The sequence below is a fragment of the Aplidium turbinatum genome, chromosome 3 (assembly GCF_918807975.1).
Source record: "Aplidium turbinatum chromosome 3, kaAplTurb1.1, whole genome shotgun sequence".
In the NCBI taxonomy this organism is placed as follows: Eukaryota; Metazoa; Chordata; class Ascidiacea; order Aplousobranchia; family Polyclinidae; genus Aplidium; species Aplidium turbinatum.
In genome coordinates, this window is record NC_137474.1 from 292,894 (window position 1) to 364,982 (window position 72,089).

Sequence of the window (72,089 nt, forward strand, 5' to 3'; positions counted from 1 at the left end):
AGATCACACAAAAAAAAGTAATCTTAGATCAAGCTCACCAAAAAAAAAGTGATCTTCAAGATCACGCCCATCTCTGTTCCTTGTAAGTATTAATTGTAGAACTATTTTTACAATAAAGTTTTATTTTTCTGTCTCTCTTCTGGGCAGAGATGTACGTATACGCCGCAAATTCTACGCCGCATATTTGCGGCGTAGACTTTTTGTTTGCGCTAACGCTTGCGGCCACATTTTTTTGGATAGTTTGCGCTTGAGGCTACGCCGTAAAGTTTTCGCGGTTTTTTTAGCGCATAGCGTCAACGCATACTTTTTAATGTATTTTTTTCGCTACAACACGCCAATACCTTCCAGCGCTGCAGTTGAAAGAATGTTTTCAATGGGCAAAGATATGTTGGAACCAAAACACAGCAAAATGTCAGATGAACACTTTCAGATGCTTGTGTTTCTTCGTGGAAATTCAAAATAAAACTTGTTTGTTTCGAGTGTTTTATACCGTGTGAATGTTTGGCACCTAGCAAACAAAATTAGTTTACGCTAGTGTATGCGCTGACGCTGACAATTTTTTTTACAAGTTACGTTGACGCATACGGCGTATGTTTTTTCGAACGTTTGCGTTAACGCTGACGGCGTCAATATTTTTTGTGTGCGCGTACATCACTGCTTCTGGGTTTGGTGGCTGTAACATTTTAAGATAGTGTTAACACTGGTTCATCGATGCATATTTTAAAGCTTTGGGTTTTGCCATCTTTCTCTTTTGTTGGTGTCAAATTTGTATGTTTACTTTGCCATTCTGTTGCCGAAAAAAAACAACAACAAACCGAGTGCGGACCGTTTTATTGCTGAGTAAACAATGACCAACAATCGCCAAGTGTACGTCAAAGGGCGCAAGACAGTAGATGAAACACAATCTGACGTCACAGCTTAACCCTAACAACCGGGCGAAGGTTTATAAAAGTCCTCGTTTCCTTAAATAAGTTTCTCTGGCTCGCTCCATGAGAGCGTCTTTGCGTTCTTGCAGGGACATGTGACGATAATCTGGATTCTTGCTGAAAGATGGTTCCTTGCCTCTCTTCGGTTGTGACTGTAAGGAAATGGAAGAAACGTTATTTAAACGTCGCTTTCACGTTATTTAAACGTCGCTTTCACGTCGCTTTCACGTCACACACAATTCAAAACATCAATCTCGCAAAGACTGAGCTACAAGAGATCTCCACAGAACGCGGGGACGTGAGCTGCTTGATTCAATCTTCATTGGACTGAGAAAGCTTCTTTGGAAGTTGATTTATGAGTTTCGTACACTTGTAGAAGTAGAGGCTTTGAACCACTGACGCAGACCCAGCACCAAGATTGACAGTGAAGTTTCAATTTCAAGTTTTCATCGGTGAATTATTCCATCCACTAGATGCCGCTAAATGCACAAAGCCGTCATTGAAATGCGTTGCTCAAGTGTTCAACGTGAGGATTGAACCAGCGTTGCTTGATCTCGCAGTTTCTTCATCGCATAATCGAGCGCTCAACCAAACAGCAAAATCCGTCAACGACGTAAAAATAACGATGTTGTTGTTGTGAGGCGACACACATAAGTCTACATCACAATCCTGCAGCAATAAAACAATGGATGACAAACTGAGTGGAACCCTTCAACAAAGGAAATCCAAGAAGTAGTGACGTCATGATGCAAGCCGACCCTGCTTTAAACAGTGAGGAAGAAGATGACACGATTTGTTCGGAAAGAAACATTCAACTCGTGAGGACAAACATTTTGCTACTTACTCGTGACGTGGACGCCGCTGATTGGCTTGCTGATGATTGGGTTTCTTCAGGCTTGAACTTGACAACCCCTTCCAACAAGTTCGTCACAGTGACGTCAACAGAACGTGTTTTTTCTACAAAAATATATCGTCAGCCAGGAGATCGCGGAGCAGTTCGTCAGCACGCGGCACACTCACCGATATCAGCAGCGATGGTGGCTACCGGAACATGGGGGAGAATGTCTTTAACTTTTCCCACCATCTCTCGTACGAATGGAGACGGTTCAACTGAAAAGAAAAATTATAAATTTTCAAGCCGAGATACCTCAAACCCATCCCGCTTCCAAGTGAGACGTCTTTATAATATCCCGCTTCCAAGTGAGACGTCTTTATAATATCCCGCTTCCAAGTGAGACGTCTTTATAATAGATTAATTTTCCCTTTTATCAGCATGATCGTTGTTTATTTCACAAATATAGATGCAAACGAGCTGTTTTAGCATGATGCTGCGAGTTCGTTGTGATAGCAGAGGTTTGTCACGAGCTTTCGAAACGAAACACGAGTCTTCGCACACCTTCCAATCTAACCTGACGCTCTGAGGTGATCCTGCGGCTTCCGAGACTCAAATCTCCTCCTCCTCAATAATTCTTTGACGTCAGATGCGTCATACACGGAGCAGGGGACCGCTAGAGTTCCAGCGATGTTCTAAAAAAACAAACGTTGTAAGATAAAGAACTTTCCCAGTTGTATATTGCAATAGCAAAACAAAAGCAACACGAGACTCACGATCCGAACGCGGTCGGCAAAGTCTTCCTTAGATTCGTCACTCGCTTGGCGAAGGCCACGCAACGTTGTGACGTCATAAACGCTGACAATGCAGAAATACATCCACAACAGATCTTGCCACCAAGAGCTCTCCAGCGTGCTCTAGAAGAACAAAATTGGAGCCTAATCACCAGAAATATTTGCTGCGTTTAATGTCAAAGCTTTGATGCCCTGAAAAAATATCTCGTCGAGTACTATATGAATCCAACATGAGGTTCAAGAAACAGAACTTCTAACCAAAATAAGTGACTTTCAGATCAACTAGAACCACGTAGGGACTTACCCCAGCGATTGGAAGAGGTCGTTTTAATCGAACGGCCACTGGTTGGACCGGGATGCCGGACGAGAAGGGCCATTCACTGAAACAAGGAACAATTATTACGTACCAGATCGATAGGCGCTATTTCATAGGCGCCAGCATGGTGGATCGGCGGCATGAAACAGGATTTGTTTCCGATAGCAGCTACCCAGCTGTTCAATCATATGGAAATGCCTCAAACACGGCGCAATAGTTCTGCAATGGATTTTTTACGATAAAATATTTTCAATTTCTAAATTTTGCTCTAGGGAAGACTCAAGCAATTGTTCAAAGTGGGCTGCAAGACATAACATCATCATTATGACGCCGATACAAGAACCTGACAGATGGAAACAACTTATCACTGTATTTGGTGTGCGACTGATCAGGCCCAGTGGCGTATAGCGGTCACGTTCCACAACAATTCTATAGTCATGTTTCCCAAGACATGGTCTGAGAGTAAGCAGGCCACATATTCCAAACGGTCTCGCCCATAATAGAACGTACATGGCACCTTGTGTATGTAACAACAATTAAAGACAACGGCACAGCGTTGATTACCCAAATTTGAACAGGGCTGCACCGGAGTTGGGCTGCGGCTCTGGCTGGACGAGGGGTGACGCTCCGGATCTAGAGGCTTCTTCTATTGAAGAGGAACGAAACAACAACCTCCTCATCCCATTATACTGCTCCCTGGACACCTTCAAGTAAATAAAAATTTCATCAAAGAGAGTTCAATGAACAACTCTTCATCCAGAGGAAACTGTGAGACAAAATTATACTCTGCGACTGAAAGTAACCACCGCTGCAAACCTGAGCAGCAGATTGATAAACCTGAAGTTGAGGGATTACAATGAACTACCTGCATTGATTTTAAATGTAAAGTACACACAATGTAAAGTACACACAGCTGTAACAAATCTGCTAGAACTAACAGACAATTTGAATCAAGGTGAACTATCATCACAGCTGAATCGGTGAATTTGTACAAGAATGATAAAGCAGCAGCTCCAGAAAACATCCCATGCTGAGCTTACCACAGAGCAATTGCAGAGAACTCCAATGAAAAACGCATCAACTTTTGAAACTTTGTTTGAAACAAGTAGAGATTTTTTGTCTCGTAAGCTGCAATTCCATTGTAACGCAACCACACCCAGCATGGCAAGAAATATTCTCTCAAATATTCTGAAAGATAAATTGTAATTATAAAACTTTTCAAAAATGTAAACTTGGCCACAGGTGATAATTCAAATCATGTGGAAACAGAACTAGTAGATGTAGAATTGTAGATGGTTGGTAAAATTGCGGTTGTTGGATACAACAACCATGATCCATCTAAGAAGATATTTATACAATCAAAAATCCAGTACTGAAGCATAATGAAGGGTGAACAGAAAGTCCTTGGACCAACTTATATTTTATATATAAATGAGTTATTAATAGAAAATAAATAAAATTTTATCAAACAGGTAGCACAATGAGAGCTTGCAAATTCATAGGCGCCGATTCCAGGGGGGGGGGGGGGGGCGGCGCCCCCCGTGAATTTAGCTCGGGGTGGCTGCCCCTCCGCAAATTATTTAAAAAAAATCCTAAATCGAATGTTTCTAAGTTCAGATTTGCGTTAGTTTGACCTTCATTGCGGATCGATCTCAATTAAAAAATCTACTTGTTGCAACAAGAGCGCTGCTCCTAAGATAACAAAAGAAACAGAAGTACGGTAGCTGATAAACACCAGCATGGTGCCGTTGAAGCATAGTAACAATGAATTGAAAAACGTTTTTCTTGATTTCTGCCGCTTTGTTTTTTCTTGGGAGTGTCAATAACGAGGTGCGGTTTGCTGTTTGCTCAGTTAAGTATCTACGCGTATTAAGAGCTAAAGTTCAAAGTGACCAGCATATAATTCGAAGTAGCCTATACTACAGGCCTCGAAATTCGTTTTTGTTGACGGCGGACGAACGTGTCCGGTCGGAGCAGCTATCTCGGCGGACAAATTAAGTCTCACGGCGGACACACCAGTTTTAGCCGTCGATCGTCATGCTTAATCACTTTATCTTGATAATAATTCTTCGCCATTTCAGAACTATAACTACAGTTTTGGAAGGCTTTTTAAAAATTCAGTAAAGTCACTCTGAAAGGCTTTTATCAGATAAACGACTTGCGTTGCTTGCGCTTGAAGAGTCAAAGCGCGGTGTAGCTGGTCAATACGTCACATAACTGATTAACTTCCACCGAACGAGGTCGTGTGGCTTATTGCATCACAATGCTCTGAACAGGAGTCGGAAAATTTCTACACCAACGCTACTATTTTCTGCTGTGCAAAGTTTCACAGGCTTTTTTTTTTAATTTATTTTTGCGTGTCATGTGAGCAAAAGTGAATTTTCCTTGGGTCTTTTTTTTCTTACTGTAATACCCAAACTTAACAAATTTTGTTGCATCTTGCTGTAATAGCCTACTTGTATAATCTAATTTAGTAACCAACCTTGCTGTATAATTATTACTCGGAGATCAAAGCCAGACATTGTGATGTAGAACTTGAACTAAATTTTGCGTGATTAGTATAGAAGTACCTGTACTCCTATCGATTCTTAGCGAAGAATTCACCTTTGTTACGCTGATTCAATGTCATCAATCGTTGAAGCAATGTAAAAATCGAAAGTTTTCCACCTTGAATGGAAGCTAAGGGATACAGTATTCACATTTTCTAGATGCGCGCTAGAATGCGCTGGAAAATATATTATCGCAACAATTGTTCGTGCTATGCTATGACGATTTGTATCGCTAGTTCCTGTGTTATTTATAGGCCGACAAATATGACCGATCTAGATGGTACTTCCCGCGGATATCACATGCTGTGACGGCAGACATGTTCGATGTCCGCCGTGAATTTCGAGACCTGAGCCTACATTATAAAGCTTGGCGATATACAATGGCAGATAGACGCAAACAAACATCAATGCTGACAAACATCAGCATTTTGAATGTAAGCAACCAGTCGGCTAGAAAGTTTGCCCCCCCCCCCCCCCCGGCAATTTTCAAAACCAGGCGCCTATGCTGGCAATACTAGGAACAAGTTTCTTCATTTATTGTCAATGTGGCGACCCTTAACTTGGAGATATAACTCTCTCAATTCTTTATCAGAAGTTTTTAACCGAGGCACCTAGCTCATCCTGGGATATATTGGCCTATTCCCGCAGGAGTGATTCCTTCAGAGCATCAACACTTGGGTGAGCAATGGAACAGGCCTTTGTCTCCAACAACGACCACACACAAAAGTCCATGAGATTCAAATCAGGCAATGAGACCATATTTTCTGGCTTCAGAATCTTGGAAGTTGACGTGAGCACCAGTCCTGAGTCTTTCTTGAGGTGTAGGATGGTGCACCATCTTGTTAAAATGTGAACGGCTGATCTTTGTAGTGTTTCTTCATCTCTTCAAGGGCTGGAACCAAAGTATCGTTGCTGTAGCGATCTGAATTGATTTTAACCTTTTGTTCCACGAAAATCAGAGAAGACTTCCAAGATTTGGAGATGGCAGCACGCCGGCCCACACCATGACAGAAGATGGTTTTTGATGGTGGTAAACTGTTCTCACAGAATCTTTAATACATAGCTGCTGAAGACTTGGCATAAATTCTATCATTCTGATTATTGAACTGAGCTTTAATTGTGAAGAGTTTTTCGTCTGAAAAAATGATTTCTTGCCCTGATTTGCTCATTCTAAACATAGGGGTAACAAAGGGCCATTTCTGCCTGATAGGGTTTTCAGACCTGCCATAAGATCTCTGTTATTTAATGGCACCAAAACTCACAAATTCAAGTTGGCAGAAGAAAAGTTTCCAAACATTACAAATAATTAAGTTTTTGAGAAATATTTTGATTGGTTTGGGTGGTAGAAGCATTTGAAAATTGAAAAAAACACTTATACGGAAAAAAAAACAGGATTTTGATGACCTACCTAACACTTATGCATCAACAGATGTTGTTTTTTTCTATTGAATTGTGCAGTATAGTTTATAATGAACTTAATAGCACAGCAATTTTTAGTCTTCTACCACAATTACAATAGAAGTTATGGGGCTCTAAAAATGGCTGAAATTGCTATTCGCTACTCCCCCCTCCCCCCAAATCAAAAATGAGGGTAGCGCCCAAAATTTAAATGGCTGTCATGGGAAAACCGTTTGAGATATTGATCTAAAACTTAGGATTCTTTTGTTTGGTAGCCTAAGGCATAGTATGACAACTTTTCAGCAAAATCTGAGAGGTATCATCTACAAGATATCTTCATATTGGCTGTTTTGATGTGGTATGACCTAAATTATGAGAACATAAAAGCACTGTGAGAGGTCACTAAATGTTGGTGGATTTACCCAACATTTTGCCAGGAAGGTTTTTTCAGGCAAATGCAAAGATTAAAGGGGTGTGCACAAAAAAAATTAAAATTTTTTGAGAAATTAAACGATCCTATGCTTACAATTAGACCTAAATTTTAAGAGAGTTTAATTATTAATAAGATATTTACTATAAATATATAGGGTCTGCTACTATTCGGCTTGTCTGATTCGGCTAGTTTCCTATTTGGCTACAGTCTTTTTCTGCCATGATAAAGTAACATCAACTGAGAGTCTAACGAAGGAAGTAACCAAAGGAATTCCAGGTCATGTAACGCCAAAACCCAGGTTTATTCTAAACTGCCACTTAGGTTTTAACTTCATTTTTTATGTCAAACGCTATTTGGCAACTGTCTTTTTTTCGTTGACACGTTTTTGCTGAGGCTATATCTCATTAACCTCTATTGTTAATCATGAAAAATGTTGTTTTGATGTAAAACACTTATTTTGAACGAACCCAGACAACAAAATTCGTCATAACATCTGCAGACGTTGAATCAATGTGAAAATGACGGAATTTGCCGTCTGGAAAGGCACTCAAAGGTAAACACTTGATAAAATGCAAGAATGCAAAAGAAACGATATTGTGGAACAAAATACAAAATTCTCTAAATAAACAGAAGAATCAGACATACATCTCTCTGTTATCACTTTTAATGTAAAAATTCCTTTTTGTGGTCCCTTTGTCTGGAACAAATCCAAACTGTGCTGTGGAAATTTCCGATTTTAGTTTTGGTCTCAATCTCATCATCATGATTCGAAGTAAGATCTTTGTTAGATGATTCACAAGGCTAATTGTTCTGTGGAGTGAGCATTCTGTTGCTCCGGTTTTCTTTGGTAAAGTTATGAATATGATATGGAACGTACCATACCACTAGGGATGTTTCCGGTGTCATAAATATGATTTAAGATCTCAGTGGTTAGGTCTAAAACCCCACTCATCTAAAGCTTCGATAATTTCAACTACAAAAGAAACGATATTGTGGAATAAAATACAAATTTCTCTAAATAAACAGAAGGCGTCGTTGGATTTAGAATTTTGTAATAGTTGAGGATTCTAATATATTCTAAGTTTGCATACAGACGGTGACGTAGGATACATGTCGATTTAATGTGAGCAAACATTTCAATTTAATAGTTCAAACATTTTGCGCTAAATTTCATTTCAAATTATTTTTCTTTGTTGGAATGCAAAAGAAACGATATTGTGGAATAAAATACAATTCAAACCTGTAGCCGAATAAGGAACTAGCCAAATTGGACTAGCCGAATCGGACTGTAGCCAAATCGGACTAGCCGAAACGGGCCATTCCGAAATATATAAGTGACATTCAATATGTTTAAAACATAAAATAAAAAAAGTCCAAGGACTTTCTGTTCACCCTGTAAATCAAGTTCTCATTTGTGATTCTTAACCTTTTTTTGCACATCCTTCCTTTTTCACAAATAAGATTGCCTGATTTACTCTAAGTATCTACAGTACAACAATGGTGTTCTCCAAGTGAACGTAGTGCTAATGATTTCACCACTATGTTGCTTAGTACCATGTGATGCTAATGTTACCAGATGTTACAATTAATTCAATCCAAGAATGAAGAATCACAATTGATGCTTTAAAACAAGCCCTATTTACAGGCAAGAATTTCTATCATTTCATTATCTGGAAACCAAAGCAGGCTTTGTCCAACTTGAAGTGTTCAAACATGCATTCGATTTCCAGGTGACAATATTCTTATCGAAATCATTTAATTTGCACAATCTGTTCAACCAGTACTAACCTTCTGACAAAATTTTCTTTTGAACAAACTACTCTGAAAACCAGTTGAGCACACAAATAATTAAGAGTTAAAAATAACCGAAAAATGAGAAGAAGTACACCCAGTGGCAGGTAGAACAAGAGAAGAAAAGATGCAGGAGTGTTTCCAATCCTAAAACAAAATAATTAAAAATAAAAATGTGTGTATACATGATGAACATACATACAGTAATATATTTAATATGAATAGGAGCTGTATGCAAGCTCTTTTGATTTATTTTCATTCATTCTTAAAGTTTTAGTTCATTACAAAATACATACCCACAGGCAGTAAGTCATACACTCTTCCTAGACTTTCAAATAGTACCAAAAGTTTAGTTCTAATACTTTATAACCACAACATTCAATGCTTTTTTAATGATTCAGTTTTGTTTGCTGGACAAAAACGCTAATTGCTTCTAAATTAAGTTGCCAAATGCAGTGTTGAAAGGGACGTACAGTACAATTCAACCGAGACGTTTGGTTGAAAATTTTGTAGATTTTATATATCTACAAAGTTTTCACTCTAAGTAAAAACTGCTCACAACTGTTTTTCAACTTAGATTAAACATTTGTCTGAATGCATGCATAAAGTGTAATCTGCACTTCAATGATTCATAGCTTGTCATGCCAGTGTCGAAGCCAGATAAGAGCATTGTCTCTAAAGCTTTTTAGGTCATTGTCGTCACAGGAAGGGCTAAGGGGGCAGCTGGTGAAGGTGGGTTCATTGTCTGATTGTCTTAGCCACAATCACACATTGGTTAGGAGTCTAGTGTTGGGCGATATTGAAAAAAACAAAATGATACGATATTTGAAAAAATACTCGATATTTTGATACTTTTCAATATTTTTGTTCTAATTAAGAAAAGAGTTTCTCAGTCTTCGAAATTAGTGTCGGATTGCTGAGGTGATTGCCGACGCAGATGCATGAATGGCGCATTAGTGTCGGCAATAAAAATGCCGAAGCCACACGAGTCACGAGCGCTTGTAAGGTTAGGATTAGACAATTAGACATTCCTCCCAGTCGTTATGCCACAGCCATAGATTTGCTCCTTAGTCAACACCCTGATGGAGCTCTGCGAAAGAGGCGTGTGGATGGGTATCAAAGCACGAAAGCGGCAAAACGTGGACGCTTCATTGTGAACAGCGCAGACAGTGTAGATTTACAGCCAAGTGATGAGCCTCTTGATTTGTCCGATTCCAGTGATGACACGACAACCTCATCCTCCGATACAGCATCTGATGATTCCGATTCTGACATCTAGTTCTTCATCAAACAGACTTTGTGTGGCTCGCAGTAGCCTATCCCAATTGTGCCGAAATTATGTTAGTGCATACGTAAATCGAGACAATCTTCTCGCAGGGAGCTATTAATTTGTTACCGGTACTTGGTTGAGCAATTAACGTTATTTTATAATAATTCAACGTCGCTAGACGTCGAATTCATGTAAAACAAACGTAAAATTCTTATTGGGCATTGTTGTTAAGCAATATAACCCGCCGGGAAAATTAAATCGATTTGTGCTGACTCGAACGTTGAATCAACCCAAAATTAACTTACTTTTCCTCCCCGTGAGTGAATTAGTGAAGTGAGTGAAGTGTGAATTAGTGAGTGAATTAGTGAGTGAATTCAACGTGAATTACCGTAACAGCGTGCGTATTGCGTTGTTTGGTTTATCGCTACTTTTGGTATTATTACATCACAACAAATCAAACAGTGCGATCGTGATAGACTACTCCAGTATATTTTTCGCTTCTCATTTTACATGTTTTGGTACAATTTTTTTCGTAATAAACATTGCCACGGCAGTTTCAACTTTTGCCGTTTGGCCTCGGCAACGTTTTTGTAGGGGTTTGCAGTTACGAGTTAGGGCTGTAATAGTTAAAATATCGAACGATATTGAAATAAATATTGATATTGAAAAGATATCGTATCGTATCGAAAATTCGATATATCGCCCAACACTATAGGAGTCATCTTCTATTGGAAAAGATTGCTTTATTTCTCCTGACTGCGCAACAGTCTCTATTAAAGCAACACTGTTCTATCATGGGTGAAAGGTTGTTAGGCTTTTGGAAAGACTTGGGATAGCAGAATGATGTGTCCCATCAGACTCAGTTCCAATTGTGTAGTTGTCGCGCGTGTGTATTCTAATGGGCCAACTTTAATGAAGCTCTTACATGACTTAAGTCTAAAGGTAGAGCTGGGCGATATTGGTAAAATAATTTCGATACGATATTACCAAAAATAAAACGATATTATCTAAGTTTCGATATTTTACGGCGAATCGCAAAGCACGGCTTTCTATAACTGCATGAAAAACATACTGAGCACTGGTACTGAAATGAACTACATTGCAAACAATGCTGTAATTTAACTGTCGCAAACTAAAGATTTTTGGACAAAAATGTCAGCATGTTAACATTGCAGGGTTTTAGGCACAATCTCTTCTTGGAAACAATTGAGCCACTAATGAAAACGGGTCTGCTACTATTCGGTGAGTCCGATTCGGTGAGAGCCTTTTTCGGTGAGAGCCCTATTCGGTGATTTTTTTGAATTTTTTTTTGAAAATTATCGGGTACCGTAGCCTAGTTAAAATCCCTAACCCCAAAACCCCCTAACCCCAAACCCAAACCTCCAAACCCCAAAAACCCAAACCCCCAAAAAAACCAAAACTCCTAAAAAAACCCAAAACCCCCCAAAACTCAACCCCCCAAAAACCCCAACCCCCAAAACTCCCAAAAAAAACCTAAAACCCCCAACCCCCAAAAAACCTCCAAACCCCCAAACCTCTAACCCTTAACCCCTAACCCTATAACGGCAATGATAATTAGGCTACGGCGCGCAATAATTAAAAAAAAAAAACTCACCGAATAGGGCTCTCACCAAAAAAGGCTCTCACCGAATAGGGAACTCATCGAATCGAACTCACCGAATCGGGCCATTCCGAATGAAAACACCCTTTCACTACTAACACTGGTGGCTTGAATGCACAGAAGTTTTCTTGCAACTTTTGCAAGTGTAGGAAGTCAGTGCATTAGCTCGCCACCATGTACAGATGCAGTTATCCTTGTTGATAGTTTTTGATGCAAAATAGAGATGCAGCGGTGAGTAGCAAAACAAAATAAAGTATCTACCTAGCTGTAGCTACCGTAGGCTACAGCCGCTACACTATGCTACAGCCGCTACACTATGCTACGTAAATTCAGTCAGCTTGCAAGTTTCCGATCGTATTTACCGGACTTTATCCTTTGCAACAATGCAACACGTGGGAATCAATAAGCAGGATTGCGTAATCACAAAGACTGCTTGTAATGCGTAAACAATGCACACACGTTTGAGGGTTGTCTGCGCATGCGATGTCAGACTGTTCGCAATGCGTAAACAATGCACACACGTTTGAGGGTTGTCTGCGCATGCGATGTCAGACTGTTCGCAATGCGTAAACAATGCACACACGCTTGAGGGTTGTCTGCGCATGCGATGTCAGACTGCTTGCAATGCGTAAACAATGCACACACACACACTTGGCACACTCTGCGCATGTGATGTCTGTGTCACTGCGCATGCGAAAATGTTGCTATAATTTCAGTACATTTATAAACGATAAAATCGGAGCTTTGTGAATAAATATCGCTGCCGAAAAAATATCGTATCGCATCGAAATATCGTAATATCGCCCAGCTCTATCTAAAGGTTTGTATTTGCCCTGAGTAGGTGTGCTTCTCTTTGGATATAAAGTGGAGCTATAGTTGCTGAGTTATACATGTCAGAAATTAGTGTTAGTGTTAGGCAGAATGTGCCAGTTATAATATAATTCTGCATGCTTCATTCAGTTCGGAGTCAATTACTCTGCACTAAAGTCTATTTAGCACTAAAGAATAGCTTTAGTGCTAACAATGTAGACTCAGCCAGAGTTAGGCACCCTTTTCCACTAAAAGAGCCACTTGGCTCAGCCTATGCCACAAGCTGTTTTTTTTTTCGGTCATTTATCGGTCATTGACCGATTCTTTAGCAAAATGTCCGAAAAAAATATAGTCAATTCGGTCAAAATGTCCAAAAAAAGTGTTGCAAGGTTGAGTTTCGCTGATGAATGATTGAAAAAACGTTTGTCTGTTTTAACTTTTCTCAGATAAAACATGACAACGTTTCTCAGCGAAACTTAATGTTGTAGCTAGTCAGGAAGTGCAAATTTTGGCTTGTATCAAAAGGAAAATATATCAAAATGTAGCAAAATCAAAATCTATCACAATCTACGGTACCGTACTTAAAAGGAAATATTTTCATCAGAAAAAATGACCGACATAAATAAAAAATGAGCGAATCATTTCAAGTCATTTCGGACAAATGACCAAAAAGTCTCAGCAAAAAAAAAATAAAGGCCACAAGTTCTATGTTGTGGCTTGTGCTCATAACAAAAATATTTCAGAAGTTCTTATGAACAAACTAATTTCTCATTGAGTGAGTATTGCCGACTTAGCATATCATCAGCATCTTCAAGTCAGAAGCTGTGCCCTGTAATTTTATTGATTTTGCTTCCACTTAAAAAGTGCAGATTCTAAATCTTGATTATCACTTGGGCGGATACTTTATGTATTCAAATTTATTCAATGCAAATAGCAGAATGCAAGTTAAGTCACTTTGTAGTTAGTGCAAACATGTGACATAAAGATCACAAATTTGAAACAAAATATATATAACACATAAGTTTCAAAAACAACAACCAAACAAAAATTTAAAACAATTGATACAATAGTACCGTACCTTTGTAAGTGTATGACTTTGTTAATTTCCATGCTCAAACTCTTTGCTTTCTTGGCTTCAATAAAATAAGGTTAACATCAAAATGTCATCCCAACTTTTACAAAGTTTAAATCTTCGTCTTTATCAAAAAAATAGATGAAAATTGTAGCCATGTAATATTCTCAGCTTAACATCAATATATACTGTATCCTACCTTGAGAGCATGACTATGAAAGTTTACCAGAACAGCAACTTAGCTAGATTGAGATTAGCCAAACAAAAATATGAAGGCCCCCACAGTAGCAATACACAATTTCTGAATTTCATGTGAGCTTCAACCAGGGATATCTAGAGAAGGGGATATGAAGGCTCGCAGCGATTGCCTTATTCTCATGACACTACCAGGGCGGTAGTTTGTAGTGCTTTAATTTAAAGCGGTGCTGCGGTACTGCAGCACCCCCTGGCGTAACTTCTGTATTTGCTTTGATAACGCTCTGCTTAGCAATTTTTGCTAGGCATTGAGCACTTTTTATTAGCGTTAATTTTAGCTAAATAATTTTTATTTTATAGCCTAATGTATGGGTATTTCTTAAAAGTCTACTCAAACCCCTCGTCATATCTAGAAAACAATAGCACAAATCACCGCATTAAATAAATTTTGGTACGGAAACTCTGGTACTGCAGTTCCCTGCAGTCCCAGTTTCAGCTTGTTTGTGCTGTATTGCGCATGCGCGAATCTCTTGGAAGCGGCGATTTTGGCTGGGAGAGGGTGCTGCGTTTTTTGCAGTACCATGTTGCCATGTTGTAGTCTTGAAATTTCTGTTACGACAGAAACTGCTGGATTGTAAGCCAGCGATATTACTATTGGCAACCCTGTCAGTCGAAGCTAGTCAGGCAGCTGAGTGTGTTTTCCCTCGCTAACTTGCAGTGCTTTTTGAGATGTTTTGCCTATTTAGAGTTAGACTAGTATAGATTAAGTATTTTTGAAGAGTTAGACGTCAGTGTTTTAGACAGTTATGATGTTGATGTTGTACTAATATAACAGCTATGCTTACAGCATAGGCTACATTTATTTTCTTTAACTTTAACAGGTTTAGTAGGGTAGCTGACAGCTTTGCTGGCTGCAGTTGTATACCGTAGGCCTACTGTACATCCGATACCCGGCTATTGCATGACATGTTTTGAACCGCCATGGTTTTATCAACTTTTTCTGTTTATTGGCATGTTGGTATATTGATGGTAGGCCTATTGCAGCTTGCACAACGATTTTCATTCCAGAAACGTTAATGATGAAAAATAAACTGAACTGAACTAGGCTACTAGTATATGCCAACAGTGAATAGGTTATGAATGTGTAAACTGCATATCAAACATCAAGGTAGCAAATTATTTTACTAATCCTACTTGGTATTTTTGCTTCAGTGGATAGCTGAAGACACTGCTGCTCACAAGAATACTGCGAGTACAGATGGTGATAGTGAAGCACATGATTCTGTGAGAATGAATGCTGACCTAGATATACATGAAATATCGGTACGTTGTTGGTGAATGATGTAATGTTGATTTCTTATGAACAAATAATAAACATAGCATAATCTACACCGACATCATGCCGTTGTGGACACATCAAGAGTTGTGGAACAAAGTAAATGATAGAGTAACGAGTCTGCCTAGTTATGTGAGCAATCTGAGTATATGCTATTATGATACCATAAAATTGTTACCATGTTGTCAAAATGCTTGAAGCTGAGAGCTCACTAATTGGTGGAAGAGAAAAATGCAGTGTTTGGCATTCTACGCATTCTTGCAGAATGTTAACTGTTGCATTATTAGGTTTTTCTTCATTCTGACGTATCCTGTCAAACTGACAAGTGTGAAGCAGCCAAAGTGACTTGTGATGTAGCAACACAATATAACACATCGGATTTTGGTGTTTTACTGTCAAAAGGATGCCAAGCTACAATTAAGCCCAAAGAAGCTTAAAAAAAGTAAGGAATATTTAACACTAATTTGCTGTGCAAACAGTTTATAAAGTGCACATTCGTTGGTTTGTGAAATAGAATTATTGTGAAACAGCGTATTTCTGCCAAACGGTAGTAGGCTACAAGTAGGCTATTCTACATGTTAAAATTTATAGATTAATATAGAATGAATTACGATTTTTATTTTTGTTTTTCTTGACCTGATATTGTAGTTACAGAAGGCAAATTTTTGCCTGTTGCTTCTGTAACTTTTTATAAATGTTATTTCAAAAAAGTCCCATCTATGACTACATGTACCATTGTCACCACTTTAAACTGTACTTTTTGTTTTATAGGAAATTGTTTGTTGATCTGTGTGGTGGAAAGCTTTCGCACAGCATAGAGCATCCATTGAGAAAAGAGGAAAAGCTGTTTCATTTTTTGATTTTACTCATAATCTGAAGAATATTTACAACAATTTTGGAAAAAGGAAACGGATGAATCTCCCTTGTGCTGGCCACGAGCACCTGCTTGGTCAGTCATGTATTGCAGAATTTCATCATGTGTCTCGCCTGTATGCTGTGGAAGAAGACACGCCATTAAAGGTTGCAAACAAACTAAAGAAAATCCTCATTAAATCCAAGCAACATTTCACGGACATTTCCACTGCATGCTTTCAATAGGTTTTTAGTTAGCGTTCTAATAAATGGATTATTGTACAAATGTACAATGGTAGAAAATGCATTCAATGTAACTTCTTCAAAAACTTGAAGAGCATGTAATCAAGTGCAAAGAGCCTAATTCTGCATTACACAACTATAGTTGGTGAAAATTTTTTGTGTATTCATGTGCAAGGTTTGTGTTCATGTCAATGCTTTACTAGTTTTTTTGTGTGACCACTAACTAGTTATTTTTTGGCATGCAGGTGTTTTCAATGAATCAACTGTTCGTGGCTTGGAACAGCACAGCTTGTTCAGCATTTTCAGAAACTGCTCGATACATCAGTTTTATCACCAATGTTTGAAAAGTAATATATATCTGTTACAACTTGCTTTAAAGGTATGTACATTGTACAGTCTGTGGATGTCAAAGAAACAAGCAGTATAGTGCAGATATGATAAGCCTGTAAAATTTGGTACTTTGTTCATGAGAGAAAGAAAGACATCCTGTGTTCATGCTATTAAGCATCAGCCATGTCCTGGACGACAAGACTGCTGAGTGGCTGGTGATTTCCTGCCCTCCAATCTATCCTGGAAAGATCTGCTCATACGCCGATGATGAGCATCAGCCATGAACAAAATCATGTTGGGGTGCATTTTTATGAAGGAGGAAACAAAAATTTTGAATAATTGCGTGGATGTGAAACGGCTGGGCTTTTGAACAAGACACTCACAGCTTGCATTAAGTCCATGGGAGCAGTAGTTGAACTTGCCACCTACCTTCAAACCAATCATGGTATTGATTATCTGCTTTCAGGATGATTATGTGCAAGTGTTCTAAGTGCAGGTGCTGTATAATCGCCAAATCAGGTTTTTCATTTTAAGAAAAAACAATTCTGTTTCAAAGTTCTAAAAATCCACATTTTCAACTGCTTCAAATTTTTATTTTTTGTCCTGAAAACACCAGGAATGGCATTTTAGAGCATATAAAAGTGCAAAATTTTCTGGGGGGGGCATGCCCCCAGACCCCCCTAGGAAGCTCGTGCCTTCGGCGCTCGTCCGTTCCTGCCATTCTATGACGTCACACTTAACAACATTATTTGCAGCACCCCCATGAGCAAAAGTAACCAGCCGCCACTGCCTTTAAACATGTGGTTCTTTTTAAAATCGTATAAACTTTTGTAGTGCAGCTGGTACAATGAGCTACAGAAGACAGTTAGCAAATGTTACATAGAGGTTTCAGTTCAGCATTTAAATTCAGCTTATAAAAGTAAATAAAGTTCATTAGCTCATTTTCGTACCACCGTCATTCTGGCAGAATAATTTTTCCGCTTTCCGCCTAAAAATGATATCCATGAATAAGTGCGAGGCATGAAGTGCGACATGACATACCTTCGAAAAATCTTAATTAAAACTATATTCCGCAACATACGCCACTTAAACTTTGCATGCATCGGATTCAGTATTAAATTACCTTTCCAGGGATGTGCATCAATAGGTGGGCATTTGGGAGGAACGTCCAGCAGAACGGTTCAAAGATGGAGGGTATTTTCACGATATTTAAGAAAATAAAACGACTTTGCATAAAAAACACCTCTCCAAACATTTTTAAATGAAACTATATTCCGCAACACATGCCACTTAAATTTTGCATGCATCGGATTTAGTATTAAATTACCTTTCCAGGGATGTGCATCAATAGGTGGGCATTTGGGAGGAACGTCCAGCAGAACAGTTCAAAGATGGAGGATATTTTCACGATATTCAAGAAAATAATACGACTTTGCATAAAAAACACCTCTTCAAACATCTTCGAATAAAACTAGCCTATATTCCGCAACATATGCCACTTAAATTTTGCCTGCATCGGATTCAGTATTAAATTACCTTTCCAGGGATGTGCATCAATAGGTGGGCATTTGGGAGGAACGTCCAGCACAACGGTTTAAAGATGTGGGGTATTTTCACGATATTCAAGAAAATAAAACGACTTTGCATAAAAAACACCTCTCCAAACATATTTAAATAAAACTATATTCCGCAACACATGCCACTTAAATTTTGCATGCATCGGATTTAGTATTAAATTACCTTTCCAGGGATGTGCATCAATAGGTGGGCATTTGGGAGGAACGTCCAGCAGAACGGTTCAAAGGTGGAGGATAATTTTATAATACGATTTTACATAAAAAATACCTCTCCAAACATCTTCGAATAAAACTATATTCCGCAACATATGCCACTTAAATTTTGCATGCATCGGATTCAGTATTAAATTACCTTTCCAGGGATGTGCATCAATAGGTGGGCATTTGGGAGGAACGTCCAGCGGAACGGTTCAAAGATGGAGAATATTTTTACAATATTCAAGAAAATAATACGACTTTTTGCATAAAAAATACCTCTCCAAACATTTTCGAATAAAACTATATTCCGCAACATATGCCACTTAAATTTTGCCTGCATCAGATTCAGTATTAAATTATCTTTCCAGGGATGTGCATCAATAGGTGGGCATTTGGGAGGAACGTCCAGCAGAACGGTTCAAAGATGGAGAATATTTTCACGATATTCAAGAAAATAATACGACTTTTTGCATAAAGAATACCTCTCCAAACATCTTCGAATAAAACTATATTCCACAACATATGCCATTTAAATTTTGCATGCATCGGATTCAGTATTAAATTACCTTTCCAGGGATGTGCATCAATAGGTGGGCATTTGGGAGGAACGTCCAGCGGAACGGTTCAAAGATGGAGAATATTTTTACAATATTCAAGAAAATAAAACGACTTTGCATAAAAAACACCTCTCCAAACATTTTCAAATAAAACTATATTCCTCAACATATGCCACTTAAATTTTGCCTGCATCGGATTCAGCATTAAATTACCTTTCCAGGAATGTGCATCAATAGGTGGGCATTTGGGAGGAACGTCCAGCAGAACGGTTCAAAGATGGAGGATATTTTCACGATATTCAAGAAAATAATACGACTTTGCATAAAAAACACCTCTCCAAACATCTTCGAATAAAACTATATTCCACAACATATGCCATTTAAATTTTGCATGCATCGGATTCAGTATTAAATTACCTTTCCAGGGATGTGCATCAATAGGTGGGCATTTGGGAGGAACGTCCAGCGGAACGGTTCAAAGATGGAGAATATTTTTACAATATTCAAGAAAATAATACGACTTTTTGCATAAAAAATACCTCTCCAAACATTTTCGAATAAAACTATATTCCGCAACATATGCCACTTAAATTTTGCCTGCATCGGATTCAGTATTAAATTATCTTTCCAGGGATGTGCATCAATAGGTGGGCATTTGGGAGGAACGTCCAGCAGAACGGTTCAAAGATGGAGAATATTTTCACGATATTCAAGAAAATAATACGACTTTTTGCATAAAGAATACCTCTCCAAACATCTTCGAATAAAACTATATTCCACAACATATGCCATTTAAATTTTGCATGCATCGGATTCAGTATTAAATTACCTTTCCAGGGATGTGCATCAATAGGTGGGCATTTGGGAGGAACGTCCAGCGGAACGGTTCAAAGATGGAGAATATTTTTACAATATTCAAGAAAATAATACGACTTTTTGCATAAAAAATACCTCTCCAAACATTTTCGAATAAAACTATATTCCGCAACACATGCCACTTAAATTTTGCATGCATCGGATTTAGTATTAAATTACCTTTCCAGGGATGTGCATCAATAGGTGGGCATTTGGGAGAGGAACGTCCAGCAGAACGGTTCAAAGATGGAGGATATTTTCACGACATTTAAGAAAATAATACGACTTTGCATAAAAAACACCTCTCCAAACATCTTCGAATAAAACTATATTCCGCAACATATGCCACTTAAATTTTGCATGCATCGGATTCAGTATTAAATTACCTTTCCAGGGATGTGCATCAATAGGTGGGCATTTGGGAGGAACGTCCAGCAGAACGGTTCAAAGATGGAAGATGTTTTTACGATATTCCAGAAAATAATACGATTTTACCGATGCATGCAAAATTTAAGTGGCACGTGCGTTGCGGAATATATAGTTTCATTCGAAGATGTTTATGGAGAGGTATTTTTATGCAAAAGTTGTATTATTTTCTTAAATATTGTAAAATTATCCTCCATCTTTGAACCGTTCTGCTGGACGTTCCTCCCAAATGCCCACCTATTGATGCACATCCCTGGAAAGTTAATGTAATACTGAATCCGATGCGTGCAAAATTTAAGTGGCATATGTTGCGGAATATAGTTTTATTCGAAGATGTTTGGAGAGGTATTTTTTATGTAAATTCGAATCGTAAAATTATCCTCCATCTTTGAACCGTTCTGCTGGACGTTCCTCCCAAATGCCCACCTATTGATGCACATCCCTGGAAAGGTAATTTAATACTGAATTCGATGCATGCAAAATTTAAGTGACATATGTTGCGGAATATAGTTTTATTCGAAGATGTTTGGAGAGGTGTTTTTTATGCAAGTCGTTTTATTTTCTTGAATATCGTGAAAATACCCCCCATCTTTGAACCGTTCTGCTGGACGTTCCTCCCAAATGCCCACCTATTGATGCACATCCCTGGAAAGGTAATTTAATACTGAATCCGATGCATGCAAAATTTAAGTGGCATATGTTGCGAAATATAGTTTTATTTGAAGATGTTTGGAGAGGTGTTTTTTATGCAAAGTCGTATTACTTTCTTGAATATTGTAAAAATATCCTCCATCTTTGAACCGTTCTGCTGGACGTTCCTCCCAAATGCCCACCTATTGATGCACATCCCTGGAAAGGTAATTTAATACTGAATCCGATGCAGGCAAAATTTAAGTGGCATATGTTGCGGAATATAGTTTTATTTAAGATTTTTCGAAGGTATGTCATGTCGCACTTTATGCCTCGCACTTATTCAAGGATATCTTTTTTAGGCGGAAAACGGAAAAATTATTCTGCCAGAATGAGGGTGGTCATTTTCGTCCAGCAACCTAACCAGAGTTGCCAGAGGCCGTGAATTAAATTTCCCTTCAGCAACTTTACAATGGAACAATACAACTTTACAATAGAACAGTGGCGCTTGCATCCAACTCTCAATACAAGGAAGGAACATAATGATGATGATTAGCAACTTTACAAATTACTCAAGCGCAACTGCATTTATCATATATTGTAGCGGGCAACAGATGTGTACAGGAACTGGATTCAGATCTTACTGTTTTTCACCGGATCCGGATCGGATCTGGATCTTGGTACGAAATTAGAATCTTGTTGAGGATCCGAACCGGAATTAAAAATCGATAAATAACTCGCAGAAAAGGGACCATTCAAAGAAACCTTGATTTAGGCTAGCTACTAGTGAATTCGGCAGCCATTTTGTTATTTGCGTTTTATGAGTTCGATCTCTTGTAGACAGACTTAGATAATTCTAGATACTAGATAATTCTAGTTGTCTAATTCGATAAATTAGAGAAAAATGTTAGTAGAAGAGACCGGGAAGATTTGTTACAAGGGAAGGTTGTTACAGTTCTTTTAACTTTTAAATTAATTCACATCAACCGCTGGAATTAAGTTTTTTTTTTCAGGTTTTTAGTTTTCATGTGCAAACGAAGCTTCAGCCATTTTGATTTTTGAAGGCTGCAGTAGAAAATTATTGATGAAAAACTGTTTTAGGGTATGAAATGCAAATTTTTGCTTTGTCAAAGAAAATGTTATTGCTACAAAACTATGAGGGATATTTAACTGGCTTCAAAGTTAAATCAGACTTGAAGTGTGACATGACCTACATTGAAACCAACAAACTCATAACTCAAACATCCGCCCCGATAGCTCAATTGGTTAGCGCTTCACTTCTGGAACGAAGAAGCTTCAAGATCAAGCCGCGCTGGTTCGACTCTCGGGGTGTGCGCTTGAGCAACACATTCTGAGGACTGCTCTCCATTCAGCGGCATCTAATGGATAGAATAATTCCCTGGCAACAACACTTCAACAATCGGAAACTTCACTCTGTCAATCGCGGTGACCGGGCCTGCGTCTGTGATTCAAAGCCTCTACAATATGCGAAACTGCCAGGATTAAGCTCTACAAGAAGCTTTCCCAGTCCGAGGATAAAGATTCAATCAATCATTTCAGTAAAGTAGTCTTTAATAAACTTAAAACGTGATTATCCTGCAATTGAAAACTAGCTTTAAAGAATGTTAACAGAAAGTATTAAATGACAAACTAAAACAAGACTCTACTTAAACTGCCGACTGCACTGCTACACTGTTAACTGAAAACTAGAGAATGAACCAACACGAAAGAAACCAAGAGAAGCCAAGCCAGGCAATCGGCAAACTCACACTGCGCTGTTGGCAAGGGAGATGTGGTGCGTGACAACACGCGCTACACCACAAAATGCAATACCTTCGACTCATTATAAATATTTTAAAGCTGAGTGTCACATGTTTGACATATTATGTTGATCTTATTCAGCCAACTACTATTTGGGTGAGTTGTTACACAGTGTAGCCTTATGCTTGCCAGTGGTGTACCATGACCACTTTGACAGGGTGTTCAGTGACGGCAAAGCAACAGCAGGGGGTCTGGGGGGCCTCCCCCAGAAAATTTTTAAAATTAACATTGAATTTGGTGCGTTGTGAGAGCATTTTCAGCACAAATTCTGAACATGAACAGAATTGACAAAAATAATGTTGTCGGAATGGAGAAGAAAGCAAAATAGATATTTATTTGACAGCGCCTATTGAATGAAAGACTTAATAATATCAAACATTAAGTTGCATTTCTAAAGACATATACTTAGGCTACTTCAGTTCAGTTTTTATTTCCGACCATCAAAACGAACAATATTACTTGCCATAACACAGCAGGAGTCTGAAAAAACGCGAAAGTTAAAGCGTGCTCGAGATGAAAATGATTTACTTCATGCAAGAATTAGGCACGGTCGCAACACCTTGAGAAATGTACAAGCGAATTAAAAACAAACAGGTGAAAGTTAAAACAATAGCAAAGCAACTCGATAATAAACAAGAAAATAAAGCTGTTGCCATAAGCTTTGTTGCAGATTCAGACAAGCTAGTCCTAATTTACTGGCACTTGGTGCATAAAACACATTTTATCTTATCTTGTTTCCAACTCTGATCACCTCAAACTCTAATCCAACAAGCTAAAACTTCGTTTCTAGCACTAGTTGCTACGTTCATCTGATGAAATTGAAAGTAAAATTAACAACAAACAAGATGGTTAGGGTTTAATGGATTTCCCAAGAAAATGGCAGAACGGCACACTCATTTCTCGACCAAACGTCAGGTCAAACAAAGCAACAGCAAAACTTATACAGTTTCACCACCATTCCATACATACAGGGAGTTTCTGAGTCGATAAGACGAGCATTGAATCGCGCCGGAGTTAAAGTCGCTATGAAACCATTTCGAACCATCGGCAATATTTTATCACTACCAAAAGACCCCACCCCTTTTGACAATAAATGTGGTGTTGTTTATGAAATTCCTTGTAATGATTGTGACGCAGTTTATATTGGCCAAACTGAACGTAGTATAAATTCCCGGGTCAAAGAACATCGCAGAGCGGTCAAAAATATGGAACATGAAAAGTCAGCCCTTTGTTCACATGTTAGAAGAGGAGCACAAAATTAACTAATCAGAAACAAAAATTTTGAAAAATGAAAGTAATTATTATCAACGCACCACCGCAGAAAGTTGCTTCATCAACATCACATCCAAACATTGCAATGTACTCAACCGGAACGACGGAAACCTTTTACCAAAACCTTATAAATCATTATTGTCTCGACATGCAGGCTTCAAGCCTACTTAAACACTGTTGGAAACGTTATTGCTATCTAATTTTGTCTCGAATTTCTAGTGGTCTTCAGTGCTTCGAATTTATGTTTATTGTTGGAAGTTTTTACGTAATTTAACGTCGAAAGTAACCGCACATCATTAGCCAATCTTTAAAACATTGTGTTCGATTTCTCTTGCCTTCAATCGCACTTTTTCTGTTGGTCGTCACCGCTTCGAATTTTTATGTTTATTGTTGGAAGTTTTTACGTAATTTAACGTGGAAAGTAACCGCTCACACATCATTGGCCAATTTTTTAAAATATTGCGTATTTTACTTTTTCTTGCCTTCAATCGCACTGCAGTATATAACCTGGTGAAATTTTATATTGTATGTTATTCGCTCTGAGGATGCGCATTGTCATGGTGCGCGAAACGTCAGTGAAGCAATAAACCATCTTGTTTGTTGTTAATTTTACTTTCAATTTCATCAGATGAACGAAGCAACTAGTGCTAGAAACGATAATTGTCCTGATGAACACCCAAACTTTTCAGTATTAAGCTAAAACTTGGTATTGCCTGGGATTCCCCCAATGACGCGCCAAGGTGTTCAGATCAGCGAGTGAACAGCCTGGCTGAACTAAAACCATCGCTGTTTTCGCTGCCTTGTGACGCCATTTATCTTAATTGTTTATTTTAAATGGCACTCGCCAAGCTGTCAGTGCGGTAGCCACTTTAACAAGTCGAAATTAAAGGCAATAACCTCAAACGTTGGAGTATTAAAATTAGAAGGGGACGAGTTTTGCAATAGAGGGATTCCACGTTACGCTTTAATGCGCACTGAGAGGTTGAAGAGTTGCATGAAAACTAGGTACTGTATTGCGAAACCCTCTGTTACCAGCCAAGTTATTTGTTTCGATGCTAAATATCTACAATGGAAGTGAATAACTGGTCATAATCTTTACTATATTTACCATCGTTTGATATAAGATCAATATCAGACTGGATTGGACCATCTGCAAGACCTCTCAAAGGAGGTTATCAGTTTTTCATTGAAAATTATTTGCGTGAAACTTTAACTAAACGTGGAGATTCTCAAAGTTTTATCTGCAAGGCAAAATGTTGGCCAAGTCAGAGAAAAACTGATAAACCGCATGAACTCACACTTTAGATGAAGCAATCGACTCCAGTAATATAGAAAGCAAAGTGCTCTTGTAAGGCAGGGTAGGTAAATGGTTGTAGGCAATCTATAATGCTAAATATTCCTTTCTAGGCTATGTCATGTGAAAGTTTGATGAGTGATAGTAAATTGTAATGTAGTTGCAAACTAGTCTTTTTACACTTTTGAGGATTATTGTTTTATTAACCATATTATTGCTACTGCTGCTTGTAGCATAAGGCAGGTTACTATGTTTTATTTCTCTATGCTTTATAGTGCTGTACAAAATATGGCGATGAACACACAAATAAAAAAGAAACAATACACACACAGTTATAATACCACCTGGGATAAATAATCTTCAGCATTATACAGTAGGCTGTGCGCATATGTAACAGCCGCAGCACCAATATGCAAATATAATAGCCTACTGGCATCAACAATGCACAGCTAATTACCACAAAGTTTCAATACCAGGAGTACCGGTACTGGTATATAGGCTACACATATTTAACAGTTAGCAAAGTTATCCGAGAGTAACAGCCTGCCGTATTATGTGTATACACAACAGCTGCACCACCAATATACAAATATAATAGGCCTACTGGTATCAAACAACAACAAGGTTCCTTCAACTGTCACTATATAGGTGACTGCTACTGTATTACACTTGAAATTTTTTCCTAAAAAAGTTAATAATACATGATCAACCTGATCGATGAAGTTTTTGTGAATGTGTTCAACTGTTCATCCTATGGTTCAAGTGCTCTTGGGTAAATCTGCTTTTTAAGTAATTTTTCACCAGTCTGTGGCACGAAAAAGACCTTTTTGCAGTAGCATTAAACATAGGGATTTCCAGGTAAAACTGTATCAGTTTTGATTGATTTATGTAAATGTTTTATCTATTTTAACAACTTGAGTTTGTTTTCGAAAGAATTAACATCAATATTCCCGTCTAGCCTGGTTTAAGTGCCTTCTTTTAGAGACAAAGTTGCTGCATCCTCTACCCTTGCTGCAGTTATAATTACTTTATCTATACCACAAAAACTGCAGGTTATCTTGGTTAAATCTTTCGCTACCTTTTCAAAAATATTTGGCTTTCAAAAGTGGGTGGGCCAGGCTCACCCAGAAAATAAATTAGGTGGGCCCAGGCCCACGTGGTTCCTCCATCCCTGGCATAAGCCATTTGATATTACAGCTAAGCCTATATGCGGTTTATGTAGCCTACCTACTGTAGTAATATGAAGCAGTTTATGCTACTAACATGGATAACTAAAACTAGGCCTACCACGTTTGGCTACATAGTAACTTATATACCGTATACTTTGTTCTGTTACCGTGCATAAACTTCTGTTTGTTATTAATTTGCATTTCTTTGTGTTGCAGACTTGGTGGTAGATGCAGTCACATTACTGCATTGCTACAGCCTACAAGATGCATCATTTTCACATTCGTGATGTAAAAATGATCCCAGGAGCTTTGTCCTGCACCAGCACAGAGCAACAGTGGCACAAACCAAGAGGCGACGCCATTTTTGCAGAACCAGTCACAAATTACATCTTTACAAGAGCGGGGACCGCCCGGACCAAACAGAGGGTGAAAAGCACCATCACATCACGCAGATTCGATGCCAGATGCAATGACCTTAAATATAATGTTCTTCGATATAATGTTCTGGACTGCAAAAATGGTACCTTAATTCCCTTGCAAACTTTCATTTTTGTTTTGCGTTACCATATTTGGCTGAATAAATGTTTTTATGGTGATAATGTGGTTATGTAACCTATTCTGTGTTCATGACTTAAAAATAAATCCGAAAGATGGTGTTAAACTGGTTTTAATATGAACGGAACAATCTGTGCAGTGTGCAGTACTGTAGTTTGTCTAGACTTTCAGCGCAAGCTTCAACTCGTCACGGTCTGTTGGTTCACCGTGGAATCCCTCTATTGAAAAGAAAGCAATCAGCATGCAGCAAGATGTTAGAATATCATGAAAGTAAAGAACATCGACAACCGATGGAAATTTTCTTTTTTTCTGGATTTCTTGGGGTGTTCAGTGAACACCTTGAACACCTTAAATATACGCCACTGATGCTTGCTCATCCCAGCTGGAAACTTAATTTGGTACTCAAATAACAAATTTTTTATTATTTAAAATAGTTGATTACATTTTTAAGTTCTACTAATGTCATGCCAAAAACTAATAAAGGGTGCCTTATTGAGGCCAAATACCATAAATGGTTGAATGGAGATCATGTGTTTGCAATCCTGGTGAGTGGTGACAATTAATGCATTGTCAATAATGATGTTATTTGTTTGCTCATGATCTTTTCAATTAAATTTGGATGTTCACTAAATTCAAGAATGCTGTGTCAACGTATTCCATCAGTTTTAGGTATTTTAGTAAGAAAAATTAGTTCATAGAACAGCCTATTTGAAATTGTAACATTTCACCCCATCTGTGTAACAAGTCACCCCGATACTGGGGTGACTTGTTACAACTGACTCATTGATATATAAATGCAAATATTTTCCTGTAAACATGACTTTTTTTAATTTTGAAGTTGTATTTATAACAACTGGTCATGTGGCAAGATTATATAAAATTTTCGGCAACTTTGTGCAGTATTGAAAGAAAAATCTTAGATTTACTGAAAATTGTAACAACCCTCCTTGGTCTCCCCTAAACAGGGTTGAGCATTATAACATTAACAATATATTTTACTTATTTACAAATAGTTTAACAAGAAACACGCAACGATTAAAAGCAATAGTGTAGAAAACATACAGACAGACGGAAAACAAATTTCATTAGGAAAAGGCAACTTCATGACTACAAAAGAATTAGCAGCACAGGGTACGTGATCCATCTAACTTAATAAATGTTAGCCCGCAAATAATTGTTTGTTCAAATTTGGGTTGTAGCGTTTGATTAACAGCGCTTCCTGAACTTTTGTGTCAAATTGGGATGTGCATTTGCGTGAAATTCTAAATAGAATTTTCGATCTGTGCAAAAAGAACACTCCATGATATCGAGGGCTAAATGACAGAACGAGCTAAGTCCATTTTTGCATTTTTTGTGGTTAGATACTGGAAAGTGTTTCTCAAGCCCCGTATTTTTACTGACAGAAAGAGCTAAGTTCTAACCTGAACAGGTTTCTCAGAACTGACTGCTCATTTTAAACTAAGTCCAGAGGGCTATACGACACAATGAGCTATTGCTACATAGCTCATTGTGCCGCTTCTGCATCTATACCATCTCTATTGACAAAATGAGCTAATGTGACATAGCTCATTTTGTCATCATTGCCGACTTGCCGTCACAGGTCCAAAATATAGTCACACAGTAAAAAAGAGTGGTTTGACTTCAAATTTAAAATTAAAATTTTTAAATTTTAAAATGCCATTTTCTCAAAACTACTTTTGGGTGACTTGGCTCGTTCTGTCATTTAACCCTCGATATGGTCTTTGATGGCACTTTTCTTTAAGTCTCTAAAGTTCAGATGCTCTCTCTCGTACTCTCGTGGTCAAATGTCTGGTGGACATACCGATGTACGTCAATGCTGAAACACACTGACAAGGGACATGTAAAATTGTATACGACATTTGAGCAGCGAGACGAAGGCGTCTGGGACTTTAGTTGAAAATACGAACTAATTGTAATTTAGAATGTTTTGTAAATAGGAAAACGTCCACATCAAGTTTCCTTTTCATAAACTGTCCGATTTTACGAGCAAACGTTTTAGATTCTTTTCCCACAAACGGAATGGACAAGCAATGCTTCACGTTTAACTCACTTTCAGCCTTTTCTTTTCGGTTGGAATTGTCGGAGTCGGAGATAAAGCGATTCAATAGGCTATTTTCTCAAAGTATAATTTTAGACAACCATTATTATAGAACATTTGTTTTAATTTCTCTGTGTCAATATTAAAAAGAGCATCATTCATTAGGCTACAGCAAATCATTTTAGCCCGAGCTAATAGGCAAATGATCAAACCAGATTTCCATTTGAATGGGCATAGTGCATCAAAATTCAAAAACAAACCAGTATGAGTTGGTTTGCGCCAAACCCAAGTATCAAATCCAGCGGCATTATTTTTAATTTCTAGGTCCAAAAACGGCAAGGTTCCGCGTGCTTTTTCGATTATAAACTTGATGTTTTTATGTTAAATTCAGCAATTTTAAAAAGGCTTTACATGAGGTCTCTTTATTAAATGCCGCAAAAATGTCATCAATGTGACGTAAGAAGAACTCTGTGTTAAATGCTATATGCTTTTTAAATAGTTTTGTTTCCAAATGTGCCTGAAAAAAAAGCAACAGTAGAGCCTAATGGGGATCCCATGGCAACACTGTCAATTTGTTTAAACAATTGGTTTTTGTACATAAATATGTCTTCGGTAGCTAAATTCATTAACGTGACACATCCGGCACGCTTGAAAGGTAATTGAGTTGGTTGTGGTTCCGAATAAATGTAGTCAGCAATGATGTCAACAGTCTCTTTCAATGGTGCGTTCGTAAACAGTGATTTAACATCATAACTGACCATTACTTGTCCGGATTCCAGAAGACGGAGAATAATCTTTCAGTTTTTCTAAAGAATGATTTCCATTTTGGAGTTATCATTATGTCTGCGAAGTCGGAAGGATTTTGACGTGTCCGGAGTCGTTAAAAATCGGCCTACTCCGATGTGATACAAAACGATGAACAATAAAATACTTGTTTACAATTTTTTTTCAAAATATTTTTGTTGCGCTCTTAAACATTACCAGAAAGTAGAAGTAAGCGAAGTTAGTGTTTTTAAAAGTTGTCATTTTAATTTTGATCGCAATTTGAGTAAAATTAAATTTTAAAAATATGAAAAAAGAGAAAACCGTTAAAAAATCTGGCAACACTAAAACCGGAGTCGGCCAGTTGTAAATCGAGAAGTCGGAGTCCTAACATTTTCGCCCACCCCCTCAGCCATGCCTATCATGCTCCTGATCTTCTTTTTTTTCGAATCCATTCTTGCACATTGTCCTTGGATTTAGATACGCCACATTTGACGAGAAGTCATGGAAACTGACCTTCATATCCGACTTCAAGGATTATTGGTAAGTGCCTTGTCAGCATATTGCACAAAGGTGTCAAACCGAAACGTTCTTTCGAACGCCGCGAGCTGGTGTTCACACCACTCGATCACGAAATCGAGCGACTGTATGTAACACACGACTCAAACTGCACACGTCACATGGAGATGCACACGTGACATGGAGATGCACACGTGACATGGAGATGCACACGTGACATGGAGGTGCACACGTGACATGGAAATGCATATGTTACATGGAGGTGCACACGTGATATGGAGGTACATACGTTACATGGAGGTGCACACATGACATGGAGGTGCACACGTGACATGGACTAGTGGAGTTGCGACGACACAGATATATTTCCACATAGCTTAAACAGAAGAGAAAACATGTCGTATATTTTATTGATTCTCATCGAAAGCACAACAATGATTGGCAAGAATACTGATACAATGCGCAATGGAAATTGTAATAAATAGTTACGCAGTGGTTACGTCATAAAGCCGTAACCTACACCTCATCTTCGGCTAGTTGCATCATTATTTTGAGGATTAACTAAATTGAAATAACGATCATTGTCCAAATCAACGTGACGTAAACGCATTAAAGATGACGTCATATGCTGCTGGAAAAGACGATGATGTTGACAGAAGACACGATGTTGTGAAATGAAGAGATGATGTTGGATGAGAAAGAATGCTTGTTGCATAGGAAAGGGTAGGTGCTGTTTTAGAAGATGTGATGCTGAGAGAAACCTTATATGCCGTTGACGGAAGAGAAGACGCTGTTGGGGAATGAGATATTGATGAAAGTGCTATTGGAGACGATTAGTGGGGTTGACCAGCAAACTGCTACATATCCCGCGCTTTTAAAAGATTAAAACTTAATCAATTGTTGCGTCATCTTCGCACGAGGCCTGTTCAATCTCCAACAAGCCACGGAAGCGGTGATGTCTCAACATGAGGTCACAAAGATGGCACGAGCTGTAATGAGACAAAGTTGTCTCATTGATAGAACTGCACGCCTTGGAAACGTCGTTCCCACAATCAAAGATGAAGCTCCCGATATTCTGATCCAACTCCTCAATCTGAACTTCATCAATTTCCAGCGTTCCATCATACTCCTCCAGCTTTGGAAATGATGTGTGGCAGATGTCCTGGAAAAAATCTATTGTCACAATTTGTTTCTTGCGGACAACGCATTGCATTGTATGATGCAACATTGTAACTTTATGACATCACTGTGAAAATTTAGAATGCGGTGGTTTGGGTGGATCTAATAAGCAGAATAGTTTCTTGGCATTTGTCAATATGAACATCTTTAAAAGACAATAAGAACAACAAGCAACATTTACAACAGATTTCATAACAAGTCAAGAGATTGGCTTACTATACAAAAAAATACTTGATAAGTAACTTTTTAGGTGTTGATTGGTTGATTTGCAACAATAACTTACCGGGCCGGTCATGAAACATTGATCGCTGCAACATCTCGCTACTTGTACGTCATAATGACCTTGTTGACAGGCTGTATTGCAGAAATCATCGGCCACTGTCAGATGTAAACAGCTTTCAAAGTTTCTTGGCAGACCACCTTTGAAGGAGGACTTAACAGGAGCAGTGGATCCTGAGAATAAAAAGAAAATCAACTTATCAACAGCGACGACAATTCATACGCGCGCGAGACGATCGCGACCTTTAAGGTCAAAATAAAATAAAAATCTGGCACATGTTTCGTTGTGATGGCACAAGGCACATTATTGTCAAACATATATTATGATAAAAACTTGTTTCAGCTCACCTAGGCTTGCGATACAAAGGATGAAGAACGCGATTTCAGTTCGATCCATCTTCTATTATGACGACTAAGCCAACTATGCCGACAGCAAAATAAAGCTAAAAACAAAAATATTTGTTGAACTAATATGTGATATTCAGTATGGCTTAATCAACGCCACAAGATGCCGCTATAAACACAAAAGAGACGCTGTTGTTTTTCACACAAGTTGGGTTGTAATGGCAACACTTCAGTAGCTGTTAAAATTAATTTTGGCTCTTCTTGTTTATAAAATGGCAAGTAATTTTGACATAAAACAAAGAGGATTGGTTGCAAGTCCTTGAATTCAAAACTCAAATTGTCGGAAAGAACAAAACGTGAATACTGAGAAGTCCGGGTGCTACTCAGGAATATTTCGTTTTTAGAGTTAGTTGCAATGTTCATCTGATAAACGCGAAATTAAAAGCAGAAACGTCCAAGTTGCTTTACTGCTTAACTGACGTTTCGCGCACCAGGACAACACGCATCCTCAGAGGGAATAATATACAAAATAAAATTTATGAAGTTATATACTGCAGTGCGATTGAAAGCAATTCGAAAACAAAGTATTGCATAATGTATGTTTTACTTTTTTCTCTTACCATCAAAACACTGCAGTAGGCTATGTAGGGCTATGTACTGTGACAGATGAACGTTACAACTAGTGCTAGAGAAGGAAATAAAATGTACGAAGTTTTGTTGAAATTCTATTTAATTCAAATGATAAGTTTATTCTACAAAACGTCATCGAAATCACGCTACACTGCGAAAGCAACGCCAACTACAACTCAACGTTGAAACATCAAGTAGCATTGTTCACTGTTCAGTCATGTTTGCGGGTGCTCGCACGCTTTCTGTGATGACGTCACAATTGGTCAGTTAAGTTTCATCAACAATCTGTAGAAATCCTCCAATAGAAACACAGCAAAGATTTCATGCCCGTTTCTAAAATCAAAAATGTCCTAAGACTTTGAAGGACTCGATGTCAATAAATTGACAAGTTTGAAAAAAATTAGGTTCGTCAGGTTTTCAAACTTTTAACCCTCAACGATCGAACCTCATCTATTAAAAGTGCTGCGAAAAAAGAAGTTTTGTCTCTTAGCGTTATGAAGACAAATATTTCTTGTCTATTTATTCGCTTCGAACTTCCCTTTATATACCGCGTCGCCTTCTTTGTCGCGCGATTGCAACAATGACGACAATCGACGTCGTCCCGAGTCACAACCGTCCAGGGCAAACCCAGTATTGATTGAGCAACACTAATAGACCCCCGATAGCTATGAACTATACAGGTCAAGCCTAGTGGGATGTTGCTTTGTTGATAAACAGGAGATTATCCATTGGGGAAGCTTGAGGGAGCAATCATCTCTCTCCATTATTTTATCTTGTCCGCCCTAAAAAATGAGCTTTTAATGCTGTTACAAAGTTTTAATGACATTACATTACATGCTAAATGACGTTTCTTAAATGTTTGGCTGTACTCAGTAGACATCTTTTTAAACAAACTCTTTGTTTCAAATATTAAAATCATTGCCCTCCAATAGTTCCTTCTGCCTCTCTAAAATTTTCTTTCTGACTATGACGTCAATATTGATAGAGCAAATCTATTGCAACTCTATTCATCCTGGTTTCTTTCCAAATCTCGACGCTTATCATGTGGTCACCCATGGCTACCTGGGTCACCTTAAAAAGTCCCTAAATCCCACTTGTAACGATCGAGTTGTTTGTAGTTGAACCGATGACATATTCGTTACTGCATGAACAAGTCAAAAGTGAAAATATTAATGCTTGGGTGTTGTTAGCTGCCATCTTCCAAGTTTCCAGACAAGTTTTATATTTTCGATGCTTTGCCAAAGTAATAAAATTGTCTTCAATCTATTCGCTTTGAAGGTTATATCATTTTAAACTGAAACTAAAAGGAATACAAATCGCATCACGATTCCATACAATATGGCGATGTCTCGCATGTGTTTGTCGAGGCAATCTTGAACCTCGCGATAATATTCGCGCGCTTTAAAAACTAATCAGCGATTCTCCAGTGTTTGTTGCACAACAATCAACGATCTTCTATGAAACATAAAGCTTGATAATGAGCGAACAATAGAAAGCACCAATGTCTCTTGTTTCAAATAAATTCCATAGAATTGTGATGTCGCATTCCATATGAGGCGTAACAATTACTTCGCGTTTGAAGGTGGGCAGAGAAGACATGCTTCGTCAGTGGGGAAATAAACCACAGTAAGTCATTTAAAAATGTCATTCAATTTTAGTGTAAAATATGTTTATGCGCTGCGTGAAGCGCTGTTAGTGAAATATTCACTGTTTCATAAATAATATCGAAAGGTTTTACAAAGCAAAGCTATCTAGCGCCAGCAGACAAAAGTTCTGTCTACAATGCGTCACAATCAAAGCAATCAACCGTTGTATAAACTTAGTTTAAAGGCGTAGACTTTATTGAAAACTTGTACAGTATTTGCAAAAAGAAGCTTAAAAATTGTCGCAATAGATAAGGAAAGCTGCAGCTTTGTAGTAGCCTTGGTAGTGAACTATCAAGTTGGTCTCTTTGTGTGCTTAAGACGATTTCATCCGGAGGCTCGATGTTTCAGAGATAGAACCTTCTTTGTACTTTGCTCCAGTGTAGTGTCAGTATAGAACATGGTGGCTCATGCTGATAATCATGTAAGCATATCTTTCACGACCTATGATAGGTTTAATCATGTGAGTCCATATCTCAAGATATTTGATCGTTGAAATCGAAAAAAGTAAGTTCGCCTACAGGCTACAGGAGTAGTGAAGTTACTCCCATTCAAACTAATATGTTTGTTTCGAAACAACAGGAGCGGGAAAGTTTCGGTAGTGAAAGCTCCCGCTCCTCCCGGATGTGAGTCATCTACCAGGATGATACCGGTTGCCATGGGAACAAGTGACGAAAGCACGACGAACAGCAGCGACGAAGGTGGGCGCAATTTAACCTCCGTTCATGCGTTGAAATCATTGCTTGACGAAAACCAATTCAAAATTTTTAACGACTCGCTCAATCAACGTTTTTTTTTTCAACCAAATATTTGAAACACAGAAGGAAGCTTGTCAACTCTATATGAGGCTGAAGAGGAGCCGCTGAATACCGACTCTGACGTCAGCTACGATTATGACGAGGTAATGGTGGAAAGTAACACGTCATCGACGGTCACGGTCATCCACCAAAAAGGCGATTCATTGGACGATGTTGAGGACATCATACAGACTCCGCCTATATCGACAGCAAGCGTTCGTGACGTCAGAAAAGAAAACAAAAAAGTTTACAGAAGGTTTGCATCAATTTGAATCTGTTCCATTGCGACTTTTATTCAACGATTTCATGCGAAAATAAACAAATTTTGAGCACTCCTCGTGTAGTGACGTCATTTTGCATTTTATTATCATTTACGTTATAATGACAGATTACCGGAAGAATCAAGCTTCCTCGGAGGATTCATCAGAGGGAAGCTGAAGGCGGCCCAGAGACCAGGTGAGTCCACGATTCCTTAGGGGGAGGAATTTTGAGTGACTCCACAGAGGAGAAAGTGCCATTGAAAATTAATGCACATCCATGAACCCACATTTTGAAACGACAAACATGAAAAGTTCATTTTTGCAAACCGAGTGTTTTCGTTCAAAGTTTTGATCTCATCGGTCAATTTAGATGAGAAAACGAGCACCACGTTTGTATTTAAACCAAAACAGTGAAAGACTCAGAGGGCAATCGCTCCCCTTCTTCTTTGAAACATGGAAAAGAAAGTGCATCCCTTGCGTATTTGCAAGGTTGGATTAATGTTGACCTACACATCATCGTGTTTTGTTGAAATTGTGCCCCTTAAATTACCTGCAGGATCTGCCACTTAACCAAAGTTAGATGCATTTGAACCTTGGCCAGTCGCTTGTGGTTCACAACATGGTCTGGGTTGAGTTTGTCTGCTGTGATGGTGAAAAAAACAATCGCTTCTTTGTGTCGTCATCAAACGTTTAAATAATGCCTTTTCGTGGTTGGCTCAATATGCTTCCTGTGTTGCGCCATTTTATAAAAATCAAAAGATGTCAGTTCCTTAACAAAGGTGGCCATGTCGGTTGACGAAACGTTGGAATCCTGGTTGTTACTGAAATGTGTTAAGTTTATCTCACGTGACGTCATAGGGTATTGATAAGCTTTGTGTAAAAGCGTGACGTCATAGTAATTGATTTGTTTGCCTCAGTTCGATAAACCGACTCATGCTCGGATTTAGAAAACTTTCGGAGGGCACCTGAGTTTCAACAAAGGAAAAATTGTTTCTAGTAGTAGTTGCTACGTTTATCGTTCATCAGACAAACGTTGCAACCAGCTAGAAGCGATAATATTCCTGATGGACTCCCAAACTTTTCAGTATTCAAAGTACTGCTATTTTGCATTCATCAAATGCTGGCATTTGCACAACAATCTAACCTCTTAGTGTTATTTATTAAGTGAGTAAGAATCGATTTCGCTATAGTAATAGCATCTTCAGCTTATTCAAAGTAAACATTATAAAAGAACTTTTTTTTTTAAACAAAAAAACAAAAGAATGAACATATTGAGGTTAAACCTTCAGGTTAAAAAAAGCAAAAAATTTTGCAAGAGGTTCTTGGGGGCTTGTCCTGCTGAACATTTTGACAAACTTCACCTTGTTTTGATCGCCTTTTGGACATTTATACCTGCACATACTTTCTTTTTATTGTATTTTGCTGAATGTATCAATTTACTGGGGACGTTTGAGTCGCAAGGTTAGATCGAAAATTGAAGTTAAGTTTCTAAAATTTAAATTGTTTCCTTGACCAGAGACAAATTTTAATGACATAGTATTAATGGTATTAGCAACATTCCTTATAGTTTTTCATACAATCTTTCAAAGAAATTTCGAAAATCTATTCGAGCTTTTCGCACCTTTTCTCTGTAGTCGCCTATACAAGCCACATTTTACCTCATACCTCTAATGGTTCCACTGGAATAGGTTCATTGAATTGACGAATGTGCAATGTTTTTACTTCGACATATTGCTGAATTTTATTATAAACAGACGTAACCCAGCAACAACACTACATTTAACAATATAAAAACAAAAAACAAAAACAATAAGCTAACGTTTTCGGTTAATCATACAGCCCTTTTCAAGCCTACAAGAAAAGTATGTTTTAAAAGAAATACTAAAGAATAATACACTATCGCAAACAAAGTGTGGATAAATCTAAACATTTGGGAAACTTGCTTAACTAGCTCACACAAAACTGATAACTAAAAATTACGCAGCACAACGGGTCAAGTTCAACAAGGTCATGAATTTTATTAGTTTTTAAAGACCAGCCAGCAGGCCACCCAGTGCTGATAAACACGCGCCCCTGGATTCATAATTGAACTGACTCAATAGTAGAGAGAAAGTGATGAAGAAATTTGATGGAATGACTTTGTTTGGAATGACAAGTGACTGAAACAGCTTCCAAGGGCATGTGACATGCGAAAACCAGCGAAGCCAAGACGCGCGAAGATGACAGTGTAGCAGTCCAAGAGTTACTGCGGGCCAAAAGTTACCAGGGTTGCCAAGTATTTCATTTAAATTTTATTTTATTTTGTTATGAAAAATAATTAAATTTTTAACTTCTCAAAAGGTCAGTAATTATAAGTATTTCGTAATGTTAACTGAATATCTTGCATTAGTTTGAGAGCAATGAATTCATTACACTTAGTTAAAACAATTTTCGCTTTTGTATCGTTTGCGAAAACGTCGGGCACCCCTGGACTGATAATAGTAATAATCATGCTTTTATTTGCGCCCATTGCCATAGCATACAGTACACTGCGATCACAGATGCGATACAACAGACGACAGGAAGCAGCGAAGTGACATATTGTCTTCAAATCAGCTGCTCCCCTTATTTTGGCTTGCCATTAAGTGTCTTTCGCCAAGACACAACCGCGTGCTCTGGAGCGGTGTCGAACCCACGTCCTTTCGAACGTCGCGCAGACGTTCTCACCACTCGGCAACGCAGCCGACGTTGCCGAGGATAGGAACTTCTAGACTTCTAGACTTCTAGAAACTTCTAGGAACTTCTAGACTAGACTAGAACTACTAGACTATAGGAACTTCTAGACTGCAACGCCGCAGAAGCAGTCCAAAAGTTACTGCTATTGTGAGTGGGTGTGCTTTTTCGAAACTCGTTTGGGAAAACTTGTAAATGGACTGAAAATTCAGATTCAGACTACAAAGAAAGTTGAAAAAGGTATGGGTGATAAAGGGATGGACATTGGACCAGTAGCGTAGCCAGGAATTTTGAAAGGGGGGGTTTTGACAACCCAACGGCGGGGGGTCTGGGGGGTCTCCCCCAGAAAATTTTGAAAAATTACTTTGAATTTGATGCATTCTGAGAGCATTTTCAACAAAAATGTGGGTATGAATATTCCTGTAAAATGGTGCTGTCCGGTGGCATAGCAAAAGGATAAGATCATGTTTTTTTCGGCATTTTTCGGAAATAAAGCTAAGTCTCTGTGTTTTCTTGTTGCTAATTCCTGGCTGAGATGTTTAGTATTGGCAAAACTCGCTCTTTTAATGCAGTTTTGTTCAAAATTAGGCAATTTGTTTTAGACTGAAAGCATCATTCTCAATATCGTGACGTCACACGCGTGCCAAAGGGGGGGGGTTGTAACCCCCAAAACCCCCCCCCCCCCCCTTGGCTACGCCACTGCATTGGACAATGCAGAGAAGTATGAAGAATTTTGCAGATACATGGAATTGGAATGCATAAAAGATTATCTGCATAAAAAGTTTTTCTTCAAAACGGTAGTTATGAAAAACCAGACCAAAAATAGGCTCAGTGCTCCATTCACTAGAAAACTTTGGTTTTAACTTTCATGAAATAATTTACATAAAATATAGTCAAACACTATGTAGCCTACGTCAACTACAACTCAAGGCAAGCGGTTAACAAGTCAGTCTTCCAATGCAAACTTTGCACTAAGGCCTGTAGCCTATTAAATGCCGCCACGATTCAAACTTTGAAATGTTTGGAGCTATGATCAATCAAATTATTTGTTTCAATAGCACCCAAGCCCGCAACCAGGGGGGGGCATTGGGGGCATTTGCCCCCCCCGAAATTTTTTGAAAAAATTTTAAGCGTTCTATGCAGTATGAAATGTACACGTACAGCCATACTGTAGAGTGTAGACTAGCTATCGAAACCGAAAGTAGGCTACGCTGGTTGGAAGCCATGCTAACGATTTTGTTTGATAAATTAGGCTGGCATCCTCATTATCTGTTTCGATAGCGTTAGTTTTATCCAAACATTTACAAACTCTTGATAATTTTGGCTACACTTCCAGTCACAACTGCTTCTGCAGAAAGAACATTTAGCTGTCTACGACGCTTGAAAAGTTACTTTAGAAGCACTGTGGGGCAGGACAGGCTTTCTGGACTAGCTCTTATGCAAATCCATCGTACTCAAATTCCAAGCACGGAATTGGTGTTGTACGAACTTGCCAAATCAAGTAGAAAGTTAGACATTATGCTCTAAATTAAAATGTCATTTTGCATTTGCAAAGTCAACTTCTTTGGGCCTACAAACCTAAAAACTTGTTGAGCCAACAAAATGTTTCAGGATTGTAATTTGTAATTACCGTGTTAAGTTTATTCATATGTATCTGTTTGTTTATGTTGATGTAAAAAAATGTTATTGATTAATTTATGACTCCAGTCGTGCCAATGCAGTTCGTAGCCTACAGATGTTGTATTTTATTTGTAATCGACTGAACACATTACTGTATTATCGTAATTTTCTTCCTTGGGTAGTCATAGCTAAATGAGAAAAGGTTACAAAGGCTAGTTTCCTTTAATGCTGTACTAAACAAAAACGTGATTGACATAAGTTATGACCACTGAACCGTAACATGGTAGTGCCACACACTCTATCAATGGGCGTGGACATTAACATAAAAATGTCACAATGCATCATTTTAATGTTTGTTCTTAGATAAAAATTGAATGCCCCCCCCGAAAATATTTGCTGGTTGCGGGCCTGATAGCACCATATACAACGAGTCAATAAAACACTCATAACACTACATTGTGAATCGTAGGTTGCATCTTAGCACAATCAGGATGACAGCAAAAGACCATAGGCGGTCATCTAGTCAACCACCACCCCATGCAAATTTATTTGTCAACGCGCGTAAGGCACGGACACAACTCCAAGTGGAATAGTACAAATGAATCAGGTTAAGATAATACGTAAATGGCTTGTTACAAATTAAAATTTCATTCCAATACAGCAACAATTTCTGATACAAAACTCATCTTTTAACTTTCATCTTTTTTTCGCTTTATTCCCAATTGCGTTTCTGCGGTAAACCATGTTGTTAAGATGTAATGGTGGATAAGTCTTCAACATGTTTCCAATGTTAAAATCATTTATACAAATCTGCTACAAGCGTCAAATTTGGCAACCCTGTTTTAGAAACTTTTGGACCGGCAATAATTTCCAGACTGCGTATACGCGGTCCAGAAGTTACGGTAACTTCTGGACCGCAGTAACTCCTAGTCCGTTACAACGGAATGGAAGAAATTGTTGAAGAACAATGCGTAGATGATGAAATATAATATTTGTGAGATCTTCAGTTCGTTCATTGTGTACTCACAAGGTTGGTTATGAACAAATAGTTTGAAGACAATTTCTTTTGGGTTGTGGCAAGCAGTTGAAAGAAACCCACCACTACGATAGGATGGAGTGTAAAGTAAGCAATGCAGAGGCTGTCGGGGACCTGGATCAGCAGGACAGAGTACTTGGTGGTACCTTGGCGTATCTGACATAGCAATAAATAATCGTGAAATATCGGTCAAGTTAATATAGGCGAGCACGAGCTGGCTTTCAAAATAAACACAAAACTTGAAATAGGTTGCATAAGATCGACAGATACCAACGCTAATGAGTTATTCGCGTTATCGTGATAACAAATTATGATGTTATAGTGACTAACAAACTCATACCACGACATTGTTTCGTAACAATTCAGGTATGAATCGCAATTAAACCACGTGACATGTCAGCAATGAAACAGTTTGCGTCTTTTCCACGTAGATTCAACGTTCGAACAGTTCAGCTAACAGCACAATGTAACCTTACAACCCAAACCGACCTAACAGAAGACATCAATCCGAGATGACTCTGGTTACAACGATCCAGCAGAATATATCACTTGCAACCCTTGGGCGTGACTTTTAAAATGTTTCTGTCAAATAGAATGACAGTTTATGTGAAAGGTTTAACTTTTTGCCACCATACTCGCTTCAACCAAGACAACATTGGCACAGAAACTCTGCTCACCAACAAATCGCCGCCGCAGGCGAGCTTGCGTTATATAAACACTGCTCACTGGCAAATCATTCTTTTTAACGTTGATTCAACGTTGTTAAACGACAGGCACCATGAAAAGGAGTTTCACCTTCAAATCCTGGGCCACGATCCCAAACTTGACGCTGCCTAGGTGTGGGAAGATGGGACGCAGCGTTTCCATCGAAATTGCTAAGAAATTAAAAGATTATTTTCCAGCAGGAGCACAAGAGTGACAAGCGCCAGGCCTCGCCATTTGTTGAAACGTTGCTATTGGACAATGACGTTACGTCATAGCACGTCGCAGCGACGAGCAGATGCAACTTCTCGTTATCTCTGGAAGTCTGTTCTTCGTCTTCTATTGAAGCTGTTGCTTATGATTACAATATAAGAACATTGATATGATAAACATTTATGTTGAATCAACGTAAAAACATTCCAAGATACCGGGAAGGCTCGATGACGTAGGATCGCGCTTTTCAACGAAGTGTGTTTCCACAGAGGTAGCAAAGAGAGCGAAACTAGGAAACGTTGAAGTTCAGAAGCCGCTGTCGTGGAGGAAAGACGACGTCATCACTATGACATCGAATAAGCATGACGTAGTGGCTGTGACACAAGCGGATGAAACGTCATCACTAAACACGTCACGATCGTCGTTATCTTCAGGGTGAGTGTTACATCACAATTTATTGTTCAGTTGCCGGTCTAATAAAAAATAGATTTTTGAACCATTAAACTTTCCTTAGTGTTTCGATGCGGTCAGACGTTTAGATTGTCAGGTGAGCACGTAATGCAAGAACAAAAATCAATATGTTTTGAAACTCGAGACATTTGAAAATGTACCACGAGGCTAAGTCTAAGGAAGGTAAGTGTTGCAAATTTGCGATATGTGCCCAGACAATATGTACAACCAGTGCCGACTAGAAGCTCACAATGGACACGAGAGCACGAGAGCACAACTTCTGCGAGGGAGGAACGATTCTTCACAGGAGATCCTCCAGAAAGAGCGAGATCGCGAGAAAATATATCAAATTTCAGCCACTTGAGAATATAGCAACTGTAATACTAGTAGTTGCTGTAGCAACATAGTTATATTAATTGCAACCAAGGTTGGAAATAATGTAACTCTGGAATTTTCGTTGTATTTTTAGATTTCAATCAATGACGCCGAGACCTCCTCATTTCGTAGTGGTCGCCATAGACTTTGGAACCACCTACAGGTAATTCCAACTCTAATAAGTCCATGACTTTCTAACCCCCACAATTCCATGACTCTATAACCTCCATTTGCAATGTTTTGTGATAGCATGGTTCAGATCACATACTTTACTTTTTCTACGCTGGACTAGATGACTTTTAGCATGTCTGATTTCAATTCAGTCGATCATGAGTTGATTGGGGTAGCAGCGGTCATGGGTTGATTGGGGTAGAAGCGGTCATGGGTAGATTGATGTAACAGCGGTCATGGGTTGATTGGGGTAGCAGCGGTAATGGTTTGATTGGGGTAGAAGCGGTCTTGGGTTGATTGAGGTAATAGCGGTCATGGGTTGATTGAGGTAGTAGCGGTCATGGGTTGATTGGGGTAACAGCGGTCATGGGTTGATTGGGGTAACAGCGGTCATGGGTTGATTGGGGTAGCAGCGGTCATGGGTTGATTGGGGTAACAGCGGTCATGGGTTGATTGGGGTAGAAGCGGTCATGAGTTGATTGGGGTAGCAGCGGTCATGGGTTGATTGGGGTAATAGCGGTCATGGGTAGGTTGGGGTAACGGCGGTCATGGGTTGATTGGGGTAGCAGCGGTCATGGGTTGATTGAGGTAACAGCGGTCATGAGTTGATTGGGGTAACAGCGGTCATGGGTTGATTGGGGTAACAGTGGTCATGAGTTGATTGGGGTAGCAGCGGTCATGAGTTGATTGGGGTAATAGCGGTCATGGGTTGATTGGGGTAATAGAGGTCATGGGTTGATTGGGGTAATAGCGATCATGGGTTGATTGGAGTAATAGCGGTCATGGGTTGATTGGGGTAACAGAGGTCATGGGTTGATTGGGGTAACAGAGGTCATGGGTTGATTAGGGTAACAGCGGTTATGGGTTGATTGGAGTAACAGCGGTCATGAGTTGATACGGGTAGCAGCGGTCATGGGTTGATTGGGGTAACAGCGGTCATGGGTTGATTAGGGTAGCAGCGGTCATGGGTTGATTTGGGTAATAGCGGTCATGGGTTGATTGGGGTATTGTGAGAATTTATTACGCATGAAAACATGAAATCAAACGAGCAATTGACTTCGATTAGTTTCTAATGTTCTTGAAAACAACGTGTGGGTAGATCTCTCACCTTCTTCCAACAATACACGAAATTGTGGAAATAAACACATTTAATTAGGCCTAGGCCTACTTCTTTTAGTTTTTCTTACAGAAGACTTCATTTAGGTAGGCTAGTCTATATTATTTCAAAGCAGCTTTGTGTTTGTAATTTGCAGAACACTTTTGCAAAAGTCTACATTGAAAAATATGAAGTTAAGTTTTATCTTCAAAAGTTGTTGAGAAGTAAATGAGCAAAAGGGTTTGAAGTTCAAATTATTTAAACATTTTCACCGAAATGAAAAATCGTGACATTTTGAAAAGAAAAAGTATCAAAATCAGGGCACTACCAAATAGCGATGAGATAATGTCGGTTGAGAAAATATGTTAATGGAATAAAGGGAAATATTTTCAAATATTTGCTTTCAAACTAAGTCGTTTGTTACGGGACAACTGAGACCCGTCTATCAGCATTTTTGAGTTTCCCACTAAGTTCTCTTCGGAACAGACTTATTTAGGATTTAAACCAATCTGTGATGTGCCTTGTCTTCTTTGCTGTGTTTGGTTCTTTCTTGTATATTTCTTACTTCATTTCACGCGTATGTATGTATCAGTTGTTCAGATACTTGATAAGGGCTAACATGCTGTATGACCAGTGCTGTATTGTAAAAAAAGCACAGGGTATACTGTCAGACTTGCTAAAAATGATAAATAATACACAACTTGTAAAATACTAATCTTTATTCTACCATAACATGAATTATCAACATCAAAATTGGACGAGAGGTACAAAATTATTTATTTTTGGAAAACCAGAGGGCATACTATAGTTGTTCGAAAAAGCAGAGAGTATACTGCGTATACCGTCGTATACCCTCGAATACAGCACTGTGTATGACCGAAAAACTTTGCAATTTCTGGTTTATTTTTGTATTTTATGCTAAATATCGCGTCGTTAATTGGTTTCGTTTGTTTACAGTTCACCAAAGTTATCTCTTTATCAAAATTGTATTTTGAAATAAAAGTTAAATTGTTGTCGCTGCAGCAGATTAATTTTGATGAAAAGAAGAAAATTACTGAAAGGAATTACTTTCGTGACGTATGTTCGAATGTCAAGTAACGTCGAATCAATGGAAATCAACCAATTATCTTTGCTGTCCGAGCTCTGATTTTGCAGTAAACAATCATTGCCGCGTTGACTGCGAACGGTGCTATCGAGATGTCGAACATTAACGCCCTGGAAAGACCCCAGTTCTCCCTGGAAATAAAAATATTTGCGCACAAAATTTTACGAAATCCCCGTGATTCACAATCTGGCGTCGCAACTTGGTGACGAAGTTTGTTCATTATTTAAAACACTTTCGATGAAAACACTTTCGAATTTGCTTTTTATATTTTGAGAATGTTATCTTCCCAGTTTGCGCTGGTTAAACAATCGTATCATGTTTGTATTTCAAACCAAACCACCTGCGGTTTAGACTTGGAGACTAATTTGTTGAACGTTTGGCATCCACGGCCCAAAATTTATGTCACAACGTTTTCTTTTCAAACGCTGTTTCTGGGTAGCAACTTTTAACCCACAATGGCGACAGAAAGTTGCAACAGTTTGAGTTTTGTTGAGAACAAAATCATCGATCACGCGACATTTACTTCGAAAATCAGATGCCATGGAAACGGGTTCCAAGTTCAAAACCAACCCCAAAAGATCCACATAAAAAATGTAGGGCAGTGAAACTAAATCGTGAGGTGTTACCTGAACGGCAACAGGGAGCGATATTTAGGCTACTACACTACTTTTTGTGATGTCACAGTGGCTACGCGTTCAGCTTCGTTCAGCAACCGGACTCGGTGCATCTCATGAGGAAGTGGTCCGGTGGAGATCCTGGAATAACCAATCAAAAGACGCCAACCATTGTACTGCTCCACCAATCGGTGAGATTGCTAGTTATTTCTTTGTGACGTCATAACATGTAACTCAACAGAAATGACGTTATCGTTACGTCAGTGTTATTTTATGCTCGTGAATTGCTGCACAAGGGCAGCACATTGCACTATAAAGATCACGTCATTATTTGTGACGTCACAGGGAGAGTTTCACTCCTTTGGGTTTGAAGCGCGAGATTTCTATCACGATCTGGACGCGGGTGAGGCCAAGAAGTGGATCTACCTGGATCGCTTCAAGATGCGACTTCACAGCGACCAGGTAATTTTCTGATGACGTAATTATCTGCATCATTGTTACGTAACAATAATGTTCGAGATGTCCCAATCCTTAAAAATCATTGAAAGCTTTAGTATCGTCTACACTCATGGAATGGACGCGCGATTTCAGCTTCCATTGAAGCAATTGCAAGAACGCACAATTCATATTTGATCTATTAATTGTTTTGTTTGTCGTATCTAGGCTTACGCCCGGTGATTGAAGATTTAGATTAAGTAGACGGGAAGGCAAGGAAGCCAACCTTCGTGTCCACCTTTAGGCATGCCTCTAAGTGTTTTGTCAAGACACAGCGCATGCTCTTGAGTGGTGTCGAACCGGCGCCCTTTCGATCGCTGTTCCAGGGCTCTCACCATTCGGCAATGCAGCCGATCTATCAAATGATACTCGACTACTACGCGGTCGTAATAAGTCCGCCTGTTGGGTCATCATTCAGTTTATAAAAATGAACAAAAGTAGTTTTTGAATAGATTGTGCGAACTATATGCTCGGCAGCTACGCAACTCCCTGCATTGAAAGGCGTCGGTGAAAACGAGCACTGATGTGACTTTGCATAACTTGAACAGCTTATATTTTACTTTTTTTTTTAGAATTTAAGCAAATCTACCCAACTAGTCTCCGCCAATGGCGTACTGGTGCCAGCTCTGATGGTATTCTCACACGCTTTGAGGTTTTTCAAGCAACATGCTTTGCAAGTTAGTGTGAAATCTTTCATGAAATTATAAAAATGTTTAAAACTATGTCGTGTTTTGACAGACCCAAACAATTGATTGATTGATCATGACATTTATTTTGTTGCGAGTATAAATACACATATTCAGCAAAGTCAGATAAAACAAACGATAACGTAGAATGTGTGGATACTGCAACGGGTGGCTGCGAAGTGACCTGGAAGGTCTTCTAGTCGAGCAGCCACGCTCAACAAAAGAAAAGGTAACAAATTAAACATGAAAAAAGCAGTCAAAGAAGCGAGGCAAAATAATTTAAAACATAATTTTACGGTATAGTTGCTTGAATGAAAACAAAATGCATCATCTAATAAGAGATCTATATAGGCCTGACGACATCATCATTAGTAATACGATAGTAGTAAATTTTTATAAAGATTTTTAAAAGAGTTAGGTGAGTTTTTTCTCATTTTCAATGGGATTGAATTCCAAATTTCCACATCTGTATACTTGAAACTACGTTGAAGTTTTGAAGATGAGTATTGAGGAACATAAAAATTATTCTTGTCAATTGCATTTCTGGTATTGCGAGAATGAACATTTTTTGGTTTTTTAAAACAATTAGAAAAAGTACATGGTAGTAAATTGTTTTCATATTTATGCATCAATTTTGAAGTTTCAAGTTTGAACAAATCTTTTATTTTAAGAACATTTAGTTGTTTGAAATATGGAGTCACGTGATCCGACCATCTACTTCCCGCAACTATTTTTATTGCTATGTTTTGGAAGGCTTGAAGTTTGTCGACGTATGTCTTAAAAGTGGAACCTCATATTGTTATTGCATATTGTATATGGGGATGCACAAGCGAATGATATAATTGAAGTCTGGTTTTCGGAGGAATGAAAGATTTCAATTTAGAGAAGATGCCGACGGACCGAGCAAGTTTCAATTTTAGATCATCGATGTGGGGTTCAAACGAACGTTGATTGTCAATAGTTACTCCAAGATATTTAGCGTGGTCAACTATTTCTAATTTATCATCGTTGTAGAGAACATGGATTTCATAAAGATTACTGTAGTTTTTTTTTGGCGGAATTACTAATAGATTTGATTTGGAAGCATTGATAGTTAACTTGTTGGCATTTGTCCAGCTATTAATTTCAACTAGATCCGAGTTGAGCTTGTTTTCTAACAGACTTAAGTCTTCAGCTTTGACAATGAGACACGTGTCATCAGCAAACAATCTTGGTATTGATGATATGCTGTTGGACAAATCATTTTTATATAACAAGAAGAATAATGGGCCTAGTGTAGATCCCTGCGTAACGCCGCACTCAATAAACTGATGAGTGGAACAGTAGTTGTTAATCTCAACATATTGTTGACGGCCATTCAAATAGGATGAGACAAGGTCGTTTGCTACTCCCCGGATACCATAGTGGTCAAGTTTGCGCAAGAGTCGTTTATGGAAAACAGTATCGAAAGCCTTTTTTAGATCCAAGAAAGCAAGCCCTGTAAAATCGTTGGTTTTCATTTGATCGTAGGAAGTGCTGATGATATCAAGATCGGCATGTGTTGTAGAACGATTAGTACGGAATCCATTCCATATTGCGTAGGAATGAGTACAGAATTTTTATCAATAAAACAGGAAATCCGTTTAAATATTAGCTTTTCGAATTTTCTTTTCGAATGCTTTGAGAATACAACGGTTTTATCAAAAAGTTATCATCAGCTACAGATTCATCAGTGAAAGATCTTCGATCGTTCTCGCAAAAACAAAATTAATGCAGTTCTCAATATTGTGCTTTACCACAAATAGTCGATTTTTGACCAGAATTGCAGAAGCTTGTGTGAGGAATTAGAACAGAGTTTTTTTTCGCGAGATAACGAAAGAACCGAAGCGATATGATGTCATTGATGAGTCTGTTAAACCTTTTACTAAAATCTTTTTATGACGTCACAGGAACTATCTGACGAACTTGGAACACCAATGAGACAAAATGACGTCAGATGGGTGGTGACCGTACCTGCAATATGGCGCCCTCAAGCGAAACAGTTCATGCGACAAGCCTCCTACCAGGTGGGGTTGAAGAGTTTGAGCTTGACTTGCGTTTCTAGGTTCAGGCTTGCATAGTGGCATCGTGCAGTTTAATTACAAATTGCATTATGACGTGCCAATGTCATCATCAACACTGGACTCTCGGTCCATCCAAATATTGAGTGAAACCACGGGAGTGCTCAACAAACAAGCGCGAGGCGTGATTCAACAGAACGGAATCCACGTCAGATGACTCAGAGATCATCTCAGGGTCGCGCGTACTAAGAACAGCATCGTTGCTTCTATTATTATCTCATCATTATAAACAACGCAATAACTTTCTACGCTTACTCAATTTATTTGACACAAAGTCAAGCTCGTTCTAATTTGTTTGTCATTTCAACAAATCAGTGTTTATGAGCAGTTTTTTTAACCAAAATATTCTCAACGAAACTACACATCAACTATCCAATGTTTACCTCTCGAAATGGTGACTCCTCGGGAAGGTGTTTTCCATACTTTATTTTGACAACAAAGGATGCTGGAAAACCTCTCCACATTCATTCGTAGCGACGCTGCGTCAGAAGATGCCATTGTGAGGAAATAGAAAGCAGTAACCAGAACATTGTTAAAAAGCGATTATATAATGAATGATATAATTAAAGTATAATTTTGGTGAACAGATGATTTTCTTGAACCGTGGACAGATACAACCTAGCAACCACACGGCATTTAACATAATAATACAATAAAGTGAAAAATAAACTATAAATTATGAACTTTTCGGCTATAGTATAGCCTACACATGTTAGTCATTTTCAAGTAACAGTGCCTTGCCGGTTTATTCTTGTCAATTTCTTTTTTCGGTTCATTGTGTGTAGATCAGTAATGCATTTTCAATTGTTTATAGGATCAGTCATTTTGTTGCTTGATAAGGGCCAACGTGTGTATGGCCGAAAACGTTTGTAATCTATAGTTTATTTTCATTCTATTGTATTATTATTAGGGCGATTTTTGTCACCAAAGTTACTTTTTTTTTTATATGTACCAATTAACAAAAGAAATGTAGAACCAAAATTTCATGGTTGTGGGGTCAATATTTAAGAAGTTATAGAGTTACCAAAAGTCCTTTTTTGTGTTTTTAGGTTACTTTTTATTTGTTCGTTGTGCACTTTAGTTTGCAAACTTTTTTTCCTAATTCCCCTATTTATTTATCTTTCATTGCTACTGCAGAGATGAATTTACATTCTATGTAATGCCAAGACTTTTAATATATCTTCTACTATGGTACGGATTTTAGGTTTGCACAAGCCCATGCTTGTTCGTATCGCGTGTATTCCTGAAAACTCGTAAAGTAATTTTTTCGATGAAACAAATTGTGTTAACTATATTTAACCTCTTGTTTTCCCTGCAACAGCTAAAGTGCTTGATTGACAGAAACTTCTTGCCAGAGAATGTAATACATTACATAATGTATAATTTGAATGTGTACTTTTATTTTGAGCACAAATTGAAACAAATTTAGATGCCGTTTTATTTTCAATTGCTGCCATTTCTTTCGCTTTCTTGTTTTTGTTGAATAAAGTTTAAAGTTACTTTTTCGCAAAATTAAAGTTACATTTTTGAGTTTTTCAGGTTACAAAAAAAATCGCCCTAATTATTATGTTAAACGCCGTGTGGTTGCTAAGGTTGTATTTGTATATATTCAAAGTGCATAGATAAAAAGGTACGTGCTCATTTTTGGATCGTGAATTTTTTGAGTTTATTCCGTACGAGCTTTGGACTGATACCAGGGTTGGGTCAATCTTAGTCTGGCAGCTCATCTGTAGTCAAATCAAGTATGAGAATTCCATGGCCTTTGTTACCTGACAGATTCCTCGGTGCTCGCAAGCCTCCACGCGACGACAACGTATCGACCCAGGTCGTGGAAGCATTCCAAAGGGAAGGATTAGCTACAATGGAATTTTATCCCACAATGTCTGAACTGCTGCCAATCTTCATCTATATTCTATAAGATCATCAAAACCCACCAATTTTCCCAAATTGCAAAAATATTGTAGCAGGCAGCCAGGCAAAGTGTCAATCATTTGATTTCAAACTGTCCATGAACTGCTTTAGCCGGTGGTTACCACGTAGTTCAACTTTGTCAACACAAGTTTGTGAACATTAAATTGAGTAGAGTGTTTGAATGTGAGTGAAAACAACAGAAATTCAACGCTCATGGTTCCGAAAACACTTCAAAAACTTTATTACGCTATTTCATAAACAACGTAGGCACGTAGCCCCACACTCTTACCATGTTTCAAGGCCCTGTTCATGACAATAAAAAACAAAATATTTTGCATTGATTCAACGTCTGCAGGCGTTGAATCAGTATTAGACTAGTTTGCTGATTAGTAGTGTTAGAAGACACGACACAGTAAGGAAAGCTGGAATGATAGGGATGGTCATTATGTCACTCACCTGCCATCAATGTACATCAGCTTTCTAATTGAACAAATATTTCTAACAAAGAAATAAATTTTAAAACATAACTTCAGTATTAATTTCATAAAATCTTCTTAAAGAAAAAAATGTTTATGAAAAAATTTCTTGAAAAAATTGGATACCCCTGGAGAGTGAATCCCTGCAAAACCAAGTACAGTTCACACACGACTAAACTGGTTTCATCTTCAGCAATTAAAAATGATTGATAAACATGAAAGCAGTTGATCTTTCGAAGCTTTCACCGAACTACGACGTTGATGCCAAGCTTTAGATTGTTTGTTTGTTGTTTTCTTAAATCGAAATGACGTCACAATGCATGACTTCATCAGGCGGGATTGGCGTCGGAAAGCTTCCCAGATCAACTCGTGATCGCGCTCGAGCCCGAAGCAGCTTCGATCTTCTGCAGAAAGTCGCGCTTCTGCAACCTCCAAGATGACACGAAGGATGAGACCAGGGTAAGCATTGTTACCTCATAACGCGCCAGTTGCAGAGCGCTAGAAGTTTTCATTGTTGCGCATCAAAGGATTGACTAAAAATTTACCTTTCGGCAGAGCGTTGTGAATATTATAAAAGAATTGAAAGTGATATAGATTAATTGTAGCTATATTATTACGTAATAAATTGCGGTTTGTTACGTAGGTGGAAGATACGCTCACAATCGGAAGTCAGTACATGGTGGTTGATTGTGGTGGGGGTACTGTTGACGTCACAATACACGAAGTCCTCGGTGGAGGGGGCCTCAAAGAAGTAGAGGCAGCTAGCGGGGACGCTATGGGGAGCGTGGCAGTCGACAGACAATTTGAAAACTTGCTCGGCAACATATTTGGAGAGAAGTTTATTGAAACCTTCAAGCGAAAGCGCCCGATTGGATGGGTAAATATTGTTGCGTCATAGATTTCTGTGAGATCTGCCGACTTCTTCGCATCTAGCAGCAAAGCTGAAGTTGAACAGGGATTAGCAGTTGATTAGGGATTTAATGAATATCAAACCGGATCACTCCACAAAGCAGCATCCCAACTGTTTGTAATGACTTTGCAATCTTGTTCTTTTTGTTATGTTAAAAAATCACTGAACAAGCCAAGTTGCAGATCAGATCCAAGAAAACGATAAAAACAGCAACAATGTAATACGTGAATAAAAAAATATCAGTAGCCTAGCACATGTAGCTCAACACGAAGTGAAAATTATGTGACTAATTGACTCTTTTTTTTTAAAGATAATATCAAAAAGACATTTCTAACTGTGATCTTTTAACACATGACAACTTAATTGCGACACCATAACGACTACCGTGATGTCACAGGTCGACTTGATGATAGCATGGGAGTCGAGAAAGAGATCGACCAATCCTGATCGAGTTTCTGCTCTCAACGTTGCTCTTCCATTCTCCTTCATTGATCTCCACAAGAAGTTGAGAGGATTCAATGTCGAAACCGCGCTGAGAAACTTTGCGGATTCCAACATCAAGTGGTCGCCCCAGGTGGGTAACCCCGGTCGTGTCTATTCACCTTAGTTGGGTGAGGTAAGGTCAATTGTGTCTTCTCGACACTGGTAACACGAAAGTAATAAATGTGTAGCTTTTTTTACTACTTTTGCCATGGTGTGTACATATCATGGCGATCTGTATACACAGGCCTTAACAACGTATGAACTGGAGGGCTGACTGAAGGCCGATGTATTTTCAGTTTTGAAGTTTAAGCTAAATTCACTTTATATTCCTTTTAAATGATAATTTAAACAATTTAAATTGCCAAAGTGTGATCACTGAATCCCAAATCACTGCAAAACTCCTAAAATTATGTTGACAAAATGACAATATTTTCCGAAATACTGGTGTTGCCAGACGCTTTTTGGATTTCCAGTACAAGTGCCAAAATCTATTCCGTTATTTGAATGGTAAAAACAGCACAAAAATAACTCAAACTCTCACAAAATATAGACAAAGACTCTATTTATCAACTAATACTCAAACTATCAACTTATACTCGCGATTTTGGCTACTAACAGATCGGCCTTCAGTCAAATTTTAAGCTGCACGTTGCCATGGCCTGTGTATGGTACATATACCATGTAATCTGTGACTGTGCGGTCACAATGGAATCAGTGACGACTTTCTTCATCCACAGGGCATGTTACGCATGAGTGCGTCTCTTATGCACGATCTTTTCGCTCCAACGCTAACTGCCATTACGTCACACGTGACGTCACATCTCACTCCTCGAATTTCTCATTTATTCCTTGTTGGCGGATTTGTGGAATCCCGGATGCTGCAACGAGCGATAAGAGGGGCTGCATCCGGAAAAGTGAGGGTCATCATTCCCCCAGACGCCAGTTTGACTATTCTCAAAGGGGCGGTATTGTTCGGTTTGGATCCTTCCACAGTGCGCATGCGCACTAGTCACGTGACTTATGGAGTTGGTAAGTAAGATAATAGCTTGATTTGAGATTGTACGCTTCAAGAAAATTCATGCAAACGTCGTCAACGGATGACCAATGCTTCCAGATGTTAATTGTTCAACATTATAGTTTCGTCTAAGATTCATTGCCCTCCTCAACACCTCAATCGATAAACAATGATTTGATTTTGAATCTTTATCCTCGGACTGACGAAGTCTTGATTGGTTATTCTTGGTAGTTTCGCACACTTGTAGAGGCTTTTGAGTCTTGACGCAGGGCCGGTAGCCGAGATTGGCAAAGTGAAGTTTTCCAATTGTTCAAGTGTTGTTGCCTGGGAATTATTCCATCCATTAGATGCTGCTGAATGGAGAGCAGTCCTGAAATGCGTTGCTCAAGCGCACACCTTGAGAGTCGAACCAGCGCTGCCTGATCATGAAGCTTCTTCGTTCACGAAGTCAAGCGCTAACCAACTGAGCTATCGGGGCAGACATTGACTTTTGCAATCGTATGTCAACCGCGGTGATCGAGCCTTGGTTAGTGATTCCATAGCAACAATCCATGAAAGTATCTGGATGATGATTCTATCTAAACTTTCCAAAGAAAACATTTCTTCAATTTATCAATTAAGTTTATGATGAAACGCATCTGATTTCACTCGCACAGTATTGCCACTTTCAAGCCACAGTTGCAGCGTCCACACCAAGCGAACCGATTGTTAGATTCCTTGAATGACGTCATTGTTTGATGAGGCTTGCTAATCATTCATCAGTTCACTGTGATGAGGACGATCTCCCAACGGGAAAGCCATGCAACTGCCACTTGGAAACCTTTCAAGTCTATTGCAGCGACACCCGCTGTGACAAAATAACTTCTGATACTCCTTGCAGTGGAAATATACAAAAATACAGAAGGGTTTCTTTCTTTGTTACGTTGATACAACCTCAAAGGTAACAACTACAAGTCAGGCATTCTTGCGCGTATAGCGGCATCGAGAAACCCCCCGCTGTGTCAAGAACGCTGAGATTATGACCAACATCTCGGCTGAGGACCAGTGCAAATAGCGACTACAAAAATTATTCTTTTTGGTTGTTGCTATTGAGTACGGAGGTGTGCAACCCAGACAACCGATCAATCTTCCACATCTGCAGACGTTAAATCAACGATTCATTTGATGTTTTGGAATCGATCGAGATGTAACTTTTTGATGAAACTATCGAAAACAAAATCAGTGAAACAACGGCTCAAAGTACTAGAATAAGTTGGAATTCTTGACAAATTGTTTGTCAATGCGTGGTTGTTTGTGATGTAATGCCAGAATGGCGACTACTTTCCCTACGTCTTAGAAGGCCTCGTTCTACACCAGCCCCACGCCGGGGGTGACGCATTATGCATTCCCACATAGACCGGTGAATGCTTTCCAAGAGAGTTGTCTTGAGGCCCTGATGTCATCCCACACAACCTACAGACCACGCATGTCTCCTAAGCATTAAATGTTGAAGCCTGTTAGTTGGTGTGTAGAGTTCGTCTTTCGGTCTTTGTCGCAACGATTATTGCATAAAATTTGTAAACAACAATTTCTAAAAGTTTTTACTAAATTTCTTTGCAAGCAAAAATAGAGGCATGAGAGTTTAAAACGCCGGACAAGTTGCAAGGATTTTTTAACTCGCCGTCCATTTTCTCTTATCCTAAACCTCTTCAGAAAATCGTGGCTCGCTTACTGTAAAGCTTACTTACTGTTTTTATTGTGCCTATCCTACAAGTATGCGAAACTACCAGGAATAACCTTTGAAGGCTTTGTCAGTCCGAGGATAAAGATTCAAAACCAATCATTTAATATTTTAAATCATCAAACGTAATTGGGGAAGGCAGTCATGCAGAATGTTGTGAGCAGCCATGCGTAACAATCTAAACAAATTTTCAAAGAAGTCAGTGCCTGTCAATCCGAAGCTGTGGTTGAAGAAGTTTGAATTTCCAGTCAGCAAAGCTGGTCCTTTTTACATTGATTCAACGTCTGCAAACGATGAATGTTAAAAGGACCAGTTTTGCTGGCTGGGAAGCTTGATGAGCCGTTGATTGTGACTCACAAAACTGGTCTGTTTTGACTGAGACACTGAAGGAATGATGCAAAAGATTTTCCTATAAAATAGCAAAAGATAAGTAGACGCTGGTGTCTTTTAACTTCTGTTTCAGTTTCTCGATGTTATTCAGACTCAAAATTTACATAAGGACCCTTCATTTGAGATGCAACAGAACGATTTCACATAGCAAGTAATAACCCAACTTCGGAAGAACGGTTCGCTTCCGAACGGTTTCCGAACTTGAAGAATGATTCCGAACTTGGTTGATCACAAACTAACAAGATGTTCTGTATCATAGTAGCTGCTTCTGATGCTCAAATTCGTTTTGTTTTTCAGGAGTCCTCAACAAATTCAACAAAACTATTCACCCCTCTATTAAAAAGATGCCGAAAGGCGACAACATCTGGTGCAAGGACGTATTCGATTCTTACGTCACAGCTGGTGACGCTGTCGCGTTGGGCGATGTGGTGCAGCGCAGCTACGCTCCAGTGCGCGCCAATCAGACGAATCTCGTCATCAACTTCTACAGTTGTCCGCGCCCCGATGTTAAGTACATTGACGAAAGTGACGTCACGAAATGCGCGACCATCAACATAAAACTTCCAGTGCCATCATCAGGAGTGATCTCACGCCGCCGAGAAATACGCATTTCAATGATGTTTGGGGACACGGAAATAAAAATCGATTGCACTGACGTCATAACTGGGTCACGAGCCGACGCTCGCGCGGACTTTATGTCGTAGCCTAGCCAGCATGCCATTGTTTGCGCTCAAAGTACAATCATCTTTGCAATAAATGCTCGAAAAACGGAAAAGTTCGCGTCTTCGTGAAAGTGCAAACCAGAGGCAGCATACGCGGTAAATTATGCCAGGACAAAGCAGAGAGCAACTCGCGATGGATGACGTTCGCTACAAAAGCAACAAATGTTCGACAACCACGAAAGTGATCGCGGTGGTGGCGGTGCTGATGACAATAGCCACCATTGTCTTGGCGGTGCTGTACGGACTAGAAGCCAGTTCATCAACTAAAGGTAGGAAATTTTCTAATGTGTTTAAATTTTTCGGAGGAAGATAGCTGAAATAATTTCTGCGCCGTTATTGAGAAAGTTTTGTCAAACAAAGTTCAATCGCAGTAATGAACACAACAACAAAACAAAGAAACAATTGTCAATGATACATTGAAAGGAATAAAACAAAAAGTATGATGCCACTAGAAATGGTTACTAAAGAGTTTGGGTCAGGGCTAGAAGTGTTACGGCATCAATGTTTTCGTCGTATCCGGGCTTACGATCAGTAGTTAAAGGCTTAGATTACGTGGAAGCTAAGCCAAAGAAGCGTAGCCGCCATAGAAGCATAGCCGCCAAAGAATCATAGCAGCCAAAGAATCATATCCGCCAAAGAATCATAGCCCTATACACAGGCGCGGCTCCATGGGGGGGGGCCCAAGGGGCCCGGGCCCCCCCCGAAATTTTCTGAGAAAATGTTGAATGGTTTGATACGCTTCTAAACAGCTGATATTAGTCCCACAGCGGACTTACAGCCCCCCCTTTGGCACGCGTGTGACGTCACTTGAGAATGATGCTTTCAGTCCCCATGTCTCTAAAACAAAGTTTGCCTAATTTTAAGCGTAACTGCATTAAAAGAGCGAGTTTTGCCAATACCAATCTTTCAAACTTCTCAGCAAGGAATTAGCAACAAGAAAACATAGAGACTTAGCTTTATTACCGAAGAAAACATGATCTTATCCTTTTGCTATGCCACCGGACAGCACCATTTTACAGGAATATTTATACCCATATTTTTGTTGAAAATGCTCTCAGAATGCACCAAATTCAAAGTAAATTTTTAAAATTTTCTGGGGGAGGACCCCCAGACCCCTCGCCGCTAGGTGTCGCCTTTGGCGAACACGCCGTCGGGCTTCGCCCGCCGGCCGTCAAAACCACCCAAAATCCTAGCTACGCCACTGATTGTTCATATCTGTTTTATCTTTTTCTTACTTTTTACTTCATTTTCAAATTTTCTGGCCCCCCCCAAAAGAAACTCCTAGATCCGCGCCTGCCTATACATACACGAGTTTGTGGTGCAAACAAAGTTTTCCCAATTTCTTTATTTTTGCAAATATTTTATATTTCAAAAAACGCAGCAATTTAGGCTGCAATTGTCACAATTTGCCAAAATTTGCAATTTTTTTTGTAACGAGGCAGCAAGTTCTCCTCTGCAAATGTTCTACGGCTTTGCAAGGAGGTCAACCTACGTGTCGGCCTTCAGGTGTGTCTTTAAGTGTTTTGAAGAAGATACAGCCGCATGCTCTTGAGCGGTGTCGAACCGGCGCCCTTCCGGACAGCGATATCTTTCTCATTGGCGCGATTGTTACAAACCACTATTCAGGCCCGTAACTAGGGGGGGCGCAGGGGGGGCGAAGCCCCCCCTGCAAAAACGTTGGCACCCCCTGGAAAAAATTATGTTAAATTAGCTCTGTTCGCTGACTTTTCAGTTTTACACTCAATTTTCTTGTGTTTAATTGTAAACATTGTGTGTTTAAGGGTGTGGTAGAATCAGTGGCGTAGCCAAGGGGGGGGGGGGGTTGGGGGTTGCAACCCCCCTTTGGCACACGTGTGACGTCACGATTTTGAGATTGATGCTTAGTCTAAAAAAAAATTGCCTAATTTTATACAAAACTGTATTAAAAGAGCGAGTTTTACCAATACCAAACATCTCAGCCAGGAATTAGCAACAAGAAAACATAGAGACTTAGCTTTATTTCCGAAAAATGCCGAAGAAAACATGATCTTATCCATTTGCTATGCCACCGGACAGCACCATTTTACAGGAATATTCATACACACATTTTTGTTGAAAATGCTCTCAGAATACACCAAATTCAAAGTAATTTTTAAAAAAATTTTGGGGAGGCCCCCCGCCGCTGGGTCGTCAACCCCCCCCCTTTCAAAATTTCTGGCTACGCTACTGGGTAGAATGTTGTCTCTAAAACAAAGTTTGCCTAATTTTAAACGAAACTGCATTAAAAGAGCGAGTTTTGCCAATACCAAACATTCAAATATCTCAGCCAGGAATTAGCAACAAGAAAACATAGAGACTTAGCTTTATTACCGAAAAATGCCCTAGAAAACATGATCTTATCATTTTGCTATGCCACCGGACAGTACCATTTTACAGGAATATTTATACCCACATGTTTGTTGAAAATGCTCTCAGAATGCACCAAATTCAAAGTAATTTTTCAAAAATTTCTGAGGGAGGTCCCCCCAGACCCCCCGCTGCTGGGTGTCGCCTTTGGCGAAGACGCTGTCGGGCTTTACCCGCCCCCCGTCAACCCCCCCTTTTTTTTCTAAATTCCTGGCTACGCCACTGACTGTTTCTATGATAAACTAGTCTAATGTAAACGTTGTATTAGGCCTACGATTAATGTTCTTGCGTGAATATACCCACATTGTGTACAAACGTCGTTTTCGTACATGATTCAGAAGGTAAAAGTTGGGCCTCCTCTAGAATACTTTTTGCCCCCCCTGCTGCTCCAAGCTAGTTACGGGCCTGCCATTATTGAGCGATCACGCGGTCAAAACTTTTAAGCAGTGGTTCTCATTCCCAACCTTTTTGTTGTCACGGATCCTTTTAGACAAATTATTAATTCTGCAGACCCCTACCTAAATTTTGCCTGAAACTCAATTAACATACTATTGACTATTGTAATAATTGTGCTACTCAACTACTGTACTGTGTCATATTGCATTGCCTCTATGACTTATGCAGCAAATATCAGGTTAAACAGTTGCTCAAATAAGAAAATGAATTAATTGTTCAAGAAATGTCAACAGTATTTGAATATTAAGGTGACCCAAATGCCATGCCGAAACTGTTTTCAACGTAAGCAAATTTAATGAGAGAAATGAAAGTAAAAAGATCGCTTTTCGTCATTTTTCCAAAATTCATCAAGGTAATCACGGCCCCCCAAATGCTTTTTCACGGACCCCCAAGGGGTCCGCAGACTTCAGGTTGGGAACCACTTCTTTAAAGCGAGAAAAAGAAGCAGAGTTTTGTGACTGCGCAAACCGGAGATCTGAAGCAGTTTAATTGCAGTTAGAAAAGAGATGAAATTCTTTTCTCAATTTTATCAAATTTCTAGGATCCTTGATACACTCGGTCGTTCTCAGCAGATAGAATTTTTGCTTTACGTTTCTAGATAACAAAATCCGTTCTTTTTACATTGATTCAACGTTTGTAGACGTTGAATCAATATAAAAAGAGCGGATTTCGTCATTTAGGTTCATTGGCTATCATGTGGCTACTTTATCATTACTCAATGAGGGACATTATAACCCTGAGGTTTCAGAGGCCAGAACAATGCGCGCAGGAGGATACCGGCGTCGCCTGAAAATTTAAACCTAACGACGTAGGTTCGATCACTGCCCACGCTCAAAACACAAACGAATGATAAAGGCGTTGCTTAATAATAATGCTTGTTTTTATATAGCGCTGTATCCATTGTAACTGAGTACATTATTATCCGAACCCATCGCATTGCTGACTGCCAAGCAAACATAAGATTCAGTAACGCTTTTATGAAAAATATGAAAAACAAAACTATTGGTTTGTATTTCCTCATTGTTGTTGAAGCACCAATGAAATTAATGTTCCCATATACTTACCTGCTTCTTAGCTCCTGACACAACAACGGTCAAGTCAGACACAACAACGGGCAACACTCCAACCGAGAGCGAGATATGTCAGGAGCCAGCCTGCGTCCAAGCAGGTAAGCTTAAGATGTCATTGTAATCCATCGATTCCGATCATTTTTGAGCTTGGGTAGTATCTCTCCGCAACGATTTGTCCTTTCCCCCTCCCTGGAACAGCTCCAGACAGGTTGCGGTTGAAGTTATTTTTGAAACTCTAATTTGAAAGTCTTTTGTTGTTTTCTATTGTCTCAGGTGCCTGGTCGGGTGCACTTGGTGTTTGGATTGTCTGCACTGCCGAGTCATCCATTGTAGCGTTGCTTCGATGCTCCAGCGAGTTAGCGTCAATGGCTGATTGAACTATGTAACAATCGCATCTTTATGAAAGCCGCACTCTTCTACTGTTACCTGAGAACTCAACTAAGTTTGCTTTGATGGTTTCATAGAATCCCTGATTTATTGGTTGATAAAATATTTTCAAATATATTCACTCGTATTGCAGCATCTCGAATACTGAGCGCCATGAACAGAGACGCAGATCCGTGTGAGGACTTCTTCGAATACGCCTGCGGAACCTGGAATCGAGACCATATCATTCCAGATGACAAATCATCGGTTTCCACCTTCAATGGACTCCGTGATGACGTTTCAAAAGTTCTCAAACGTAAGTTCTTCGACACCGATTGTTCGGTCACTGCTGGCAGAATAGTCGTCAGGAGATGCACAATCAGCAACAACAAAGAATTCTTATAACCACAGCACGGCAGTAATTTGCTTAAAGTGATTTTGTCTGAAACAATGCAATGCACCTCCTGGTAGTGACGCACCTTGTGGTAACGATATCTTTTGATTGCTATCTTTCATATTTAGAGCTTCGGTAGAGAGTTTGTCTTGTTGAGTAGTAGTCCAGTTTTAATCCGGTGATGTCCCCGTTACCGAGGGTGGCCGGATTCACCTCCAAGTGCCGCAATCGTCTTCACAGCCTGCCTCCACATCGATCTGTCTAGCGCGTCCTCTCTTGTCAAGCCCACCTTGCTGCTTTCTTCCTCAACTTGCTTTTTCCATGTTTTCTTTGGTCTTCCTTGTTTTCTACGACCCTCCACTCGCAACTCCAGCGCTCTTCTCAAAACATCATCTTCATCCCTTCTCAAAACATGCCCATACCACCTCACTCTATTCGCTTTTGCCAACTTATCAACACTCTCATTCAACCCAAGCAAGCTCATAAGTTCTTCGGTATTCCTTTTGTCCATCAGCTTTACACCACACATTGCTCTCATCATCGCTCTCTCAGTTCTTCTTAAAATCGCCAATTCGTTTTCCCGTAAGCACCATGTCTCACTTCCGTACAGCATTGCAGATATCACACAACTAGTATAAATTCTTCCTCTCATTTTCAACGGAAATCTTCTACCACATAACAACTCTCGACACTCTCCGAATTTCACCCAACCAAACCTTCCTCTTGCAGTCACTGCCGCTTCACAACCACCACTGGCATTCAATCTATCTCCTAGATAACAAAAGGCATTTACTGATTCAACTTCATCATTCAACTTTTCAACAGGACCAATCATTCCTTCCTCAATCTTCTTGCATCTTTCACATTCAAAACCCTCTCCAGATCTGCATGTCACTCTCTTCATCTTTGCACATCTTCCATGCACCCATTTCTTGCAGTTCGTGCATGTAACAGAATTTGCCATCACTCTTCTTCCGCAGACGCCACATGGGTCAATTTTGCTCATTGTGATTTCCCCTTCCGTTCCGCTTATTACGACCTTTGTCTTTTTGATGTTCACACGCATACCTTTACATTCAAACGACTCCTTCCACTTCTCAAATTTCCCTCTCAGATCTTCCATTGTATCACTCAACAAAACCAAACATTGAACCATAGGCATACGAAGCCGAGTAACGTGATCAAGTTTAACATCTTCAAGTTTATTACATTTACATAAACACAAAACTACGCAAAAAAAATTAAGTATCAAACGTTTTCGACATCACAAGATGTTCTCTTCAGGAATAATATACATACAACTTAACTACATCTGAATAAAATACAATGGTTAACTAAATCTATAAACAGGAAAAGACTAAAAACTGCACAGTACTTCTGACTCTAGCTCAAACTCAACGATAGGCTCCACGAGAATCAAAGATAACTGCATCAAAAGGTGTTCAACAGATCACATGATACTGTATGGTAGAAAGGCAAGGTGCGAAAAAGCTAATTTTAAAATACAGAGAGCAAGAAAGACGAGCCGCAAGCATACAATTGTCTGTTCAAAAGTGGATTGTGACGTTTTATGTACAAGGCTTCCAAGATCTTAGTTTGATACTCAGACCTGCCTCTGGACATGATCTCAAATTGCATGATGGAGTTTTGACATTCTGTACATGAGAAAATGTGATCTCTAATTGCGCTTTTCTGTATAGAATTCAAATTCAGGTGTTCCCCAGCTCTAGTCGATAAATGTCTTGTTGACATACCGATGTATGTCAGGCTTGCATCACGCAAACAACTGAATTTATAAACGACATTAGAACATAGAGCAAAGGGCGTAGGCGACTTCAGCTGGAAATATCTGCCTTTCATATTTAATTGATTAAATTTTGTTTTGAATGCATCTTCACCATGAGATGGTTTCCACTCGTCGAAGGTTGGAAGCAATGAAAGCAACGAAGTCTCACGAAATAGCGGCGTGATAATTCAAACAATGGAAAAATAACTTCACCTATTTTTTTATTTTTTATTTTTGTAAACAACTGCAATTAAAGTAAAACTTTAATGCACGTGTGGTATGAGCAGGTGGACATATAAATTGCACAATTGTGTGGCACCAACTGACATACCTCTATGCATTAGGGTGGTCTAATTGGTTTTCATATACCAACTTTTGAATTGTTAAGAGGGCGCTCTCTAAAATAGTTCCACTTGATGTAAACACACGTTCTATAAAAACAATTATGTTTTAAACAACAATTAAAGTATGCTCAATGACCTTCACGTTTTTCAGCATAGCAATCTAATTTCAGTCTCACTTTTAATGCCACAAACGTGTTAACACGTTAATGGTCATGTAAAATGTCACGCCAATTGATTTCTCAAAGAGCTTTATTTTACAATAATTATCCTATTACTAAGGCATATAATTTATTGACCTTAACAGCTCAAAATATTTGATCTAAAATTTCAAATTAATGACTAAGCAAATTCATGTTGTTGCAATAACAGGAAAACCTTCAGGGTTAATGGCAGAATCTAAATGAACAAGAAAACAGTTTGAGATCTACTTGGTTGAGTAAGTGAAGAATGAATACACTGGCTCAAAATTGCCATCTGTGCATGGAGCTCTTGTCATGTACTTTCACCGGTTAAAGATCATGAAGAAACAAAGCGGGAAGCAGCCAAGCACACAATAAAAGAAATTTTGCATACTGGAGCCGAGCAAGGATTACAGTAAATGAAAAGGTCTTCACTGCAGAATATCCAAGTTTGTTCGATGTTTCTCATGACAATGCTCTTCAAATGATTGACAGTCAAGAGGACATAGAATTTTTGATTTTTCCACGGAAACCTGGTAGGAGAAGGCATCCACTTCATACCATGGCGTGTGTGTTGGCTGCAACAAGCCAGAATCCAACAGACATTTGCTCTTAACGGCTCTTCTCTTCGACGATATCGCAGAAAGCATCGTGAAGATAGGTCAAGGAACTTGAAAGCAGAGTTTCAAAGTTATGGGAAACCACTATTCATTGGGATGGAGAGCTGAAAAAGTTGTTATTGTTTCTTCTGGTGGCTTGGATTGATGTTAGCAGTAGCTGAACTTTTATTTGGAACAGGACAAGCCAGGTGTAATGCCATTAACACTAGGACTATTGGAATACACAACAGGCAGCAGACAAAATCAGAAGAACAAAGACAGTTTATCTTCCAAGTAGTGACTGGGCACCAAACGAAACTGCCTCACGTAACTAATACTGCACTTATTGAAAATCAGAAGGTCAAAGCATTGTGGCCTAAACACGTGGAAAAATATTCTTTATGGCATTCCAGAACAGTTGATAACCGCTGTTCTATTATATCAATTGCACTCAGCATAGCCGTAGAAGATGATGGTGCAGGGGGGGAGTCCCGCTAGGCAAAAAAGTGTCGCTAATTTGGGAAAAAATAAATGCCCAGTTATTTGGGCAAATTATAGCGTTTTTAAAAGTATTTTAAAAACGTATTTAAAAAATATATTTGCAAAGACAAAATTTGGCCAAATTTTGTTCGCACCCCGAAAATGTTTTATTCTCCTACGACTATGGCACTCAGCCACGTGAAATTTCTTTTGCATTGAGCATACCGTAATTTTTGTTTATAACAAAAAATGTTTTTCCCTGTTAATAGGTGTACTAGAGAGAGATTCAACTGGGAACAGAGATTCAATCGTGAAAGCGAAGGACTTCTACGCATCTTGCATGGATACGAGTGAGTAGTGTCCGTGAAACACAAATTCTATTGCAAAGTGAAAGAGTCAAAATTACTTGTGTTTGTACCTACGAGTTTAGAAGCATATTCAAGTTTGAAAGTAACTTCCTATAAATTCCAACCACGAAGAATGCGATGCTGAGGTGAACTTGTGCTGTAACTTGGTCAGGTTTGCAAACTAGACTGACCGCGCGAACAAACAATTGTCTTTGTTCCATCACCAGGCACAATTGATAGTCTCGGTGTCTCCCCGGTGGCCTCGCTGATTATAGACATGGGGGGATGGCCTGTCATCGGGGACGCGTTCGACTCAACCACGTTCGTCCTCGAAGATAGTTTGGCGACATTTCGATCCAATTTCTCCACATACGGGATTGTGTCGTCATGGGTTAGCGCAGACGACAAAAATTCAACCACGAATATTCTGCAGGTAATTACAAGATGACGTCATCAAAAATAGCCAGCCAGCAAAGAATTATGACCTAGTTCGGGGCTTCCCAAACTTTTTTGCTCGTAACCCCTTTTACTTTCCAAAAGTTTTTTGAGACCCTTTACAGTTAAAATGATAAACAGCAAAATATACATTTCTGGTATTTATTGAAAGGTTTAAAATTTGAAGAAAAATTAAAACCAAGCTGCCTGAAAGATCAACAAGTTGTTCCTTAGAGTTGGGAGAGAGGTGCTCGGTACTTTGTTTTTGCATTGCAGATGGGTTTCGGATCCCATATAATTTGGTATAATCCAATTCTGAAAGAAAATACTTTTAAAACTGTTTCAACAGACTTGATAAATGGTCGATAACCAGGGCTTTAACAACATTTGATTCCACATTATTGTTAGCCAATAACTCTTCAGTAAATGAGAACATTTCAAACAAATCATTTTCAACCATTTTTCAGATGTTTAATGTTTTTTATAAACGATCAGTTTTAGATTTGAATGTAAAACATGGATGTTTTATCCTTGAAAGGACAAGTTAAGTTGGTTCAATTTTTCAAGCAAATCTGGCAAATAGCACAATTTCAAAAACCAGATGTTATTACGGAAATGGTTGACCAAGTCTAAATTTTTTCTGTCAGGAAAATCACAAATTTTATTTTTTAAGAGCCTTTTAAAGCTTTGGCTTTTGAAAGCCATCTCACTTCACAATACAGTGAAAGGGTTTTAAACTTCAATTCTGTTTCACCACACAAATTTGCAAAAATACGAGGAGGCTATTGAGTACGTGACTCTTAACTTTCACAGCACCTGGGACAAAGTGTTAATATACAGAATGTTTTGTTTAAAATTGGCATTCTTTCTGCGTACCCTTAAGTTTGAAACGCGACCTCTTGCGGGGTTGCGATCCCCAGTTTGGGAAGTTCAACGTCTGCAAACGTTTAAAGTTCAACATTGCTTCAACGTCTGCAAACGTTAAATCAATATAAGAATGACCATATGGAATGACAGATTTTATTATCTAGGTAGGTTTAGTTTTGTTAACTCTATGAACTAAAATCTCGGTTGCCAATAGTGATGCTGCGACCTCCAAACGCGTAATTGATGACGTCATTCCGGAAGTAAAGAAAAAACTCAAATCGGTTGAATAGATCCCTGAATTCAGGGACGTATCCTTCAACCAACCATATCACAAGAATCACGGTAAAGGTCAAAGGTCGTCGTCACACCTTTGTTTGTTACGTAACAAAGTTTAAAGACCTTTGAATTGTTACGAAACTCGGTTATTATCACCAGTAAAACGCAAAACAGAAACAGTTTGGCCAAATTAAAGTGAAGTGATTAAAGTAAATCAGAATATTTACGAAATAAATAATTAGATAAATTACTACGCGAATCAAAACTTGCGATCACTAACACAGCTTCAGTTCCGTTGAAGCAGGTTAGTGATTTATCAAAACCACAAAGCTTTCCATGACAGCGCGATGATTTACGCAGCGACCAACAGTGCCTCGTCTTAAGGTCACAATGGTCACTGATAAATGCGCATCCTGGCAATTATTTAAACCTTTCATGCAACGAGCGCAAATATTTGATCGTTCTTCAGATTGTTTGTCGCGCGCTGTGGTGGCAGAACCAACATTTTATAACAAGTTAGCTTTGCAATATTGTGATGCAATAAAGGCATTAGGTCATAAAAAGTCGCCTGAACTCAAGTGGGAGAAATAAACAAACAAGCCCATACCGACCACCTCTGAAATCACTATCTTCGCTCTGATCACAGAAAGAACATTGGTAACATGCATCTCATACTGATCCCATGAGACAAAATGTGGAGAGGAAATTTTCATCTGGAATGTGGTATTTTCGAAGCATGGCATAAAATAAAATTCTGCTTTCGTATTGCAAAACTTCGTGGCTTCTATAGTTTAAGGTTTGAGACACCTCGTTCAATGTTTTGTGATGAAATCTTTTGCCAATCCGTGGAACCCCACCTCCGGATAGCAAAATCTTGTGCAGCGCAGGTTATTACTTGATTAAACCTGCAAGCAATTATTTATTAGTCCGAGGGCTTGCCACGACACGCAAATATTTGCCTCAGAAGCGGAGCAGTTGATTTATGGAACCACTTGAAAAAATGCTTAAATATTAAACAACGAATATGCTGCGATTTCATACGATTCGTATTTTTGTCACTTCTTTACATTTGTCAAGTGATTCATTAAACAATTTTGATTATTACGCCACAAGTAGTGAATCCAAAACAACATTACAAACTTATATATAAAAGCAATCAAGTGCAGCCTGACATTGCACAAGGACGCGAACCTACCTGGATTAAACATCTTAATCCAATTTGAGAATACAACACCACTGATTATAATCACGTTAATTCTTGTATCAGAAAATTTGTAGATTATTAAAAAATTACAATGCATTGAGCTCGTCGCCAGTTGTAATTGTTGAAGTTAGTCATCCGCCACGAGGCTCAATGAAACATTACGACGTCACACAGTGATCGCTTGTCCAGTGACAATGCCCCATTCCTCACCCACTTGTGTCGTCACAGTTGGATCAACCCAGCCTGGGAATGCCCAACCGCGAGTATTACTTAGATGAAGCAACGCGAAATAAAACACTTCCGGGGTACAAGAAGTTCATGACGGATTTCATCACAATGGTGGCGGGGAGCGCGGCTGACGCGACCAAGATAGATCAAGCCGTCGATGACGTGAGTGTTTATTGAAGCATCGTTAGTGCCTGTTTCTTTTCTGCAATTAATTACTTAGTTTGTTTGCATGTGACATAACAAATGTATTTTTATATTGTGACGCATGAACATAATTGTACTCGAACTTGTCACTCGCGGTCGTCAACGTTGAAATGGCAACCGATGATCAACAAAAACTTTTTGTAACAGATCATCGCTTTCGAAACCGAACTTGCCACCTCAATGGCGCCAGACAGCGCCCGACGAGACAGCGTTGCATTATACAACAAGATGTCGCTGTCAGAGCTTACCACACAAACAGCTGATACAATCAACTGGCTGAACTACACCAACAATCTTCTTAAAGTCAGAACCTCCTCACTCGTGGTCACCGACCAAGAGGATGTTGTCGTCTACGCTCCGGAGTATTTGAAGAATGTTTCTGGCATCATCAACGATCGATGGGAGTAAGTTGGCGCGAATGCACAATCAACTCATTGTTATTCGCTGTATGTCATCACAAAGACGATTCTAAGTAAAATTAGCCACATACTTGATTCTAAGCCTTGGGAAAGATTCTTATCACACTAAGCCTTTACCACTAACGAGAGGAGGGTGACTGGCCAGTTACTTTCTCTAGGCCACCTCTCCTTCAACAACTAATTTTAGTGAATTTTCAGGAATTTTCAGAAACTTTCAAAACAATCTTAATTTGATGTTGAAACAGGAAAATAATGGCCTTCATACTGTTTAGAATAAAAGTACTAACTAAAATACTTGAAAACATACAAACACATGGTTTAGTTTAACAACTCCAAAAATGAATCATCACCTATCTGTTTTTTTACAAAGAAAAACAATACTGTGAGTCAGTTACAAAGTCATTGTTCTAGTTGCTGCCGGTTAGCATCTCCTCCTGCTCGGCTTCTTCAGATGATGTACTGAACTGGCGTCGTCATCGACTTCAGAGTCAACTTCAATTTGAGTTGACTTGTCTTCACAGGGCTCAAACGATGCCAAGTTTGACTTGATTGATACCAGTTTTTCACCCTTTTACTTGGGAACCTATTGTGGACCTTGGTGTGAGTGTTCCCAAATATGATCAGTAGGCTATTTTTTAAATATAGAAAAAGTATGCATAATTATTAATTATGCATAAGCCTCATTCTTAATCAACACCAAATTAGTGTATATTAAAGAAAATAAGAAATGCTTTAAGATAGGTTTTTGATATTTTTTTCTAATTGATGAAATTTTTAACAAATGTTTTAAACATAATAAACGCCATATGAAAATTCCCAATATTCCCGGGTCCTCCAAAATTCCCGGAAACTTTCCAGGAAAGTTTCCAAAATCCCCAAAAACTTTCCACCCCTTTACAACCCTACTTGAGATGTTGATGTTTCAATCATAATCACGTCTTCACTACGTTTATATTTTCCATCACAGACTCGTACAAAATTACTTAGTGTGGCGAGTCCTTAAAGATAGAACCAGTTTCATGAGCGCCGAACTGAGAGCGACCAGGAACCCATACACGCAGGTCAGTAATTTGCGACTGCATTGTCTCCTCGATGACGTCATTGCAATGTAGATCAGGTTTTGTTTCCCGCCAAATTAGGGCGGAATTCAGATTTGCGTCTCAAAATAAGTCAGTGTTATGCGTAAGTCAGACTTATATAGGCCAGGCTTATACGAGAAGCTTATTTGCGATGCAGAAACTCGAATTACGCGCGACTTATATAAGACCGTATTAAGCCTCTTTGTTTTCGCGCGAAAGAGAAATTGCTATAGCAACTCCTTGATTGAGGTAATGAAGCGTGAAACTGAAGGCTGTAAAGCTGAGCTACATTCCTGCTGAAGCACCAAATAAGGCAATGTTGTGCTTTAAACTCACAACTAGAAAAAAGCACTTTTTGATGATGTTGAAATACGTTGTAATTGCATCAGTAAGTCGTTCGTTATCTAACATAGATGCCAAGTAATCCATGACGCAACAGATCTAGCACAAAAAGTTCATTCACAAGCAAGGAATACTCATTTAACAATGAAACAACGTAAAACAATGTTATGCCAATATGCACATGGCTTTCGTTTACAATAATTCATAAATTTGAAAGAATCAGGTCACTCAAGTTATTTTTGATGCCTAAATAGGAAAGTTTTGACTTTGCTTGCACAATAATGGCCAGGATTGACACATGATGCGCGGATTTTTGACAACAGCATCATTCGAGATAAATTTGAGAATGGAGAAAATGATGGAATCCCATTGGGTGACAATGGGTATGCACCGAGAAATACGCGCTACAATTCTGCAAACAGATTTTTGACTAACCCCGGCCAAGTCGCCATCGCTTCTCTGGAATGGCCAGTTGCAAAAAATCGAAGGCTTAAAATACAATTATATGCAATAATATACTGTGACCTAAGTATCAAACCAAAACCTGTGTCAATAACGCCATATTTCAGATGGACTAACTAACCCTAACTTTTTCAGCTGATCTGTGCCGAGACAGCAAGATTCGTCATTTTTACATTAATTCAACGCCTGCAGACGTTGAATCAATGTAAATATAAAGGGTTTTGCTCTCTGGGTGGTCCTTTCAGTAAAGCTGTTCGCGTTAAAAACTTTAGTTAAATCATTCCTCACTTGATTATTTTGGAAAGGCTTTTTTATCATTTTTTTATTTATTTTCGACCACTGGAAAGTCTTTGATGAGGCCAATAAGCAGTTGGCGTTCAGAATCGTTGTAATTAAATCCTCTTGGTATTTTTATTGAAATAAGAAATGACAATGCAATTTAGATTAAAGGGTTACGGGAATTTGTATAAACTATGTTTATCTAAAAGCGCAGTAAACATGAGTAAACTCGCTCATCAAGTTGCTCACTGAATTTAAAGCAGTAGTTCATATCTTAGCGATAGTTAACTGACGCGAAGAAGTGTTTGCGTATAGCTGAGCTATATTCATGCTAAATCAACAAATAATGCAATGTTGTGCTATTTAAACCTACAACTAGAAAAAAGTCGTTTTTTGTGAAGTTGAAATAAAAACGTTGTAGTTGCATCAGTAAGTCGTTCGTTAACGTAGATGCCAAGTAATCCATGACGCAACAGATCTGGCACAAAAATTTCCTTCACAAGCAAGTAATACTCATTAAGCACTGAAACAACGTTAAGACAACGTTATGCCAATACGCACATGGTTTTCGCTTGCAATAATTCATCAATTTGAAAGAATCAAATAACTCAGGTTATTTTTGATGCCTTGAAAGTTAAAAATAGTACAATTCTAGGAATACTGTCGCCAGTTTATAACTAAAAGGGCGCATGGCCTCCCTTTAGTCTGAAAACTGTCAAATGTAAGATAGTTAATAGACTTGTTTTTTTCTGGCATTGCAGACAAAGAAAAAAGTATGACCAATCACAATTGTATGTTTGCAAAAGTGATGTTACAAGCAGTATTACTAAACTGCGTGTCAGCGTCTGGATATTCAACAACACAAAATAGGCATTTCAAAATTTACACCACCAGCAATAACACTAGTAACCTACTATTGTCAGCGTCTGAAAGAAGTCTAGTTATTCAACAATCAAGCCAACTGTCAGACCGAAACTCTGCCTGCAACCAAGCTAAGATAACAGGCACACCTGCTTCACATTATAAACTATCAAAAAAGTCTCGTGGCCTTTGCACCAGAAGGTCCATTTTTTAAAAAAATGCTGTAACAAACCTACTACTTTTAATACCTCCAGTATTAGCCAAACACTTTTTCCTTCAACAGAGGCTTAAACCACCTCCGCAGGTGGCTTATATCTTTCGGCTTTTAAGCCGAGTATAAGCCTTGCGAAAACGTAAGTTTGCTTTCTGAATCGCAAAATCGACGCTTAACGCAGACTTTTGTCCAGACAGACTTAAGCCGCCTTAAGTCT

General features: G+C 38.9%; 3 protein-coding genes and 1 long non-coding RNA gene across 4 annotated transcripts in view; 3 read left to right on the forward strand and 1 right to left on the reverse strand.

The window, feature by feature from the left end:
- Positions 1-814: 814 nt before the first annotated feature.
- LOC145767403 (lipid droplet-regulating VLDL assembly factor AUP1-like) lies at positions 815-14,090 on the reverse strand. Its single transcript, XM_082579219.1, has 10 exons — positions 13,819-14,090; positions 9,037-9,186; positions 3,909-4,056; positions 3,433-3,572; positions 2,857-2,932; positions 2,535-2,675; positions 2,336-2,453; positions 1,947-2,036; positions 1,771-1,883; positions 815-1,078 (listed from the first exon to the last, which is right to left on the reverse strand). The coding sequence occupies exons 1-10, from the start codon at positions 13,848-13,850 to the stop codon at positions 944-946; spliced, it is 1,143 nt and encodes a 380-aa protein (XP_082435345.1). The 5' UTR covers positions 13,851-14,090; the 3' UTR covers positions 815-943.
- A 472-nt stretch (positions 14,091-14,562) lies between these two features.
- LOC145767127 (uncharacterized) lies at positions 14,563-17,541 on the forward strand. The gene is made up of 3 exons (XR_014288739.1): positions 14,563-15,330; positions 15,631-15,785; positions 16,115-17,541. It is a non-coding gene; the product is annotated as an uncharacterized LOC145767127 (long non-coding RNA).
- Positions 17,542-34,484: 16,943 nt separating this feature from the next.
- On the forward strand, positions 34,485-56,639 carry LOC145767616 (heat shock 70 kDa protein 12A-like). The gene is made up of 15 exons (XM_082579469.1): positions 34,485-34,521; positions 35,121-35,239; positions 35,360-35,591; positions 35,724-35,791; positions 42,148-42,313; positions 42,798-42,866; positions 45,760-45,880; positions 46,035-46,151; positions 46,757-46,861; positions 48,799-48,915; positions 51,690-51,815; positions 52,000-52,233; positions 52,664-52,840; positions 53,487-53,778; positions 56,172-56,639. The coding sequence occupies exons 1-15, from the start codon at positions 34,493-34,495 to the stop codon at positions 56,576-56,578; spliced, it is 2,379 nt and encodes a 792-aa protein (XP_082435595.1). The 5' UTR covers positions 34,485-34,492; the 3' UTR covers positions 56,579-56,639.
- A 22-nt stretch (positions 56,640-56,661) lies between these two features.
- The window catches only part of LOC145767617 (membrane metallo-endopeptidase-like 1), a 20,033-nt gene continuing 4,605 nt past the window's right edge, over positions 56,662-72,089 (forward strand). The window contains exons 1-8 of the mRNA XM_082579471.1: positions 56,662-56,865; positions 60,513-60,605; positions 61,028-61,189; positions 64,925-65,005; positions 65,230-65,435; positions 68,013-68,174; positions 68,364-68,620; positions 69,603-69,696. Of these exons, the coding sequence (XP_082435597.1) occupies positions 56,700-56,865; positions 60,513-60,605; positions 61,028-61,189; positions 64,925-65,005; positions 65,230-65,435; positions 68,013-68,174; positions 68,364-68,620; positions 69,603-69,696 (1,221 nt within the window). The 5' untranslated portion in view covers positions 56,662-56,699. The remainder of the gene's footprint in view (positions 56,866-60,512; positions 60,606-61,027; positions 61,190-64,924; positions 65,006-65,229; positions 65,436-68,012; positions 68,175-68,363; positions 68,621-69,602; positions 69,697-72,089) is intronic.

What these genes read in the sequence shown, in the direction of transcription:
- LOC145767403 (XM_082579219.1), bottom strand. Translation starts at nt 13,850, where the DNA reads ATGGAAATTAACAAAGTCATACACTTACAAAG. An exon ending in AAAGAAAATTTTGTCAGAAG is followed by an intron (nt 4,057 to 9,036) that starts GTTAGTACTGGT and finishes TTTATCTTTCAG; the next exon opens with AATATTTGAGAGAATATTTC. An exon ending in GACCTCTTCCAATCGCTGGG is followed by an intron (nt 2,676 to 2,856) that starts GTAAGTCCCTAC and finishes TTGTTCTTCTAG; the next exon opens with AGCACGCTGGAGAGCTCTTG.
- LOC145767616 (XM_082579469.1), top strand. Translation starts at nt 34,493, where the DNA reads ATGCTTCGTCAGTGGGGAAATAAACCACA. An exon ending in GACGAACAGCAGCGACGAAG is followed by an intron (nt 35,240 to 35,359) that starts GTGGGCGCAATT and finishes TTTGAAACACAG; the next exon opens with AAGGAAGCTTGTCAACTCTA. An exon ending in ACACGAAGGATGAGACCAGG is followed by an intron (nt 51,816 to 51,999) that starts GTAAGCATTGTT and finishes TTTGTTACGTAG; the next exon opens with GTGGAAGATACGCTCACAAT.